Source organism: Dryas octopetala, chromosome 1, assembly GCF_963921425.1.
Source record: "Dryas octopetala chromosome 1, drDryOcto1.1, whole genome shotgun sequence".
Taxonomy (NCBI): Eukaryota; Viridiplantae; Streptophyta; class Magnoliopsida; order Rosales; family Rosaceae; genus Dryas; species Dryas octopetala.
In genome coordinates, this window is record NC_141366.1 from 5,572,724 (window position 1) to 5,628,640 (window position 55,917).

Genomic DNA, 55,917 nt, shown 5'->3' on the forward strand with positions numbered 1-55,917 from the left:
TCTCATGGCTTTGACTGGAATGGTACGGTTGGAAGCGAAAGTTGTGGGCTTAGTGCGTACAGTTGCAAAGGAGGGAATTGTAGAGAGGCAGAGCATGTTCCTTATTGGTGACTGCTGTGACATTTTAGGTGATAGAATTTATAACTTTGGTCCCTATAATTTGACTATTTTTTACTTTCTGGTGTTCATAGTTTCAATCTTTAGGATTAAGCTCTTATCCTTAGTTTTTTATTTTATTTTATCCAACTCTTATGGTTAGTTAATGTTTAACAATTAATGACCAATTTAAACTGATCAGTTCGTTTCAGCTCACAAATCTATACTCGTCTCTAGTATAGAAAAACAACCTATTTGTACGTCATATATGTCCATATTATTATTTTCCAAAACTGATATTGTCATAAAAATTACAAAAATTGTCTGAAAATTATTCTCTTTCATTGTTTATACTCTCCCGGCCAAAATAAAAATTGCTTAAACTCTTCAAACATGCACAAAAGCCTTATATGCAAAAAATCTCAAACACCAAAAAGAATCCAAACGAAAGAAAATCAAGAGCAGGAAAATTGTCTAAACTAAGTCGCTAACCCATAAGGAGTTTTTTTTTTTTTTTCCAAAAAAAGCACCATCACATATGCATACTACATTCCTTCCTTTTCTCACCATGTCTTCTTCCCCTCTTCACACCTATTGAGCCCATTTTCTCCATGGCCGCCGCAAAAGCTTGAAAGAACTTTCCCTTATCTTTTGCCATAGCCTGCACAATGGGCTTGGTTCTTGGGTCCAAAGACAAAGCTTGGTCTGAAGCAAGCAATCCCAGTTTACCTTCCAAATTCCCATAATAGGCATGGTCAAACACAAACGGGGTAGTGACATCAAAGGGTGCAACAATGTCAGCATTTCCACCATGATGTGGGCATGACATTCTTAGGGCCCTCAGGAGTCTCGGGTCGATAACTGGGTCGGGTTGCTTCGAGCCCTGGTAGTCATAGAGCCTGCTTACAAAGTGCTGGCAATGGGCAAACCCGAATGTGTGTGCACCGGAAAGAACAACAAGGTCTTCAAGTGTTAGCCCTTTTGAACTGAAGAGTCTGAGTAGCTGATCCACTGTGAAATTTGCTTGGGGAATATTGGAGGCCACTCTTGAGGCCATTGATATTTTTCCATCCCACCTGCCCTTTTGAACTTGATAGTAAGGACCCCCTGCCTGCCCCCATTGAAATTTGGAATTGCAAAAAACATGTCAATTTGGATCGGTTCAAACTAAGGGGTATATGCAGCTAATTAGTTCACATGCAGCTATGCTAGTGTACATATAATGCAATATGCTTAGCAATATTGGCTAGGACTCCCTTTTAATTAACATAGTCAATTGTCATAGTTAACTATGACAAATTATTTTGTCTTTTTGGTGAGAGACAAACTAATTTGTTTTTTTTTTTGGCCAGCAGAGAGAGACAAACTAATTTGTTGAAGACCCCAGAACCCAACAAATTAATTTGGCTAAGAGCTTAAGACTCCCCCTATTATTTTGTCTCTTTTTGGGTGCCTGAATATACATTATATACCCAAACGCAAGATTTCACATGCCTCTACGAGAGTTGGTAACAACCAGAGGTCCAGATGAGAATAGCAACAAATTGGAGGACTAGAAATTAAAGGGTAAAAGGCATAGGGCCAGGCACTCAATTACCAAATGGACATTATCTCTGGCTGCAATTGCAAGTATGTCTGCACAAGACACAACACCAGGACACTTGCTCTCCACCAAAGCCTTGGCTTTCCTCACGCTTACAAAACCTTCCTCTCTCAGGTCCTTGTTATCAGGTGCATCTTTCTCTGCCAACATTTTGCTTCCCTGCTTTGACGCTATGATTATCGATGCATCACAGCCCTTCAACATTGATCAACCCATATATGCAATTAAAAGCAAAATCATAAAAAAAAAAAAAAAATGAAAGAGGAACAAAAATGAGAACATGCATTAGATAAATTAAAATGTACATGCATGCAGAGAAAGCCAATGTGCATTGTTGTGTGGAGTTGTGATTACTTCTACAAAGCAGTCATGGAAGAAGAGGCGAATGGTTGCTGGCGCAGAAACAGGCGCTTCTTTGAACTGTTGGGATGTGATAGACCCAATGAGTTGTTCAAGTTGAGGACAAGATTTGGCATAGTAATCAACTGAGAGTTGGCGGTGGGGGCGAGTGACATTTCTGGTGTTTTTGGCTGAACAAATTGCAGTACTACTGTACAGGATAAGCAACAGGAAAATGGACAAACAAGTCAAACTAAACGAAGAAGAAGAAGAAGAGGAGGAGGTGAGGACAGGCATGGTTTGGATTGTGGTACAGTTTAGGACAAAGAATGCAATAGTGGGTCAGCAGAATATATATTAAACTGAAGACTGGGTGTGGAATCAAGTTTGTTGGGGACAAATTGCATGCCTTGTTGAAAAAATAAAGAGAATCAGGACCCGTGAAGCCCAGTGAAGTGGAAACACATGAAGGTCTAATTTATAAAGGCCAAAAGGAAAGCAGTCTCAGTCAGTCCCTTTGAGGCTTTCAAAGTATGGAATTTACACAAGTGGATCCCCCACATCACATAGCTAGCTTAGTAGAATATATAGTTTGATTTGATGGTAGAGTACTAGAGTGGCTATTATGTATAGGTCCAGATGCTTAATAATAATATAGAATCATTCACGGGTATATATATGTGATCCTCAATCATTCTTGATTGAGCACCAGATTAGCCAATTATTGTCTAACCACCTTTTTTTTCTTAGATATAGACCTTATATAACTTAATCAGTCTGAAATAGCTGGCCAGCTTCTAATGGTATTGAAATTTGGAAATTTATAAACAGATTAGGGGCAAATTAACAAGCAGTGCCATTGAACACTTACTACAAGCTCAGTGATTCAGAGGTTGAGCAGCTGATGTTGGGTACTTGGGTAGAGGGTCCCCAACCCACTGACCACCCAAACCTGATGAATTCTTTATTGTAGAGCATGTGCAATGGGGGACCATATACCATATCATGAATTCCCTTCTACACATATATTGCTTTTAAAGCTATTTGGTCAGACCCATTTGTTTTCATATTCTTTCTTATGAAGAACAGCTTATTCACTTGCCCATTTAGGCCAGTCTTAATAAATGCAAGCTTTTTGTTGTGACTTGTGAGTACAGTAAAAGCTGTGGACCATCTTTATGGACCTGAAAAAGAGAAGGGAAAGCAGCCAAAGGCTAAAAGGTAAAATTGAAGTGGGAGCCCAGCGGATTAATGATGGTTAATTGGTGATACTGATACCACGAGAAAAAGAAAATAGAAGAAGAAAAAGACTCATGGTCATCACTGATCATAATTCTCCAGATAGAGTAAAGGGACAAATTTGGTGAACCCATCTTGCCCAATTGAGATACCGTTACATCAAGTGCATTATTGTAGTTTATTTTGTCAATTTGGCACCAGCCCACAACCTAATGCTTAATGCTTATTATGCTTTGCATTACTTCATTCACTAAACCCTCTCCTTGTTTTTGCTTTTCAGCTTTTGAAACCTGCAGGCTTTGAGGTCAAACTCAAACATACAAGCATGGTGTTGTGGGCTTGTGGCCAGTGGCTGGCTGAGGCTCAGAGTCCGAGTTGCCCACCGAGTACCAACTTATTTATTATGCTAAACAGGATTAAAACTAATGAAGTTTGTGTACTTATGGAACAAGACAATGGCAACTTACTTACAGCAGCTTTTTCCCTGACATTTTTCTCTTTTCTATGTACTCTTACCACTTCAGGGGAAATGTTATCCTCATTAATTTTAGAACAATACTTCCCTAAGTTCTGGCAATCCTCTCTCACGAGAGCATGTCATTTTTTGTATTTTCGTTGTAAATAAATAAAAAATTAATTCCTAATTAAATGAAAAAACAAAAAAGAACATACATCTATGAGAGGGGGTTGGAAGAGCTCCTCCAATTTGATTGAGGAAAACATCCTTCTTTGTGTTAATTTTAACCATTAACAAGAATTTTTTATTTTTATTTTTAAATTGTTAGAAAAAAGGTATTTAAAAAAATAATAATATGCAGTATAACAATTGTTAACCATGTCATCTTACAACTGCTTAAGGTGCGTATAGGCATATAGCTCTAGGCCATGAACTGGAGCAGAGCAACATGTAACAAATGGGCAATTCTAAAAGAACCCCATAGTCTACTTTCTAAACCCCACATTAAACTTTTGAATTAATTAGAAATAAGTCCGGTATACATGACTTTGAACAAAATTTAAGGGTTTTTCACTTTCAATTTAAACTCATTTTGATTAATGTCATGTTGAATTACTTACTTTCTATAGATTTTTGAATTAATTAGAAATAAGTCCAAAAGGTTTACATGACTTTGAACAAAATTTAAGGGTTTTTCACTTTCAATTTAAACCCATTTTGATTGATGTCACGTTGAATTACTTTCTTTTTATAGATTTTGACGAGTCACCCTATTACTCAACAACCTTATATTGCCCTTATGTTTTCAAATAGTAACTTTTAATATTAAATTAATGAATAACATATTTTAAGTAATTGTTAATTAACAATTATGATTATGACAATTAAATTTTTTTCATTTCAAGTTGTAATTTTGAATTTTGAATGTTCTTACATATATGCATCTATGTGTTTGTATATTTTTATTAGAACTTATGATAACAAGGTAAATAAAATTCTCATCCTTCTTCTTTAATCGTTTTCTTATTCTTTCTTCTTGTTTCATCTTCCATCTTCTTATTTTATTTTATTTTTTTGTCCTAATTTAGAGGTATAATTTTCTTCTTTTTTACGTCCCCTTCTTGTTCTTACCTTTTTTAATTTTAACATGAGCAAAATGTATCTTCTTATTATTTCATCTTTTTCTTTACTTGAGCCAAATGTATCTTCTTCTTATTTATTTGACCTGATGTAAAAGTTTCTTATTCTTCTATCCTCTTTTACCTGAGTTAGAAGTGATGATAATTTGTACTTTTGAGTTTATATACCTTTTTTGGGTGGAGATACATTTGGTTTATACACCTCATAAGGAGGTTGATTTTTTAGTGGAGTTGAGTATAGAGTTTAGATGACTATTTGGAGTGTGTTAGATGATGTTCTTTAGATACTTAATGAAATGTTATGATTTTTTTGTCGATTTGTATACCTTATGAGGAAGTTGAGAAAGAACAATAATGGTTTAAGGTTGGAGATTGGGTGAGTTTGTATATGGGGATGTTAGACAAGTAAAGGCTTTGTTACCTATAGATTAGGTAATGAAATTAATATAATTATGCTTGTTTTATGGTCTATTGTTGCATTGCACAACTATGTAAAAAGATTGTGATTATACAGTAGTGCTAGATATACCACATTTTTATACTATAATTTCATACCACCTTATGTGGCAACTTACATGGCATTCATACATTGGATACTAAAAAATAAAAAGAAAAACCCAAAAATAAAAAGAAAAACTCTGTCCAATAAAGTAATGACACGTGAGATGGTATAAGAATGTGGTATAAGAAATGTGGTAAGTATAGCATTATTCGTGATTATATAACTTAGAAACATGGTACGACTATGTAAATGCTTGTTTTTTAATATTTTTATTTACTATCAAAATTAAAAGTAATAAATGTCTAAATTTATAGATTCTTAATTGATTTCCATTATTTACCCACATCGAAAACCAAAAGCTCTTGGGTTAAATCTAATAGTCATTATACTATTTGAGCTTAAATCTAAAAATCTCTAAAAGTTTTTCCACAACCTTTCTAATTTGCCCCAAGTCCCAACTTAGATTAAAAAACAAAAAAAGAATAAAAAATCAAAAGAAGGGAAAAAAAAAACCCAGCAGCCACCCCCACCAGAACCCGAACCCGAACGGCCGAACCCCTGCACTGCCGCTTCTGAGGGCAAAATTGGAATATTCAGTAAAAATTTGTTGTGGGGATTAGAAAGCAAAACTATGGGGAATTACCCTCGTGGGCATACTTGGGCTTATACTCCCTAACTTGTCGGCCCATCAACTGCCACTCCTGAAACATGTAAATCCTTTGCATCTCTTTCAGACTCTTGGGCCCAAATCTCTATTACCCACTTCCAAATGCCCTTCACGGCTTCGCTCTCTGCATTCCTCGATCCGCCGGTGTCTGATTACATTCCTGAACGTTCTCAGTTGCTAGCTTACCAGCAGTGACTCACAATCCCCGATTAGCACCTCACTTCAAACACCTTCAAAATTTTCCAAAATGCGAAGAGTCTCAAGGATCGTAACCTTATCAGCTTCAAACCTCACCACCCATGCTTCATCTACTCGTGCTGTACACAAACACTCCTTCACTACTTTGACCGTGCAACAAAATCATCGCAACCCACAACAGGAATCGTTTCCGGGTTGTTTTCTGAAATGGGGTTCGCTTGGTTTCTTCAGGACTTCAAGTTTTGCTACTGGGTTCACGCCCTTGAAGCCTAAGCCGTTGGAGTCCATTATTGATGTTGAGAGGGTTAAGGATCGATCACCCGAGGACATAGCTTCAGCTTGGGACGATGTAAGCCTCAGTTCTTTACTTCTCCATGCCTCTAAGTGAACATTTTACTGTGAAAGTTTATTCTATTTGTGATATTTTGAAATGGGTTTTGGTAGATTGATTCGTTTTTCTTTTGGTTAATTAGATTGTTGCAGAAGCTTGTTTCATTTGCTACATTGGTTGAAGTGGTAAAAAAGATTGATTATAAAAGCTGCTCAATACTTGTCACTGTAAGGTCTAGTTTTGTTATAGCTTTAAGTTTCACTCTTTCAAAGTTTTCAAGTTCACACTATGTGCCAGTTGAGCCACTGCTGTTTCTTATATCTAGCCTGTCCCTTAATATGAATAAGAAAATCATTATATGAAATGAATATGTATCTGAAAATGGAAGCTTACCTTAGTGAGGAGCAAATAAATATTCTTGATGCTTCCTTCCTATGACCATTTATGTGTCATGTCTGAGCTGTTTGCTGCTTGAGGCCACATGTTAAAGTCTCTTTCTACCCCAATTTTCATTATATCTTCAAGAACTAAATTTACTGTTACCAGGTTGAGAAATTAAGATCATTTTCCTATGTGTAAGTTATGAACCATTTTAACTCCGGCAGCCAAAGATTGAAATGTGTTTTGCGGAGCAAGCCAATCTATCTGAAAAGCAGATTGAATAACTGAATAAGTACCATGTGAAGAAATTCTTTAGTGAACAAATTCTTTCCCACTACCTGTCTCTTGTATGATCCCCGTGAATATCTGAAGCCATTTTGCATGTAGGTTTAGGAAAGTTGTTGCTTATCATACAATCAGCGTGTTACTCATTGATTCAACTAACATTGTTTGACCTGGCATATTATTTTCTATTGTTATTTACTTTTGGGAGGGGTTGTGTTATATCAGTATCACTTGGGAAGAGGTCATATTGGTGTATCCATGCAAGCAAAACTATATCACCTGTTGGAGCACAGAGCAACAGATTGGTAATCCATTTATGTGATGCTTGTCCTCCTTGTTTTTCTTCTTTCCTCTTTTTGTTGGTTTAATTTGTCTATCCTGGCAGCCGGTATTTTGTCATTCCTTTGTGGAAAGGAGGTGGTTATACCACAATGTTTGCTCAAGGTTTGGTCTCTATTTATTGGCTTTTATCTTTTATAACTGTGCACAGTACATGATAGAGAAGTTGATTGTTTGCTAAGCAAATTTTCCCATGTTCTTCTAAATTAATATTGTGTGGGAAACTATCTATACAAGTGCATACATCAAGATAATTGATTACGCACAATCGGAGTCACCTATGCTTCAGGTACTATTAAGATCTATTTTAGTCCTGGAGAGTGGAGAGTGTGCTCTCGAGTCTGGTCCTAGGTGATTTATAGGATTAGGTTGCGCCTCTTCTAACAGCTATGGCTTTTGGGAGGATTGGTTGTGCCTGTCCTACATCAGTTGGTATCAGAGCAGGAGGTCTTGTGTTCGAGTCCCCTTGGGTGCGCCCTGAAGAGGGGGATTTTCCCTGAGAGTGGGAGAATGATGCGGAAGCATTGCTCGGGCCTGAGGGTGGGCCTCTATGGTTCCAGGTCCCGTGGAGACCTGGGCCAGTCCGTAAGGGCGGAAGCCCAAACGGGTAGTCCTGGAGAGTGCGCTCTCGAGTCTGGTCTTGGGTGATTTATAGGATTAGGTTGCACCTCTTCTAACAGCTATGGCTTTTGGAAGGTTTGGTTGCGCCTGTCCTACATCAATATACTACCCTTTCTAGTGATAACTTTAATACATCTTAGTTTGCTACTGAACTGTGGAAATGCTCGTGTCAAAGCCATAATGCACAGTAGCACAATTATGGGACCCCTAATGGGAGGCAGCCAATACCTAAACTTGCTTGTGTTGTGTCTTTAATATGTCAGAGTTATATATTCTGTTATTTGATGTTATCAAGGAGCTAAGTAAGCCTCGCAGATGGAACCTCCCAGGATGGGGGCATTTTGCAATGCCTTCGTTTGCAAAAAAATAGTGAATTTTCTTTTCAGTTTAAATTTATTGAAGGTTGTACCATATAAATAAAACAGGATTCATAAGAGTGTAAAACTAAAGAGTCAGAAAAAACGTTTTTGTTTATTAAGAATTAAACAATTGGATTATGACTTATTGTTTCTTAATTAATGGAATTTTTCATTCAAAACCTTCTTGCAGTACAGATGCCACACATGCTTTTCACTGGCCTTGAAGATTACAAGGCAAGGGGAACTCAAGCTGCTCCCTACTTCACTGTAACTTATTATAATGAATTTGCACAAAGCAAGGACATGGTGCTCATCCGAGGCGATGTCGTACTCCCCAGCAAGCTCAGTGACTCAGAGGCAAAATGGCTTCTGGAGACCACCCAATCCTTTTATTTGAATGATATGAGATATAAGTTGGTTGAACTGTTCAACAAGCAAACACATGATTTTGAGTTCAAGGATGTCTTGCAAGCATTGGAAATGCCGAATTTGTGATTTCTCCCAGCAGAAAGGAATTTTGGCTTAATAGCATGGACAGAAGCCTTGTCAATAAAGGAGAGTTAACTTTGTTAAATTAGCAAGGGGGCGTTATACTTGTGAGAGTTTCATCCTACCTCATGTTAAATGTATTCAAAAAATTAGACAGAAACAGGGAGGGATACACTTCCCATACGGGACTAGCATATTTCATAGAGTTGTGCCCTGAAGATTCTGTTTTTTCTTTTTTCATGTGGGTTAATTATTTGCAGTTATAAAGAGTGAGCTTGAGATGTTAATGAGAATCATAATGTTATATCTTCAGTCTTTTGTGTAAAATGTTTCTCTGCAAGTTGGAGGGAAAATTCCGCATCTCAATGTCCTAATCCTCCCTCCTCAGCTCTTCTCATGTTTGTCCAACATTAATATAAAATCTTCAAGTAAAATGTTAGTGGTCTTATTCCTCGAGAAGAAGAAATAAATAGCTGATAAGTAGTGCTTGGACTATTGAGCCTTGGCATTCAAAATAAGGTGCACATTGAGCATATTAGAGGCTATTTCTCACTTTTGAGCTTATTTGGTGAAATTTTATACATTAAACCATTGAATGTGACATGGGATTTTCTTTTTGTTTTCTTAAAGACCTATAAATTCACAAATAAAAAAAAAACCCTATAAATTCACTTAAAATTATATAATGTACGATTTTTTTTATTTTGAGGAGAAGAATTAAATTTGAGTGTAGCGGGGCAAATTCTATAATTCTTCTAACTAGACTACCTCCGACAACTATTAGACTCGTATAATGTACGATTACATGCTAATGAGTCTTTTTTTTTTTTTTCTTTTTTTTTGAATTTGTAGCATATGATTTATTTGTGAATTGTGAAATATCATCGTTACTAGATCACGAGGTCCTTTTTTTTTTTTTTTTGAGAAGAGATCACGAGGTCCTTCAGGCCTTAAAACAAAAAAAGATCATGAGGCCCAATACAAGTTGAAAATCCACCAGAGACGGCGTCGTTTGGCTTTTGAAGAAGATAGAGAGTAAAAGGCATAGACTCCTAGAGAAGCTCCCTCTTTTTCCTTGCCTATCAAACCCTCTCTCGGCAACTTCTCCTTCTTCTAATTCTTCTCCTTCTTCAGTTTCTATCTCTCTCACTCACTCTCACTCCCAAAAGCCAGTAAGTAAATAGAACCTGTACGGCCCCGAAAGCCCTTTTCAATTCCAAAATAATACTATGAAATATTCTCTAATACCTTTGTATTATAATAATTCAATTTTTTGTTCCAAATTTCGCTCAGCTTCGGAGCCAGAAGTGCCCAATGACAGACCCCTCCGACGAGGCCAAGTACATCGAGAAGCTCTACGAGTTCGGCGAGCGACTCAATGAGTCCAAGGACAAGTCCCAGGTCAACCCATTTCTCATCTTTCCATGTTCGTTTTTCTCGTAATTTTTATCCTAGGGTTTTGGATTCTAATTTTTTTGGGATTTTTCTTTGTATTTTAGAATATGAAGGACTACCAGGGGATTATCGATGCGGCCAAGACGAGCATCAAGGCCAAGCAGTTGGCTGCGCAGCTTATTCCTAGGTTCTTCAAGTTCTTCCCTGACCTTTCGGGGCCTGCCATGGATACTCACTTTGATTTGATTGAAGAAGAAGAGCTCGGGGTCAGTCAATATTTGCACTCACACATAAATACATGTATTTATTGCATTGCATAATATCACTGCTATATTTGGTAACTGGAAACTTGTGGTATTTTTTAAGGAATTCTTGTTATTATTGTGTTGATAATTTCCTATAACACATGATTGTGTCGTTAAATTAGTTCATTGTGCGATAGTTGAAGCTTACTTTTGGTCATTAATGTAATGTGCAGGTTCGAGTGCAAGCCATCCGGGGGCTTCCTCTTTTCTGCAAGGACACACCTGAGCATATTGTGAAGATTGTAGATATTCTTGTGCAAATCCTTGCAGCTGGTATACTATTATTATTATTATTATTATTTTTTTGGGGTTGTGATTTTGAGAGTATATTGATTGTGTTATATGCATCTGATGTTGGGCTCTGTTGATTATGTTTAGAGGAATTTGTGGAGCGTGATGCTGTGCATAAAGCACTTATGGCCCTTTTGAGGCAGGATGTGAAAGGTAAATTTGTGTTGTCTCCAAATTAACTGAAAGGGTATGGTTAAATATTATGTTATGGAAGAATTTGGGTATAAGCTATGTATCTTCAGATTTAAGACAAAATTTATATCCATAAGTAAATATGTATATCTACAAACATATACACATAATATGTACATAGTTTATAATCATAATGAAATTAATAAAAGCACATGATGATGTTGTGGAGGATATACAAGCATCATTTGTCTTATTCAAGAGCATCCTATAAGAATTCTGTTGCCAGAATTGTTTTAAGAAAAATGATGAATATCATTTTTGTTGTGAGAACTTAAAGAGCTTATTTCAAGCTGGTAGCCTAATTTGCATTCTGGATCATTCTTTCCTAAGCTGAAGATGTTGCCTGCAATAGGCTTATCTTTTACTATCAGTTTGTTTACAAGCTGGCTAAGTAGGCATGGTTATCCTGTCCAACTAACACAAGTGAGATTGAACTTTTACACTAAACTTGAAGAAGGGTCATTTATATTGTGTTCATTTCTAACGTGAGTTTGACTGGGAAGATTAGAAGTGTTTATTTTATTCATTGTGTCTTACTTTATATTAGAGTTTATTTTATTTTAAGGACATTTTAGTATAAAGAATGAGACATTTTAATGCTTCCCAATGGATGCTGGTATAAATTAATCCATTCTTCTAGCCTCCATATTATCCCCTGATACATCTTGAATCTATGAAACATCTATCTCTTTCATAATAAACCCAGTTGTCTTGTATGTGCAGCTTCTTTGACATCCTTATTCAAGAACATTGGGAGTGTTGATGAACCAAGCACAGATGAATTCATTCGTGAGAAGGTTTTAAGCTTTATTAGAGACAAGGTGAGAAGGGAACTTTGTGTAATTTTCAATATGGTTGTTTAACATGAATCTCTTTATGATAACTGGAGGTTAAATGATCACAATTGTAGGTATTTCCTATCAAAGCTGAACTTTTGAAGCCTCAGGAGGAAATGGAAAGGCATATTACTGACTTGATAAAAAAGGTATGCTTTTAGAATCATGATGTTTCATTTATTTTTATGTGCATTTTAGAGGTTTGGAACCTGCTTAAGTACCTCTAAAAGTCTAGAAATTGCCTAGACTTTTGTGAGTGTGGCATCCTGTCAATCTTTTGTATTGCTTTGCCAACTCTATTTATTCAACTGATACAAGGTCCTCTTCCCCTACTCTTGTTTCCTTTAGCCCAACAAAAATCATGTGTATTTAAAGCTATGATCTCTTCAATTTTATTTTTCTATTCTGTTGTAAGGTTGTAAGATGTATTACTAACATAATTGAGTTCAACTGCAGAGTTTGGAAGATGTAACTGGGGCAGAATTTAGGATGTTTATGGACTTCTTAAAAAGTTTGAGCATATTTGGGGAGAGAGCTCCTCCAGAACGCATGAAAGAACTTATTGGAATTATTGAAGGACAAGCTGATTTAGATGCCCAATTCAATGTAAGTGCTTGTTCTACTGTGTTGATTTAATGATAAATTGTAGCTTCTGAGCAAGTCTACTATGCAAAATATACTGGCAGTGGGTAATGCAGAGCAGTGGAACTAATGCTTTGTAATGTTACTACTTAAATGGATGAGTTAATACCATAAGATGTTTGCATTTATTTATCTTTCCTAAGTGTAATGCATTGATGCGTGCCTACTTATTTATATCTTAGGCCCAAGATCTCAATCAAACCTGTAACTTGGTTTTTCCCCTCAGGTTTTAATGGGGCATAGTATAGTAGATCTTTTGTTCAAATACTTTTTAGGAAGTTTCAGACTTGGAGCTTCCTTATGAGAAAGATCCCCCTATCAAACCATTAAAATGGGTGGTTTTGGTGATGGGGAACAGTGGAAGTCTGAGAGGTTTAGTTTTTCAAGATATGCATTGTGTTCATGGAAAGCTTGAGATGCATCTTTATCAGGACAGTATCAGGAAGTATAACAATAAGTATGTGTGTAGGGCTGAAAGTTTGATTTAGCACATTATTTCAAGTTATAATGAATACTGCATTGTCTTGTCATTTCTTATAGTGCAAAGTTTGTAGGGCTGAAAGTTTGTTTGTACTTTATTAGGCCAGAAGAAAACAAAAGTGGGGCTGATGAAAATGATAGTCCATATCTTAGAACAATATAATGCTTTAATCATTATGGTGCTTTGTACAACTTTACAATGAAATGGTTGAATGCAGGTTTCAGATGCAGATCATATTGACAGGTTGATATCTTGCCTGTTCATGGCTCTTCCATTTGTTGTGGTATGGCCTCTGGTACATAGATTTTTCCTTATGTTTTTGTTTATTCCTTTTTGCAACTGTGTTTATTCATATTTCTTATACAGAGGGGTGCGTCAAGCAGCAAATTCCTCAACTATCTGAACAAGCACATCCTTCCTGTTTCAGATAAGGTAACATCTATACTTCCGAAGTCCTGGTATAATGTTCTAGTTTGTATGTTGAGTTTGTCATTAGTTTGAAAGTTTTTGAGTCAGTAAGGTTTAACTTTTTGTTTATTTATATGTGAAATGTATATAATTTAAATTTGGGATAATAGCATTATTTTTACCTTATTGATTCATATGTGAAATGTGCTATTAAATGTGGAATGATAACACACTTTTGCTATTGATTATGTTCCTCTATCAACTAGGTATAAGATTAACAGCTTGTATTACTTGCTTTAGAAAAAAGAAATGGGGAAGAGCTGGCATTGGTCACGTAATTTTGTTTTTCATCTTTTATTTTTTCTAGAATCAAATACTTAATTAATTAAAGGGTTCTTGAATCAATTAGTTGATGCCTTTAGTTTCCATTTTAAGCTAGATTTTTTTTTCAGGTTTCAAGCATCTTCTTACTCTTTTTATGCTCTTAGTTATGAGGACTCTTAGAAATGGAAACTAGATTCAGAAATGAAAACAAGGCATCAACTATAGGAATAGGGAAATAATATGGGGAATATGATACTTGCAAGCATTTTAATGATAAAAAATGATATACCATTCATAAAATATTTGACAATATCTCTCCTCTAATGACGCTTCGTCTTTATGGTGTTTTGTTCTAATGCCAAACCTTGTTTAAGATGTTTATTCAAACAATGTTTCTCTCTGCCAGCTTCCTGTGGAACGAAGGGTAGATTTGCTTAAAGCCCTTGCAGAAATTTCTCCTTACACGACACCACAAGATTCGCGTCAGATTCTTCCTTCTGTTGTTCAGCTGTTAAAGGTACCATTTTTTTATTTAAATGGTAATGTTGTCAATCCATATATTCAGAATGATTAGATGGACTATGTATGTGAATATCCAACCTTTGGAATTGCCCTCCACGATTAGAATCAATGTTTTCAAAGGCGAAGGCATAGTGCGAGGTGTCGCCTCAGTTGCACCTTTAAAAGCACTTATTAGAATTGATATGTTTGAATTCAGTCTTAAACAATAGCAGGCTTTTTTTTCCTTCCTCTTCAAGGCTGCATAAAATAACAATTTTCTGAGAGATATTTTATTGTCTTTTATCGTATCTTGTCTGAAAATAATTTTCATCTTTTTTTCCAGAAGCACATGCCTCGGAGAAAGACTGGAGAAGAGTTTAACTTCACTTATGTGGAATGCTTGTTGTACACATTTCACCATCTTTCTTACAAGGTTTTTGGTTTCCAATCTACATCCTTTTTCAATTATCTGTGAATCAATATCGCGTTGTACTTACTTGATTGCTATGTTATATAGGTTCCAAATGCTACAAACAGTCTATGTGGTTACAAGATAGTGACTGGGCAACCATCAGATAGGCTTGGGGAGGACTTTTCAGAGCAGTATAAGGAATTTACTGAGAGGTTTTTTTTTCCCTGAGTTTATATTAACCCATTTGTATGTCAATTTGCATTCAATATACTGGGGCAATACCTCAGGTGGTGAATGGGTGGGTTAGATTGTTGTCAAGTTCTAGTTTCAAGCCTTGCCAACTGTCTTTTTGTATTGCATTCAATTAAAAGGCCCACCTCTAATCCACACAATAGGAGAGCTTTTAGCATGCTATCATTACTTATGATGAGAGTAGTAGGCCCCAATTAATGAGAAGTCTATGATCAAAAGTTGGATACTTTGCAAGTGATTAATATCTGAGCAATGATTGCTGTGAAAGAAGAGTACCAAGTGGCCCAGTTGTCATACGATTGAATTTAGTGGAAGGTCCAGTAGATAGTTTATAGTACTAGCAGTGATGCATTCCTATGTCACTGAAATTGTAATGGTTGATTGCACAGGTTGAGTTATGTTGAGGAGTTAACTAGGGCCACTATGAAGAAATTAACCCAGGGAATGGCTGAAAAGAACAAAGCGATGGCAGCTGCAAAATCTGATGAAGCAAAGGATAGCATTGTGAGTTAATTCTACTGAGATTTCAGTCTCTTGTGGACCTCTTTCTGATAGTAATTATCTTAAAACAATAATTTTATGATGTGTAGAAAACTGAAAAGCAGAATACTACAACTGGGTTGCGAACCTGCAACAACATATTGGCAATGACGAAGGTGAAGGGAATTTTAAGTGTTTGACAATTCTGAACAAGGTCATGTATATATGAAATTTCAAACTGATCTTTAAATGTTTTGAAACAGACATTGCATTCAAAAACACCTTCATTTATTGGAGACAAGAGCATAAACTTATCTTGGAAAGAAGCAACAAAACCTGCTGTGTCCTCTAACACACCTGCCACAGGGTAAGAGAAATCCTCTTGATCGTTTCCTTTTATTTTTTATATTAGTACTTTCATTAGTTTCAAAAATAGCTCTTGATTTCTGTTTTACTGAAGTTTCGCTTCATTAATTTAAGAGAGGTTAGGATAATATATCTTTTCCAAATTGCTTCTGCTAAGCTTACAGTAGGGGGTGCTTATCAAGGTCCAAAAAATTGAAATTTTTTCGATTTTCTTTGCTTGGAGAAGAAAAAATCACTGCCCATTTTTCCATGTGTTATCAAAATACCTAAATCATATCAACGCATTATGCACCTAAGTTTTTCATTTTGTCAAATTCTTTCAGTCAAATAATGGATAAATTGATTATATAAGCAGCTCTTGGAGTTTCATTTAAAACTTGTTTCTCTCATGATATTTGTTGTTTTCTTGAATTTTTTTTAATAATATCAATATTTTGTCAATATTTTCACATTTTCTGATCATCAGTATTAACACCTTAGTGTTCACCCACATGAGGTGCACTTTAAGTCTTGAAGGGAAGTTATAATATGCATGTGCGAGCAAGATTTTCAATCCTAATGAAATTGTGCCTATGTGAAAAGGAGACATTCTAATTTTGTTCAAACCTTTTGTTGCAGAGGAAAACGGCCTGCTAATGCTGCCAATGGATCTGGCAATATGGCTTCAAAGAAGGGCCGCGGAGCTGGCGGTGTACAAAATCAGCTTGTTAATAGAGCATTTGAAGGTTTATCTCAAGGTGGAAGAGGTGGGTCAAGGAGCAGAGGCAGGGGGTGGGGTGGACGTGGAAGGGGAAGGGGTTACAGATAGCCTTTGTATGTGATGACGCAGTGAGAAAATTTCGGAAATCAGGATTGTGAGATATGCACGACAGGAAATACCGTATGAGTACTTGATGTATTGAATTCTTCTGTTAGGAACAGGTTTTGTTTCATTGAGGAAGCTGATTAGTCTCTAGATTCTTTGTGGATTAACACTACTTATTGTTTTCCTCTGGAGCTTTGTCCAAAGAAGAATGGTTCGGAATCATTGGGGCTCTCAGTTGTCAATCCATATCAGAAAAAATGCAGCAGCCCAGGACTATTTTAGGAATCCGTTCATGCGTTAGTGCATGCCTGTTGTGTGTGTATTCCAGTGAAGATTGCTTCCAGAGGAGTAGTTTTATAACTCTGATAATCAGTGTACGACTTTGTTATTATGGTTTAATGTGAGACCGCATGCACATCTATAAGAGACTGATAAATAATGTTGTTCTCTCTTTTGTTTTTCATGAATGACCTCGTATATTCTGCTCTGACATTTGTAATCTTTTCACACAGAAAATAACTTACCTATCCCGTGTTAGGGGATAGGTGGTATCACGAGAGAGAGAGAGAGAGAGAGAGAGAGAGAGAGAGAGAGAGAGAGAGAGAGAGAGAGAGAGAGAGAGAGAGAGAGAGATCATTCATACATTGTTAACATTTAGGACTTCATGTAAGAGACTAGTAAAAGCCAAATGTGGGTCCTGCTTTGATCTTTCTTTCATTTCAAGTTTCAAGTTTCAAGTTTCCTTGGCCAACCAAAAAAAAAGGTTTAAAGTTTCAACCCTCAATCCCTAATGTTAAGGAACTGGGAAAGGACCCGTTATATGCTACTTGGCGGGTTTTTGGGGAGCATTTGGTGGCCCCATTTTTGCTTTCCAAAGCATCTCCGAATTTCACAGTACTCTACGTCTCTACCTTCCCACCCTTTTCATTATTGTATTAAATTTTCATTTAAATTTGTACGTATTGATATTTTGTACTTTTGGTTCTTCAATATTTTTGTCAACATCAATATTGAAACATAATGTTCATTTAACCTTATTGAGCGTTGACTCAACATGACATGGATCATGGAGAGACATTTTCAAAGATTTATTTTTTTACTATTAAAGTATAAATCTTTTTATCATTAAATTTATTTGAACTTGTTATACAATATTCTTATCATTAGATTTATTTGAATGTTGCAAGGCATTTGCATCATACTCACGTCACCTCCTAATTATCAAAGAGTACTTAAGGTTCGTTTGACGCTATTTTTTAGAAACATTTTTATTTAGTAGTGTTTTTACCGGAAACGCTTCTGTTAAGAAGTATATACAAATGTTTATAAAAATTTTAAGTTATTCATGCAAAAGTATTTGAAAAGTGCTTATTGAGTAAGCACCTGAGAAAGTTTTTCTGGGTTATAAAATCTCTTAAAAGTGCTTTTATAATCTAAAAGCATTTTTATTTATTTCTATCAAATGTTGAGTACTTTTGACAATTTTAAAAGCAGAGCCGAATGAGTGCTTATTAAATACATTTTTTACACATAACAAATTTCACGAGAATTTTAGTTAATTTTCTTGAATTTTGATAAATTTTATGAATTTTAAAATTTAAGTTGAAGATACCCTTAAGATTCAAAAATATTATTAACTGAAAAAATAATTTCAAGATAAAAAAAAAAACTGAAAAACAATTTCATTGTTTTCCTTGTTTAAAAAAACAACTGGCTTCGCTAAACCCGCGTGCATGTCAACTCCTTCTTGTAACAGTAAGTGTGCCAAAAACCACATTTGAGGTCTCAAGAGTCAAGAGTCAAGTTTTTCTTCTTTGACACGATCGAAACTGAAAGCACACCAAATTTTCTCGCCCGCACCCAATTCTCCAAAACCCTAAATAATTCGCTTCTCTAAGTTTCAGACCCAAATTGACAGATTTCTAGACTTCCGGATCAAATGAACAGACCCCAAAAACAGTCAGCTTTGAAATAATAATCCCAAAAAATACACAAAAAAAAAAAAATGTTTAGCTCACACCAACCCTCATCTCCATCCGACGCCACATCACCACTTCTAAGCCACTCGATCGCCGACAATCTCCTCCGGAGCCGCCGCTTCATCCGACGGCCTCCGCGGCCTCTCCGCGGAGCGGCTCGCTTCCTCCGGCGTGCCAGCGGCCGCCGGATGATGCTCCGCGAGCCGTCCGTCCGCGTCCGCGAGGCCGCGGCTGAGCAGCTGGAGGAGCGCCAGAGCGACTGGGCCTACTCTCGGCCCGTTGTCGTATTAGACCTCTTGTGGAACGCTGGGCTCCTCGGAATTGGCCTCGCGGTGCTCTCGCTGAGCTTTGAAGAATCCCCTTCGGTCCCTTTGAGGGTTTGGATTGGTGGGTACGCGTTGCAGTGCGTGGTCCATGTGGTGTGCGTGGCCGTCGAGTGCACGCGGAGGAGGCGCGTGGGTCATGTGGCTGCGGAGGAGGAAGCGAGCTCTCGGTGGGAAAATTCTTCTGGGTCCGGGAGTGATGATGGTGAAGGTTATGGAATAGAGCAGAGCGCGGACTATACTGGCACCAGGTTTTTCTTTGTTTTTTTTATAAATAATTTAAAGCTTTTATTTTTGGTTTTTTTTTAGGCGCTTAGGCCTTCCACTATGGTTTTTCATTTTTGTCCGGTTATTGAAAATTTGAACTGGGTCTTATCTGTTTTTGGGAGAAAGATGGTTCCTGAGAATAATTTTGGGATTTTGTGTTTGGTTTGAACTTTACGAAAGAACCGATATATATATATATATATGGGTTTGTATTGGAGAATATTCTGATTGTTTGACGTGGCAGTGTGGCAAAGCATTTGGAGTCTGCAAATACTGGGTTTTCGTTTGTCTGGTGGATCCTTGGGTTCTACTGGGTGACTGCTGGCGGTGAAAGTTTGACACGTGATTCCCCTCAGTTATACTGGTTTGTTTGAGCTAACTTTCCTTTTGATATCTGTTTTCTTTCAAATTCAAACCATTTGTGTGCGAGTTGTCTTCTTCTTTTTCTTATAAAGAGGCCGGTTATGTTATTTTGCAGGATTTGTATCACTTTTCTTGCTTTGGATGTGGTTTTTGTTGTACTCTGCGTCGCCGTTGCATCCCTCATTGGCATTGCCGTTTGCTTCTGTCTCCCGTGCATCATTGCCATCTTATATGTTGTAACAGATCAGGTAGGTACACAGAAAATGTTGTTTATTCTACGTACTGTCTTATGGTCCGAAGCTGTAGTTGGTTGGTCAACATGATTACATGCCTATATTCTGCAGTATAAACAAATATTAAATTGAGATGTTTCTGCTGTCTGGTGCAAACCAATGCAGTAAATTTTTTTATGTTGAATTGCTAGTAGGATTCCGTGGAAAGACATCATGTTGGAATGCAAATGGGGATACTGTTGTCTAGCAGTGATTTTTACCTTTGAGATTGATTGTGACTGTGTTCTTCTTTGTCAAACTTTGGCTATAATTTGTTGTATATTTTCAGTCATGACTTGTTTGTTTCACTAGTTCACCGTTACGATCCTTAGTGAAGTTCGTCAACAAACCTGTGTGAGTTCTACCTTCCACTTTTATGCTGTTACATATGGTTTGTACCTAATTCCTGGTCATGCTTTATTTCTGAACAGGAAGGAGCAACAAAGGAAGAGATTGATCATTTGCCGAAGTACAAGTTCCGCAAGATATCTGATTTTGAGAAAGTTAATGGTGAGATCCAAGAATCTTTTGGAGGAATAATGACCGAATGTGACGCTAATACACCCACCGAACATGTTCTCTCCCAAGAAGATGCTGTAAGTTCCATGATACATTCTTTTTACTTGAATGACTCATTCAAGTGACATGGTGAAATCAGTTTTTGTATTATCACCCGGAACTCATACCATGTACATGTTCAATAATCATTCCCATCTATTTCCCGGGTTTGGCATTCGATTGGCAAGAGACATGTGTATGAAGTTGTCGTGGTGCTAGACTGTGGTTTTGATAGGAGAATTCTTTAACTTAAAGTGCTTATGATGTGAGTCCTCCTTGTAAATCTTAGGAATGCTGCATCTGCCTTTGTGCCTATGATGATGGAACTGAACTGCGTGAACTTCCTTGCCATCACCATTTTCACTGCACCTGCATAGACAAATGGTTACAGATCAATGCCACCTGCCCACTCTGCAAGTTCAACATTTTGAAGTCTGGTAGCCAAAGTGGGAGTGAAGAGGTATAAATACCCAGTTCTGTAGAACAGTTGTGACCAGAGTATATGTCCTGCTCGTATGTGTATATATATAACACTTAAACAGCACCTAGGATTCCTCATGCAGCTTCAGGGTAGGCTTTTCCCCTAGAATTTTAGCATGTTATTTTTTTTCTTTTTATTAAAGTCATTTATGTAATACATAATAAGAAAAACGTTCATTATGTAATAGTCCCCCGTTTCAAAAGAAAGTTACAAAAATAGCTGTGATTCCTCATGTTTGATTCAGGGAGCTAGCTCATTGTGCTTGTAATTTGTGAAGGATTGAAATGATGCATATGGCCACCAGTCACCACACATGTAGATTGCATATGGATATGTTTGCAGCGTATACCAAGTTTGTTAGACCATCTCACAACTATGCCTTTCCAAGTGATACGACACCGTTGAACTTCGCAATATGGACTTATGATATATGGGTGCAGGGAGTATTTAAAAAAAAAAAAAAAAAAAAACAGAGGTTGTAATAACGTCATAACAAGAAAGAGAAACAGAGGGCAAGGGCAACAACGTAATTTACCTGGAAAAAAAGGGTAGCAGCTCCAAAGACCCAACTAACTTTCCAGGAAATGCACCAAAAATAAAATGCACCAGCCGGGAATCGAACCCGGGTCTGTACCGTGGCAGGGTACTATTCTACCACTAGACCACTGGTGCTTGTTGTTATCTTTCTTTATTTGAAATTGAAATATGTCTCCTTTTGGTCCACTGGGCCTAATAATGGCCTATGAGCTGACGCTGTCATAACGATGCAATTTCTTTTCTGGGTCTGTAATAGGCTGTCTAAGATTTGTCTGGCCTACATTAGTCACAGACATTCTTGTTTGTTGATGGCCAGTCACAGACATTGAAGTTTGTCTTTACGTTTTGAATAAAGCAAGACCAAAAGAGTTAATACTGATTAAAATTCGTGACTAGCAGCAAGTGCTTCATCAATACAGATTACAGAATTTTGACAATGATAAGGAAGTGTTTGTGGGAAAACCCACATCGACCCGAACAGCCAATCACAGCTCGACACGTGGCTGGTCAAATATCCACCTCGGAGTTGATTCTCAGTGGTCAAACTTTGACTTCCACGTCATCACTGATCAGCACTTCCTCTACCAGCTCAGACCGGATCTCCACACCGCCCCTCCTTGTTCGGTCCGAGCCGAACCGATGATCTTCCTTGGGATCGAGTGTCCATCTTCCCACGATCATCCCGGCTCGGCTCGGCTCGGCACACGAGATGGCTTCCTTCCGAGTTCTGGCGTCGACCAGTTAGGGCTCGGAAAGACTCCAATCTATGGACCGGCTCGGCTTGGAGTCCCATGCCCGATCCGACCACATATGGACTTCGTGTCTTCGCATGGGAACATGTGTTCGTATCGGCTCGGCTCGGCTCTCCGCCGCCATTCCCAGGAAGATCACGCTGGGACGAACCGCCACACTTAAATGCACCTGACACATTCTTCTGACAGATAGAATATCAGGCCTGCATTCATGAATGTTGGAGCAGTCTACCTGAACCTTCCAACCTTGCATTTAATGGAGCATTCAATGCAGCATTGAATGCTGAGGAAGCAAGCAGCTGAGCATGCAACTAGGTCTGACCAGGTGCGTGGGTCTTTGGCAACCATTCATTCACATGCAGGTATCTTACTCATTAAGGTTTCCTTTGCTTATATATACCAAGTCATATGCACAAAATGAGGGATCTAGCAATCTACAAACATACACGCAAAACACTTGTATTCCTTTCTAAAAAAAAAGGCCTACCCAACTTGCTGAGAATAACCCAGAACATTTGCCTTGTTCTTCCCATTCTCCCAAGTTCTTCCTTTGTTCTTCCTCATCCACCATCAAACACCACCACTGATTTCATCATCGGAGTGTGTTTGGCTGGTACCACACCGGTCCATCTCCTTTGATCTTGTTTTTGTCTACAGGAAGATCTCAATCAGCATCCACTTCATCATCCAGCAAAGCACCTGATCAGCCAGGTCAACTTATCTAAGTTGTTGTATCTACCTTACGAGAATTTGCATCAACAGATTGGCGCCGTCTGTGGGAAGCTGACTTCAGCCGTTGTGTTCATCACCGCAAGCGCTAAGCTCTTCCTCCACGCAAGTCATCATGACTACCATATTTCGGGACACCAGTTCTTCTTCAGGAGCGTCTCAGAATGATGAACAACATCAGCCTGAGACACCTGAGAAAACGAGGGGAGCACAACTCCCCAGGACACCAAAGTCCAAAGGTTCCTCCAAAATCCGAGCCGCTCACAAACTCCTTAAGGAGAGTCAGCGACACCTGGCCGCTGAGAATGCACTCCTGAAGCAGAATAACGAGCTGCTCGCAAAACAAGCCGAGCTGGCGGAGGAACTTGCACGCCATCGTGCTCAGCTCGAGAACAGTGGGGGATCGGGTTTCCGATCGCGCCGGACCCGAACCGAGCAGGAGGTCCTTTCACCGTCTCCTTCTCAGCAGAGCATTCCTGCCGAGCCGAACGACCAGACCGATCGGCAGGATTCTGATTACGTCTTCCCGGGCTTCGAAGATATGCCCCCGGCCGAACAGGCCGAATGCCTGAACGCCCACCGTCTTCTTCAGCAAAAACAGGCGGCTTTCGGGAAGCATGCCCCCAGGAATTCGGGCGGAAACCGTGCCGACCCGAATACAAACCGACGACCCCCGGCCCAATCAAGATTGGGGGCCAACAGTCCGGCCGGTTCAACTGAAACCAGGGGCCCGATTCGGAATAGACTCGGCCCTATCGCCAGCCAGGATCCTTCCCCATCAGGAGCTCACTCGGGGAGGCGATCAGTGAGCGACCGACTGGGATCTACCATGATCATGTCGGATCGACAACCGGCGAGCGAGAGGCTCACTCGTCAGCCGGTGAGCGAGAGACTCGGCAACCAGGCCGAGTGCTCAGGGGAGAATGTGGCCGAGCCGACCCCGCCCAATGTGGAAAATCTTGTTCGGACTTTGGTCCAGGACCAAATCCGAAGCGTCCACGACCGGCTCGGCCATGTCGAAATCTCCAGGGGATACACTGGTAGGGCCGACCACGGAGAGGAACTCCCCCTCCCGTACACCAGCAGAATCATGGATGCTGAGGTCTCCCGCGACACCAAGCCCCCCAAGATGGATCAGTATGACGGGACCAAGGACCCCTACGACCATCTCGACAGCTTCAGATACGCCATGGAGGCCCGCCAGGCATCTGAAGCCACGAAGTGCAGAATCTTCCCTTCGACCTTGAAGGGCTCGGCTCGGGGTTGGTTCCGAACCCTCCAACCGAACTCCATCGACTCTTTCCCCGACCTCCGGAGGGCCTTCCTGGCGAGATATCGGGTTGTATCCGAACGACTCTACAACTTGAACGATATGTCGCTCATCAAACAGCAGGAAGGGGAGAGCCTCAAGGCCTATCTAATCCGCTTCAACATCGAATATACGAAGTGCGACGATTGCGACGATAGGTCAGCTAAGAATGCCCTCATGCAGGGTCTGCACGCCGGGGGACTCCGCTCCCACCTAATGAGGAATCCTCCCTCCACTTACGATGAGCTTTCTGCCGAAGCCACTAAGTGGGCACGGGCTGAGGAGTGGGACGCTCAGGTGGAGGCCCTGAATCCCAGGCCGACCTCGACCAAAAGGAAGGAGGGAGAGGTCGCAAGTCCCAAACCCCAGGTCCAACCCAAGAAGACCAGGACCGAGGAGCCACGCCAACTTCTGGGCAAGGGACCCAAGTTTGTCCAGTACACGGAGTACACTCCCCTCAACGCCGGTCTGGAGACAATCTACTCCAAGGTCAAGGACCAACTCCCAGTCGCAAGGGAGATCAAGGGACCACCCCCAGACAAAATCAAGGAGGGCGTCTTCTGTAAATACCATTCCAATCACGGCCACGTCACGGGTGATTGCTACGCCCTCCGCGACGGGATTGAGACTCTTGCCCGAGCGGGTAAGATCAATCAATTCCTGGCCGGTGGGCCTAGGGTGCCCAAGGCCGCGCCGAAGAAGCCCACCAACACCATCGAGGTCCAGGATGCTGCCATCGGATCAATCGGCGGGGGACCGACCTTCGTGGGAAGCTCTAACCGATCCCAGAAGGAGTATGTCAGGCAGGCGGCTCAAGCTCACGAGTCCCTGTCGATCCAGGCAGGTCAGCCCAGCACTTCAAAAAGACAGCGGAAGGACTGGGCGCCGGTCACCTTTGAGCCGAACGAGGCAAACGAGATCATCTTCCCCCACTATGATCCGGTCGTCATAGTGGCTGAGGTGGCCGGAACAACCATCGCGCGTTCCTTCGTCGATGGAGGGAGCTCAGTCAACATCCTCTACCACTCTGCGTTCGCGCAGATGGGCATCGGCGAGGATAAGCTGGAGACCGATACACCTGCCTTGGTCGGGTTCGGGGGAGAAGTGGTTCAACCCCTCGGACACATCTACCTTCCCCTTTCGCTCGGGAAGGGGCCGATCAAGAAGACCTGCATGACGTACTTCATTGTCGTCAAGCGGCCGTCAGCCTACAACATCATTCTGGGCAGACCGGCTCTGGTCGACCTTGACTGCATCGTCCATTACGCCAACCTCCTCATCAAATGTCCGGTGGGCGACGACTGCATTGTCATCCAGGGAGACCAGTGCTCGGCTCGGTCATGCTACGCCGCTTCGATCAAGCAGAAGGGTCAGCTGCCGAACTCGCAGGAGCTTGACTCCATCGCCGATTCGGGCAGGTGGCCGAGGGCGGAGACATTCGACTTCACTCCCGAGCCGAGCTCAGATTCTCGGCCCCTCCCCGCCGAGGCTTGGGAGGAAGTGCCAATCTCGGCCGAGACACCGGATCGGCTCGTCCGAGTGGGGACTCAGGTCAGCCCCGAGCAGCGCTCCGCCATAATTGACTTCCTCCGTGCCAACGCGGAAGTGTTCGCCTGGTCTTACGATGACATGCCAGGCATATCGTCTGACGTGATCACCCACAGGCTGAACACTGACCCGGGATGCAAACCGGTCCGTCAGAAGAGGAGGTCATACGATCCGGTCCGATACGCCGCCATGGCTGAAGAGGTAACCAAGTTACAAAACAACGGGTTCATCCGGGAGGTCAACTACCCCGACTGGCTCGCCAACGTGGTCATGGTGAAAAAGAACAACGGGAAGTGGAGGATGTGCGTGGACTTCACCGATCTGAACAGGGCTTGTCCCAAGGATAGTTTTCCCTTGCCCAGAATAGATCAGCTCGTCGATGCAACAGCAGGACATCAGCTCCTCAGTTTCATGGACGCCTACTCTGGATACAACCAGATCCTGATGCACAAGTCCGACCAGGAAGGCACATCTTTCATAACTGATCGCGGCATGTACTGCTACAAGGTCATGCCCTTCGGCCTCAAAAACGCCGGAGCCACCTATCAAAGGCTGGTCAACCACATGTTCAGATCTTCCATCGGCAAATCCGTAGAGGTTTACGTGGATGACATGCTGGTCAAGAGCGTCAAGGCGGACGATCACGTCAAGGACCTCTCAGACATGTTCGGAGTCCTAAAAGAATACCAGATGCGGCTGAACCCAGCCAAATGTGTCTTTGGGGTTCGGTCAGGCAAGTTCCTTGGCTACCTGGTCAGCCAACGGGGAATTGAGGCCAACCCAGAGAAGATCCAGGCTTTGATCGACATGAAGTCCCCAAGGACACGCAAGGAAATCCAGAGTCTGACTGGAAGAGTTGCCGCCCTGAACCGGTTCATCTCAAAATCTACTGACCGGTGCCTCCCTTTCTTCAAAGCCTTAAGGGGAGCAGGGAAGAGCATAGAATGGACCCCCCAATGCGAGCAGGCCTTTCAAGATCTGAAAAGGCACATGGGGGAACCTCCCATCTTATCCAAACCAGAGGAAGGTGAAGAACTTTTCCTCTACCTCTCTGTCTCTGACTCGGCTCTCAGCTCGGTTCTGGTGAGAGAGGTCGGCGGTGTACAACACCCCGTCTTCTATACGAGTCGAGCCCTCGCCGATGCCGAGACCAGGTATCCAAAATTCGAGAAGATGGCTCTCGCCCTGGTTAGCTCGGCTCGGAAATTAAGGCCCTACTTCCAGGCTCATTCCATCGTTGTCTTGACGGACCAGCCGCTCAGACAAATCCTGGCAAAACCAGAGACTTCGGGTCGGCTCATCAAATGGTCAATCGAGCTCGGCGAGTTTGACATCATCTACCGTCCCAGGACGGCCACCAAAGGTCAGGCCATGTCGGACTTCATCTGTGAGTCGACCACCTCGACGGAGGATCCACCACGCACCGACGCTATGACAACAGCAGCCGATCCGAACACAATCGGCGAACGCGGCCAGGTTGATCTCCTCACCTGGACCCTCTATGTGGACGGATCTTCCAACGCCATGGGAAGCGGAGCCGGGCTTGTTCTGATCTCCCCAGAACAAGTTGTGATGGAGTATGCTCTTCGCTTCAGTTTTCAAGCATCAAACAATGAAGCAGAGTATGAGGCACTCATCGCCGGGCTCAGATTGGCAAAGGAGCTTGGCGCGACCAAACTAAACATCTTCAGCGACTCTCAGCTAATCGTCAATCAGATTCTGGGAGAGTATGAGACTCGAGAACCCAGCATGACTGCTTACCTCGAGAAGACTCGTCTGCTACTTGGGAACTTCCACGAATACAAAATATCCCAAATCCCGAGGACAGAAAACTGCAGGGCCGACGCCTTGGCACGCCTGGCTTCGGCCACAGACACCGGATCCGCCAGGCATGTTCCAGTCGAAATCCTGGACAGACCTAGCACCGCCGAAACCGAGGCCGCAATTATGCAGACCGAGGCCGAGCCGAACTGGATGACGCCGATCATCAGCTACTTGGTCTCCGGGATCCTTCCCCCGGAGAGGGATAAAGCACGTCTCATCAAAACGAGGTCGGCTCGGTTCAGCATGATCGATGGTCAGCTCTACAAGAGGAGTTTCTCCCTGCCTTACTTGCGATGTGTCACTCCCCAAGAAGGTCAGGATGTGCTGAGAGAAATCCACGAGGGGATATGCGGAAACCACTCTGGAGGAAGGGCCCTCGCCTACAAGACGATCAGACAGGGTTACTTCTGGCCAACACTGAACAAGGACGCAGATCATCTGTCTCGCACTTGTATCAAATGCCAGCAATTTGCCGCGGTTCCCCATCAACCTCCCCAGTTGCTGACCTCCATATCCAGCCCCTGGCCGTTCGCGCAGTGGGGACTCGATCTGATCGGCCCTATGCCGAAGGCAAAAGGGCAAGTCACCATGGCAGTGGTAGCAGTCGACTACTTCACCAAATGGGCCGAGGCCGAGCCCCTAGCCACAACCACAGCCGAACGGATGGAGACCTTCGTCTGGAAGAACATCATTTGCCGGTTCGGCATGCCGCACACCATCATTGCGGACAATGGCAAGCAGTTCGACTGCAAGAAATTCAGGAGTTTTTGTTCACGTCTGAACATCAACTTGCGCTTCACCACGCCTTACCATCCGCAGTCGAACGGACAGGTCGAGGCCATCAACAAGATCATCAAGAAAACCCTCAAGACTAAACTAGATAATGCTAAGGGAAATTGGCCTGAACTCCTGCCAGAAGTACTTTGGTCCTACCGAACTTCCTATCGCAACTCCACAAAGGAAACACCCTATGCATTGGCGTTCGGAACTGACGCTGTTGTCCCGGTCGAAATGGGGACTCCTTCATTCCGGACCGGCACGTACAATCCCGAGACCAATGACGCCGGACTTCGGCTCGGCCTGGACATGATCGAGGAGAGGCGAACCGACGCCAATCTCTGCCGAGCCGCCTACCAACAGAGGGTAGCCAAGTACTACAATCAAAGGGTCAGACCCAGAAGCTTCGGATTGGGCAATCTCGTCATGAAAAAGAATCCTCTTGCCATCAAGGAGAGCTCATTCGATCCGAACTGGACCGGACCATACAGAATCACGGGCATAGTCAAGCCCGGCACTTACAACCTGGCCACTCTGGCTGGTAAGCCTCTCAAGCATAGCTGGAACGCTGAACACTTGAAGACTTATTACCAGTAAAAATGTAGTTAGGATCGGGGACTGTCCGACCTAACACTCATTCCAATCAATGAAAAGATGAACACATTTCTATTCATTTTTCTTCTTATTTTTCGAAGCAAACACTGGGGACTCTACTCCTATACACTTCTAGCAAAGAGGAAAGATCTAAGTGTTTCCTTCGAAAAAATAATAAACTCATGTGTCGAGCGGGCGCGCCATTTCCGGCCCGATGCTCGGCATATTACAGACTCATCAGGTCTATAAACTCCCGTGCCGAACTAGCGCGCCATTTCCGGCCCGATGCTCGGCATATTACAGACTCATCAGGTCTATAAACTCATGTGTCGAGCGGGCGCGCCATTTCCGGCCCGATGCTCGGCATATTACAGACTCATCAGGTCTATAAACTCCCGTGCCGAACTAGCGCGCCACTTTCGGCCCAATGCTCGGCATGGTACAGACTTATCAGGTCTATAAAAATCCCTGTCTGAGCCGAAGTGACTTCCTACAGTCCTAACGTTCAACAGGATATTTCTAAAAGAAAAATATACACTCCAACCAAAACTTTCAGAGTGCATACCGAGCCGATCTGAAAGTAGGTTTGAATATTTTTCTCAAAAAACTGCATTCCTACTTATCTTGGTTATGCTTATCAAGCTGATCCGAAGACAAGTTCTAATTTATCATTACCATTCATTTTCATCGCGATCGGCATGCCAAGCCGATCTCAAAATGCCTTGGTTTTTATTATGTTTTTCACTTTTATCATTTTCTTGCCCATGTGTTATTAGTTATGTCTTTTGCTTAATTTCCGAGCTGAACTGACAACAACTTGTATCATAAAAAGAAAATACCGATAAATTAACAAACATAAAATCCAAATACATATTGTTCAAAAATCAAACCCGAGCCACACCTCGGCTCGGGGAGAAAAACAAAAACAAAATAAAGCCATCATGCAGATCGCTCGGCAGGGCCCTCCAGGATCGGCTCGATGGACTCCTCAGGCGTCTCCTCACCGAGCTGCACCACCTCAACCCCGCCGATCTGCATCTCAGCGTTGGGATCGGATTCGGGGGCCGGGGGGATCGGAGTCGGCTCGTACGCGGGCAGTGGAGGATCTTCCGGAGTTGGCTCGGCTTCGGCGGGGACTTGGCGATCGGGAGGAGGAAGCTCGTCCTGGTGACTCCCCTGGGTATCCTCCCCCTCGTCATCGGACTCGCCAAGGAATGAAACATCCCAGTCCGGCCTCTTCGACTTGATCTCATCCAGAAGCTCCTTATACCCCTCGAAGTGGGCATCGGTAAGTGCCTGAGCGCTCGGCATTTCAGCTCGACGTCGGAGCTCGGCATTTTCAAACCTCCGTTCGGCCGCCTCGACGTCTCGCTGGAGATCGCCGACATAGTGCCTCAAGTCGGCCACATTTTGCTCCGAGGACGCAAGCTCCTTGCCGAGCCGAGCGACCTCCTCCTCCTTCCTGGCCAGCCTGGACTGCAGACCCTCCGACCGTTCGCGCTCGGCATTGACCGTCCGCTCGGCCTCGGCCAAATTCTCTTTCAGCTCTACGACCCGTGCCCGAAACCTCTCCAGTTTCGCCTCGGCATCGACGGCGGCCTTAGCAGCCTCGAACTGCCTCATGGCGAGCTGCAAGAAAAACATATCTGTTACTAATCCGAACCGAGCGGATAGACAAAATCCGAAGTAAAAAAAAACTTACCATCATGGCCTGGCGGGATGTGATCAATGCCTGGTGGCTGAAGCCCGGCTCGCCATGACCGGTCCACAGCCCCTCCAGCGCCTTCGGCGTCATCACACGCTTAAAGCCTGTGACGAACGGCTCGAGGCAAGGGTCTACCTCCACCGCCTTCGGGGGCCCCGATCCGGACGCCTCGGCACCGGAACCACTGGCCCCGGCCCGAGCCCTCTTCTCCACCGGGGCCTCGGCCTGGGGAGCTTTCCTCTTCTCTGCCTGCCGAGTCGGTCTCGGCGCAGGTGATCTAGGCTGAGCTGCCGCTGGGGCAGGAGCCTGGACCGGCTCGGCAGGGGCCCGCCCCGCGGCCCTCCTCTGGACGCTCCGAGCAGCCTTCCTCCTCAGGCGAGCCTCCAGTTCGGTGGGTGCCATTCCCCTTTCTGCCCTAGGATTCCACCTGGGTACAAACCAGGAGATCCCGCTCTGTCTGATCTGGGTTTCCCCGAGCAGAAACTTGGTTGACAAGTATTCTGCTGGTGAGTCCCTGATCGCGGCGATCTGGTCCTTGAGCTCACCTCGGAGTTTATACTTGCCCCAGCTGACTGCAAAGACAAAGCCAAAAGAGTTAGAAAAAAAAAAAAAAAAATGCAATTATTACAAGACGTAAGCAAATTGTCCTCGGATCGGCCCCAAACTCCCAATGCCCACCTGGAATCCTAAAGGCTCTGGGAACCCGAGCCGAAGTCATTCTGTTCGGATCGGCGAACTCCCAATCCCCAGAGACAAAGAAATATCTTTTCTTCCATGTCTTCTGGGAAGAGGGATTCCCACCGAAGAGTGGCCCCGAGTACGCCTGAAGGTTGTAGAATCCGAGCTCGCTCTGCTTCGACCTCAGCGCGTAATTGCAAAACAGGATATCCTTGTGTGGCACACACTTGTGCACTTTGTGCCACAAGATATGCATGGACAGGATGATCCTGTATACATTCGGGTTCAGCTGGTGTGGCGCCGCGCCGATCGTCGCGAGCCAGTCTTGCAGGAAGGCGTGTAGGGGGAGCCGAACCCCATTCTCAAACATCTCCGGGTACATGGTCACCCATCCTGTCGGGGGTCGGCTCGGCTTCTCCCCCTCGGTCGGCAACCTCATCAACACGGAGTCGGGAACCGAGTACCTGTCCCTCAAGTCCCGGAGATGGTACTCGGTCATCTCATTGGGGATCTGATCGGCCTTCCACGCCAATTCCTCGTAGAAGTCCGGGTCGATCGGACTCCCCGTCACCCCCTGGGCCGAGGTCGACGCCTCATGACCCCTGTCTCTTTCATCCGAGCCTGAGGTGAGTCTGCTCGGGATGGTTGCGATCGGCTCGACGTCAAGAGGTTCTTCGTCGCCTCCTTCGGCCGCCCCTTGTTCCCGATCGGAACTCAGTATCTCGGGATTCTCTTGGTCTCCTCGGGCTCGGCGCTCACCACCTGGGTTACGATTCAATGCCGAGCCGGCCTCGTCCAACTCTTCGGACAAACCGTCCCAACTCGCCTCACCCGCAGGTGGGCTTCGGCTCGGCTCGGCCTCACCCGCAGACGGGCTTCGGCTCATCTCAGCCTCACTATCTCCTTCAAAGGCTTCTCCCGAGCCGAGCCGGCCACTCGAGTCAGTTTCAGACATCTCTAAAAACACCTTTTTCTTCTTTCTCTCTTACTTTTTGGATCGAAAGGTGCCCTTTTTCAAGAACACCAAGAACAAACCCAGAAAAAACCCGAAAAAAGGGAAAAACTCAAAAGTGGACAGAATCACTTACTGGTTTTGTCCGGCCAAATCTCTCCACCCCAAACACCCTCGGAATCACCTCGCCTATCGCCGTACCCGCTCGATGTTGGGATCGGACTACCACTCCAACGACGGTGAGAGAGAAGATTTCACGGTGAGAGAGAGAGTTTTTGCAGGAGAGAGAGTGAGCTTCAGGAAAATGAAAGGGAAGAGAGAGAAATTGCCAATTTATATCCTCATGCAGACCGATCTCAGCCCTTCATTTCTGGCGCTTCAAATGCCAGATCTTGACACCTGTCAAGCATTCAAAAATACCCATAATGAGGTGACCCTTACGTTCCCCCATGCAGAAATCAAACGTCCCTTCACCTGTCCCAGAGATTTTCTGACCAATCACAAGTCGTCATGTGCTCGGACCTTCGGGAACATGGGCTTGTAGGGTTCGGCTCGGACCAAGCGAACACGCCATCTTCGGGATTACACTTCAACTTCCAATCCACCACTGCCCGCTCGGATCGGAAGCTGGGGGACTCCTGTTTGTGGGAAAACCCACATCGACCCGAACAGCCAATCACAGCTCGACACGTGGCTGGTCAAACATCCACCTCGGAGTTGATTCTCAGTGGTCAAACTTTGACTTCCACGTCATCACTGATCAGCACTTCCTCTACCAGCTCAGACCGGATCTCCACACCGCCCCTCCTTGTTCGGTCCGAGCCGAACCGATGATCTTCCTTGGGATCGAGTGTCCATCTTCCCACGATCATCCCGGCTCGGCTCGGCTCGGCACACGAGATGGCTTCCTTCCGAGTTCTGGCGTCGACCAGTTAGGGCTCGGAAAGACTCCAATCTATGGACCGGCTCGGCTTGGAGTCCCATGCCCGATCCGACCACATATGGACTTCGTGTCTTCGCATGGGAACATGTGTTCGTATCGGCTCGGCTCGGCTCTCCGCCGCCATTCCCAGGAAGATCACGCTGGGACGAACCGCCACACTTAAATGCACCTGACACATTCTTCTGACAGATAGAATATCAGGCCTGCATTCATGAATGTTGGAGCAGTCTACCTGAACCTTCCAACCTTGCATTTAATGGAGCATTCAATGCAGCATTGAATGCTGAGGAAGCAAGCAGCTGAGCATGCAACTAGGTCTGACCAGGTGCGTGGGTCTTTGGCAACCATTCATTCACATGCAAGTATCTGACTCATTAAGGTTTCCTTTGCTTATATATACCAAGTCATATGCACAAAATGAGGGATCTAGCAATCTACAAACATACACGCAAAACACTTGTATTCCTTTCTAAAAAAAAAGGCCTACCCAACTTGCTGAGAATAACCCAGAACATTTGCCTTGTTCTTCCCATTCTCCCAAGTTCTTCCTTTGTTCTTCCTCATCCACCATCAAACACCACCACTGATTTCATCATCGGAGTGTGTTTGGCTGGTACCACACCGGTCCATCTCCTTTGATCTTGTTTTTGTCTACAGGAAGATCTCAACCAGCATCCACTTCATCATCCAGCAAAGCACCTGATCAGCCAGGTCAACTTATCTAAGTTGTTGTATCTACCTTACGAGAATTTGCATCAACAGGAAGGATTAACACTCATTGAAACGTTAAAAAATAATTTAAGACTTTAAACGGTAATAACAGCAAAACATGCAACAAAAAAGATTGTCATACAATTGAGGCGTAATCTTATTCATCTGATTTATTAAACATACAACAAAAAACATCAACTCTAGTGAGTGAGAGGGATGAGTATACTTTTTTAGGGGCAGTAGATTTCCATGTTAACTCATCTGATCATCATGTTGGTGTAAGGAAATATAATATGCTGTATATCTTATTCATCTCTCAACGAGGTAGTATATACAAATTCTTGGATTAGTTCAACTATATGAAAGAGAAAGAATAAAGACATGCCTAAACACTAGCCTATGTGCAATTAGCATACAATTAAGATATGTAAAGAATGTGCTAAAATTATGAATTTGGAGAAGCCTAAACACTAGCCTATATACTAACAGTTGCCTTTGGAATTTGGAGATGCAATAATTCCATAGGAGTCCACAAAATGAGGCAGATTGGATTGGATAGGATAGGATTGGGAGCATGCACCTCGATCTATTCCTTTGTTCTATTTATTCCTGTGGAGTGCATTCAATTTCAGCTGGGTGTAGCGAATAAAGATGCCTGGGACTGTTGGAAGTGGTGGAGTAGTCCCACCTTGGAGAACTCCATTCCTCAACATGAGCAAAAGTTGGAGCTCTCCTTGAAATGCTAAGCTCTCTAGCTTTGAAGAATCTAGCCATTCTAGCTGTCTTGGTCCAAAGACTTTCATCACTTGGACTTGCATTGCCTTGGTATGCTTCTTGGCGTTGAAACTTCATCAGCCAGATAGTAAGAGATAGTAGAAAACAAAAGCTGGAAGTAGCACCGGATATTGCATAGAGGCCTGAAAAGTTGTTGAGGCTCAAACTTTCTGTTCCATCAGAAGTTGCATTGTTTGAACACACATTGGGAGTCAACCATTTAGTTTGAAGTTTCTTCACTTCTCCATTCTCCAGTAGCTCTAGAATGGCCTTAGTGAAATCCCTGGCTATTGGAGAGCCTTTCTGGAATATCTGCATGGTGAACAGGAAAAGAATTTTATTAGTTTCCATATAAGTTGATTAGACAAATGGTATCTCCAATGCATAAAAAGAATAGCTCAAGAACAATTTAGTCACTACTCACAAAGGATAAGCCTCCAAATCTATAGGTGGGTGTGGTGACAGTATATCCCTTGCAGTGCTCGTTCATGAATACTTCTGCATATGGCAATTCAAGAAAGGCAGCAGATATATTTTTGGTTTTGAATTCCTCTGTATATTTGTACTCGCTGTCAACGTGGATGATGTTATTGTATCCAAGAACTTCCTCCAGATACTTCATGACAAATGAATCCCCGTCGCAACCAACTTTTGAGTTTGTATCGATGCCTGTTAAATTTGGTTCCAGTCGTTGGATGGTAAGCATTGAAGACAGATTAGCAGTGTAGCTTGAGGTTAGGATCAATACAACAAAGAGCCACACTACGAAAACTACTCGAGTTAAGTTGCTATAGATTTTCTCACCTGTAAGTGAAACCATAGGATTATTTTCATACTTAAGGCATATATTGATGAGCATTATAGATTATCATTGGTGTATCTCATGTCTAAAATTGGTACTTACTGTGTGCAAAGAACAAAGAGGAGAAGGTGAGCCAAGTTGCTGTGCCAATCTGATTCTTCAATGGGCCACGAAATTCTGGATTGGATGGGCGCTCCAGGAACCATACTATTAACATTGTGTAGATTAAGATGACACCAGTCACCACCCACAATTGCCATGTGAAAGGTTTCATAAACATCCATGTTAAATTCTCAGATTTTGCTGGAACTATCATTGACAAACCAGACTCCATATATGGCTGAGTGAATTCCACTTTGTCGAATCGCTCAGCTAGTACGGTTATATCACCAACCACAGCATCATATTTCTGCCATTGAAATTTAAATTGATGAACATTACAAGCATACAATCGCTACAAAAAATACAAATCCTATGCAAAAAAAGAACAAAACAAGATTCCAGAATATATGAGACAGTCATCTTTATAAATCTCTGTCACTATCTGCAAGTAGTGAAGGTGTGTAGTCTTTATGAATCTTTATCCTTAAATTCAGTATTCCTCTTCCTACTTGTGTAATAATAATTAGAATTACAGGCCTACTGTTACATAATGTGGGGACTGGGAAATTATTTCACTATTTAATCATTCAACATGCATGGAGCATAAGGACTTTGAAAAAAGACAGAGAGATAAAGTTATTACCTTGTTATATACTTGTTCAACCAGTTCATCATAGGTGCCATTAAAGTCTTCAAATTCGTATGGCAGAGAATAATTCAAAAGAAGTAGCACCTTATTGAAAATTTCAATACAGAAACCGTCATATGTCTTCACATCTGAATTATCGCTGGACACAACCTTTACAAATTTGCTGAAGGAAGTTTCACCTGGAACCCCAATTTTCATTGGCTTCTCAGCAGTAGGCATTGCCCAGCCTTTGGGGGCACGTTTTAGGTTCCCGGGCCAAATTACGTTAACAAGGCTTTCTGAGAACCCAACCTCTGGTGTCCAAAAGTCCAATTTTTTGTATGCACTCGTATTCACAATATTTATGATTTGGAATCTCTCGGAGGAGTTATAGTACAACACCTCACCTCCTTTGAAGAGCATCTCCCCACTCAAACCTGCATAATTGCTCAATATTGTATTTAACGACCCCTGAAGGCTAGTAGTAGTGATATTAGCCATTCTTTCAATGGCCTGTGTAATGATTGTAATCATATCATATGCTTGAAGAGCATAAATTCCTGGCGTGGAGTCATTGTCTTCTGAATACTTTGTTTGGAATTCCTTCTTGAAATTGGCATAAGCACTAGTATTTGTGGCATGGTAGGTCTTGATTATTCCTAGAGTGCCCTCCATAGTGGATATACCAGAGCTGTCAAGAGAGTCAAGCAAACTAGTGATACTCTCTGTGATTATCCAAGCTGAATCTGTTCCAACAAGTCCCATCTTCTTAGCCACTCTAAAAATATTTGTCACGGTAGCTAAAGATGACTGAAGAACAATAAATACCCGGCACTGGATGGTGGGAAGTTTCAACAGCTCTTCTACTTCATCCCAATTAGGATTAGACAGAGAAGAAAATCGTGGTACGACCAAACGGTGTTCAATCTTTGAACCAACATCTTGAAGAGCCTCGGATAAAAGAGCTAGCATCTCAACATCACCACCATAACCATCATCTTCGTATATTACAACAACCCTTTTCCAATAGTACTTGGAAACTATAACTGCAATGCATTTCATCTGAGCAGAAGCATTGCTTGCCATTCGTATCAAATATGGCCAACGGTGTTGCATTAATGGTGGGGTTATGGAGGGTGCTGCAAATGAAACCACTGGAACTTGAGATCGGTTACCAACATCAGCTACTACAGCTGCTTCATGCCAAGTCTCCATGCCAATTATCGCTTTTACTTTCTTTTCGTTTATCAACTCGTCAGCTGCAACAAAAATTGACACAAATAAATCCATATGTACTTATGTATATATGCTCATGCCTTTAACAGTTTAACATCATGCATCAATACATGTATTTGATTACCTGCAGAAGCGGCAAGAAAGGGGTCCCTGCCAGAGTCTCGGAAATGAAGGATTAGCTTATGAGTGTTTGAACGGCTGTTGAAGTTTTCGGCAGCAATTTCCATGGCAATTTTCTGTTGTTTCCCAATACGAGAATTAGCATTAATGATGGCGCCAACGTTGGTGACGCTGCTAATATTTTGGGCTTCGACGCCATAGGAAAGAATGAGTAGAAAGTAGATGATGATGAGCACAGGATACAAGAGCCGACTTCTTTGGATTGTATTGTTAGCGGAAGAGAAAGGAAAAGACATTGGGTTTTGATTTGGTAGCGCACTAGCACGGCAGATGCAACACAAGCTTTGCCACATAACTTGTATATATATATAATTACTGTCTTGCACATATCTAGACGGTATACGTATTTGCTACGCAAAATTTGTGAATGTGTGTTAGAAGAGAAAACGCGCTGTTTCCCGGCAAATCTGTGAGGAATATTATCGTCGACTTGGTGTGCTCTATGAATGGATTACTGATAATAGAGGCAGAAGTCAACGAGGCAAATTAATACTAATCAAAGTGATCGAAGCTCTATCAAAAGACACACACACCCACTCTCTCTCATATATCATCATCTACTTGGGGATTAAATATTTAATGTTTACTTGGGAATTAAGAGAATCGTAATTTGTAATAAGATTCAAGGTTGAAACATACAATTTTAGTGATTTAGAGACCGAATCTTGGAGTTGAAAGAGTTGTCATCCATCATCATCATCATCGGAGTTCTAAGCTACATGGCTACGTCTCTTTCCTTTACCAACCAATATATTGTCGATAATTGTCACATTGATAATACATATTAGAGGCAGAATGTCAACGAGGCAAAAATACCAAGCAAAGTGATCGACTTGTTCTCTGCTATGAACGAAAATTTTACTTGAGGATTAAGAGAAACATAATTCGTAATAATTATAAGTTTCAAGTTTGAAACTTACAACCGAATCTTGGAGTTTGAAGAGTTGTCATCCCTCCTCATCAGTTGGGAGTCACCGTCTAAGGCTCTAAAGCTCACATGGCTACGTCTCTTTTCTTCAACATACAATACTGTGGATAAATGTCACACCATACACATGGATCATATTGGCATATTGGGGTTGTCGTATAGTCATATGACTTCTCCCTCGCATCATGTATATGAGATAGTAATTCCCACATATTTGACGTGTTAGGAAAGTAATTTTTTTCTGCCTAATACATTTTCCGAAATACAAGTATACAACCTTACTTACACTTGGATGTGTACCTCTCTTATTGTCTTTTGTAGCCCCCATTATTGACCAATGACCTTTCTCTCTATTTCACTCAGCTGACTCTTAATTGTATTCTTCTCCCCCTAACCGTTAACAGCGCCCTCCTCTCAAATTTCAAGTTAATCTTTTTATTAAATAGCTTTTGAAAGGTGGAAATTGGAAAATGCTGAATTGGGAATCATTTGTAGATCTGTGTATTCCACCAAGTTGACCTTGATATTTAATATTTATTTGGGCGACTTTCTGACCCTTGTTGCCTTTGCAAGTAATTAGAATATTGTAAGTTTGTAACCATAATTTTGCTTATGGGTATGAACCCACAATTTATTCTTTAAACTGGGTCAAAGTCTCTACTTCAAACATTCGAGAGGAGAATACTTTGATTGAAGTTACAACCTCAATTGTCTGAATGGAAGAAAGATATACGATCAAAAGTTCTGAAGTTTACACGGTTTGATCAATTTGGCAATCATGTAAAAAGGAATCGTGTGGCAGAGAGACCACAAATCTTCAAAAATTAAAAAAAATTGCACCAGCCGGGAATCGAACCCGGGTCTGTACCGTGGCAGGGTACTATTCTACCACTAGACCACTGGTGCTCGTTGAGTAAAGTTGTTCGGTATTTGAAATATGTCTCCTGATGACATTTCCTCTCTCGGGTTTTAAATTTTGAACAGGCTGTTTAAGATTCCCCTGGTCTACTTAAGTCACAGAAATCTAAGTTTGTGTTTACCTCTTTTGATCAATATAGAACAATAACAATCATTACGAAGGCTTAGATGTCCAAGAAAATTGGAATTTGATTCTTTGAATGGATGAAAGCATAAACTTATAGCGAAACACAGGCAGTTGTATTTGCTATTTACAACGGAAGTGTTGGTACAAAGAAGCATTTAGAAGTTTCTGATTGCCTGGAAAATTAGGAATGTAAAAATAAAAATTCAGTATCTCCCGAAACAAGAATGGTCATACTATTGCATAACCATAAATGGCATGGAGGGTTAACTTCTAACATCAGAAGTAAACTCTTTTAGGGGCAGCAGACTTCCAAGTTAACTCATCCTACCATTCAAGTGGAGTGCATTAATGCTGAAGGCCTGAAGGACTTCCATGTTAACTCATCAATTTCTGCTGGCCTCAAGTCCTGAAGTTGCTCAGGAGTACTGTAGGAATCGGTGGTGTACTCCCACCTTTGAGAACCCCATTCCTCTACAATTGGAGCTCCCCTTGGAATTTCAAGCTCTCTAGCTTTAAAGAATCTTGCAATTCTAACTGTCTTGTTCCAAAAACTTTCGTCACTTGGACTTGCATTGCCTTCAACCAATGCTTCTTGCTGTTGAAACTTCCTCAGCCAGATGGTAAGAGATAGTATCAAGCAAAAGGTGGAAGTACCACCGGATATTAAGTAGAGGCTTGAAAATTGCTTGAGGCTCAAGCTTTCTGGTGTACCGGTAGTTTCATTCATGTTTGAACACTCTTTGGGCGACAACCAATCTTTTTTAAGTTCCTTTATATCTTTTTCCTGCAATAGCTTTAGAATGGCCCTACTGAAATCCCTGGCTATTGGAGAGCCTCTCTGGAATATCTGCATGGTACATTAATTTTGTTTTATTAGTTTCACTTATATGCTGATATGAACGATGACATCATTAATCATGTTGAAATATCTGCCCAGAGAACATTAGCCCTCCTATAAGAGAAATTTTCTCCTACTATGTTGTCAGACTGTGAATCATTGACAGTCTAGCAACATAACATGCATGTATTTCAGAAGAGAGCATTAACCTCTCCTATATATGCATAAAAAGAATATCACAAGAACAATTTATAAGTCACTACTCACAAAGCTTAAGCCTCCAAATCTATAGGTGGATTTCGTGACAGTATATCCCTTGCAATCCACCTCATTCAAGAATACTTCCGCATATGGGAGTTCAAGAAAGGCAGCAGATATCTTTTGGTTTTTGAATGCCTCCATATATTTATCGTATTCGCTTTCAACTGTTAAGATGTTTGTTGAGTTGAACCCATACACTTTCTCCAGGTAACCCCTGACAAATGTTCTATTATTGCAACCAATTGTCGAGTTGGTTCTCTTTAACGTTTCAATATCTGTTACATTTGGTACCAGTCGTTCGACGGTAAGCATTGAAGACAAACTAGCAGTGTAGCTTGAGTTTAGGATCAATACAACAAAGAGCCACACTACAAAAACTACTCGAGTCAAGTTGTTGTAGATTTTCTCTCCTGTAAGATAAAACCATGGATTTATAATTAATATGGGTCAAAATATTATTTGTCTAGAGTCAACCTAATCAATGATCCAGATTCACAGTTAGTTATTTGGTAAGAGAACATTTCCTTTAGTTTATAATATGGTTTCACAGTTAGGTCTGTATTGATGATTATCATTGATGTGATATCTATTGTCTGAAATTGGTACTTACTGTGAGCAAAGAACAAAGAGGAGAAGGTGAACCAAGTTGCTGTGCCAATCTGATCCTTCAATGGACCAACAAGTTCTGGATTTGATGGGGACTCCAGGAACCATACTATTAACGTTGTGTAGATTAAAATGGCACCAGAGACCACCCACATTTGCCATGTGAAAGGTTTCATAAACAGCCAATTTGACTCCTCATCAGATTCTGGAACTATCATTGACAAACTAGACTCCATGTATGGCTGAGTGAATTCCACTTTGTCCAATCGGTCAGCTAGCACTGTAATGTCCCCAACCGCAGCATCAAAATTCTGCCATTAATATTTTGATCAACATGACAAGCATACAATCTCTATAGAAAAACAAATCAAATGCAACAAATAGGCACGTACATTAAGAAAATAAAATAAAACAATAGAGAAGTTGTTACCTTGTTACGGACTTCTTCAACCAGTTCATCATAGGAGCCACCGAACTCCAAAAAGTCAAATGGCAGAGAATAGCTCAAAAGAGGTAGCACCATATGAAAAACTCTAATGCAGAAACCGTCAAATATCTTCTCACCTGAATTCTTGCTGTTCTCGATCGTTACAAATTTGCCGAAGGCAGCTTTATTTGGAACCCCAATTTTCATTCGCCTCTCAACTGTAGGCATTGCCCAGCCTTTGGGGGCACGTCTTGGATTCCCGGGCCAAATTACTCTACGAAGGCTTTCTGAGAACCCAAACTCTGGTGTCCAAAAGTCCAATTCTTTGTATGATCTCTTCCCATTCAAAATGTTTATGATCCGGAATCTCTTGGAGGAGTTATAGTACACCTCACCTCCTTTGAAGAGCATCGCCCCACTCAAACCTGCATAATTGCTCAATATTGTATTTAATGACACTTGAACGCTAGTAGTGCTATTAGCCATTCTTCCAATGGCCTGTGCAATGATTGTAATCATATCATATGCTTGAAGAGCATAAATTCCTGGCGTGGAGTCATCTTCTTCTGAATACTTTGTTTGGAATTCCTTCTTGAATTTGGCATAAGTACTAGTATTTGTGGCATGGTAGGTCTTGATTATTCCTAGAGTGCCTGTCATAGTGGATATGTCAGAGTTGTCAAGAGAGTCAAGCAAACTAGTGATACTCTCTGTGATTATCCAAGCCGAGTCTTTATCTACAAGTCCCATCTTCTTAGCCACTCTGAATAGGTGAGTCACAGTAGGCAAAGATGACTGAAGAACAATAAATACCCGAGAGTTTATGGTGGAAAGATTCAACTTCTCTTCAAGTTCAACCCAATTGGGATTAGACAGAGAAGGTCGTGGAAGAACCAAACGATGCTCAATCTTTGAACCAACATCATGAAGAGCCTCAGATAAAAGAGCTAGCATCCCAACATCTCCACCATAACCATCATCTTCATATAGTACAATAACCCTTTTCCAATTGTATGTGGAAACTATATTTGCAATGCATTTCATTTTAGCAGAACTATCGCTTGCCATTCGTATTAAGAATGGCCAACGGCGTTGCATTAGTGGTGGGGTTATGGTGGGTGCTGCAAATGAAATCACTGGAACTTCAGATCGGTTTCCAGCATCAGCTACCACAGCTGCTTCCTGCCACGTCTCCATGCCAATTATCGCTTTTACTTTCTTTTCCTTTATCAACTCTTTAGCTGCAACAAGAATAAAAAATCCATAAGTACTCATACAAACTATTTTACAGTTTCATGACTATGATCATCATATGTATATAATTACCTGCAGAAGCAGCAAGAAAGGGGTCTCTGCCAGAGTCTCGAAAATGAAGGATTAGTTTATGAGTCTTTGAATGAGTGTTGAAGTTTTCAGCTGCAATTTCCATAGCAGTTTTCTGTTCTTTCCCCATACGAGAATTTACATTAATTATTGCACCAACGTTGGTAACATCGTGATTATTTTCGGCTTCAACTCCATAGGAGAGAATGAGTAGCAAGTAGACGATGAACTCTGGAAACAGAAGCCAAAGTTGGACTGTATTAGCGGTGGCGAAAGGAAAAGACATTGGGTTTTGATTTTGTAGCACAGATGACAAAACCTTTACCACATATTTGTTTATATATGATTAGTGTGCTTGCAAAATCTGCGAATGTGTGTTGAGAAGACAGGCTATTGCCCGAAAATCAATGAGGAATTTGTATGATTGACTTTGTCTGCTTTGACTTTTCCGAAATGCAACACCACACTTGGATGTAGACCTCTCTTATAGTCGTGTGTTGTGTAGCCCCCATTTCTGACCATTCTCTACTCAGCCGACTTCTCCTTCTCCCCTTAACAGTTAACATCAGTACTCCTCTCAAGTTTCAAGTTACACCAGCATGAATGAGTTTCCAGATATTTGTACCTTTTTTTTTTTTACAATATTAAGGTAGAAAAGATCAACATAATTGTCATATTGCTCACAGTCACATGATTGGCATATCCACCCTATTTAGTTTTGTTGGTTCTTCACATGGTTGCATCAACCATTTCTTCTTCTTCTTCTTCTTCATAATTTCTCAGTGTCACAACTTTGGAAGAACACCCACATGGAAGAAATTCATATCCAAGCAAACAACCAAGCATATGCAATGGCTAATGGAATTAATCAACTCTGGAATTTTATTTGGGTACTTTCGTCGAACGGCTGATGGGCATACTTTCAACAACTCTCCAGTGATTAAACCAACCAAAACAAAAAAACCCAACCAAATTCACATACGGGAAAAATAAAAAAAATTCTGCAAGAACTTGACGAGCTATTGCAAACTGGAAGCTTTACATTACTGACGACAGATAGATTTGAGTTCTCAATTATTTTCATTTAACGTTTGTGAGTGAAAGCTTTAGAATAAGAAGACGTGGCTGTCCTCTCTTAGGAGAAGAAGAAATGGTTGCCGGCAATCTTTGAGGAATTAAACGACGACGTTTTAGTGTTTTTTCAACAAAACTACAAGTGGCACGCAATTATTATTAAAATTACTTTCACAAGCAAGAAAATTAAGAGATATAACTTGTCCTTTAAGTTAATCCTCAAATATATACGTCAAAATTAAGCTCTTTTTTTTTTTGGGATAAAATCAAGCAAGACAAATCATATTTTGCTTGTTGAAAAACATATGACTAATCACTTATATTTACACATAAGTACATAACAACTTGAGTTTTATTTTATCCCAATTCCCAAAGGTAACAATATACAAAAATATATCACTACACAAAAAAAAAAAAAAAATTAGAAGTACTGCTGAAGGCCTACCATGTGGCTTCACCTCTGCCTATACCATTTAAGTGGAGTGCATTATTTCAGATTCTGCGGGGCCGAACTCCTGGGGATGCTCAGGAGTACTGCTTTCGGAATTGGTGGTGTACTCCTCCAAGGAATTGGTGGTGTACTCCTCCAACCTTGGAGGACTCATATCCTCTACAACTGGAGCTCCCATTAGAATGTTAAGATCTCTGCTTTTAAGGAATCTTGCAATTCTAACTGTCTTGTTCCAAACACTTTCATCACTTGGACTTGCATTGCCTTCTTGCTGTTGAAACTTCCTCAGCCAGATAGCAAGAGATACTAGAAAGCAAATGGTGGAAGTAGCACCGGATATTACAAAGAGTCCGGAAAAATAATTGAGGCTCAAGCTTTCTGGTGTACCGGAAGTTGCATTCATGTTTGAACACTCCTTGGGCGCCAACCAAACATTTTGAAGTTTCTTCAGCTCTCCCTTCTCCAATAGCTCTAGAATGGCCCTTGTGACATCCCTGGCTATTGGAGAGCCTCTCTGGAATATCTGCATGGTAAGTGTGAAGAGAATTTCATTAGTTTCACTTAAAAGTTGATAAGAAAGATGATATCATTAATCAAGTGGCCAATATAATTATACAATATGCTAGATAATCTGACATGTTATGCTGTCGAACTGTGACTCTTGACCATTAATAATATGAACTCTTATTTTACTATATGGTATGACATTCTAACATCATCTCATGCCATATATCTGGCAAGAGAATAAAACCCTCTCCAATACATGTGTAAAAAGAATAGTACAAAAACAATTTAGTCACTACTCACAAAGCTTAAGCCTCCAAATTTATATTTGGGTATGGTGCGAGTATATTCCGTGCAGTACTCATTCACAAATACTTCTGCATATGGGAGTTCAAAAAAGGCAGCAGATATATTTTTGCTTTTGAATGCCTCCGTATAATTAGTGTATTTCCTGTCAATCGTAATGAGGTTATCAGATTTGAATCCATATACATTCTTCAGGTAATCTGTGACAATTTTCCCATTGACACCAATTCTTGAGTTGGTTTTCTTCAATATTTCAATGTCTGCTACATTTGGCTCCATTCGTTGAACAGTAAGCATTGAAGACAGACTAGCAGTGTAGCTTGAGTTTAGAATCAATACAACAAAGAGCCACACTACAAAAACTACTCGAGTCAAGTTGTTGTAGATTTTCTCTCCTGTAAGATACAACCATGGATTTATAATCAATAAGGGTCAGAATATTATTTGTAAAGAGTCAATCTAATCATTGATCCACAAATAGGTAAGAGAACGTATGGTTTCATAGTTAGGCCTGTTCTGATGAATATCATTGGTGTAATATCTAATGTAGAATTGGTACTTACTGTGAGCAAAGAACAAAGAGGAGAAGGTGAACCAAGTTGCTGTGCCAATCTGATCCTTCAATGGACCGACAAGTTCTGGATTGGATGGGCACTCAAGGAACCATACTATTAACGTTGTGTAGGTTAAGATGGCACCAGAGACCACCCACATTTGCCATGTGAAAGGTTTCATAAACAGCCATTTTGACGACTCAGATCTTTTTGGAACTATCATTGACAAACCAGACTCCATATATGGTTGAGTGAATTCCACTTTGTCCAATCGTTTTTCTAGCACCGTAATATCACTAACCACAGCATCATAAGTCTTTCGTAGATATTTTGATGAACATGGCAAGTATACAATCTCTATCAAAAACGAATCAAATGCAACAAATAGAAATGTACTTTATGAAAAAAAATAGAAAACAAATTGTTACCTTGTTATGGACCATTTCTACCAGATCATCATAGGAGCCATTGAATTCCTCAAATTTATATGGGAGATGATACCCCAAAAGAGGTAGCACCTTCCAGAAAATTTGAATGCAGAAACCGTCAAATATCTTCTCACCGGAATTGTTGTTATATCCGACTGTTACAAATTTGTCGAAGAAAGTCTTACCTCGAACCCCAATTTTCATAGGCTTCTCTGCAGTAGGCATTGCCCAGCCTTTGGGGGCACGTCTTGGATTCCCAGGCCAAATTACTCTACGAAGGCTTTCTGAGAACCCAAACTCTGGTATCCAAAAGTCCAATTCTTCGTATGAGCTCTTCCCATTCACAATGTTTATGATCTGGAATCTCTCAGGGGAGTTATAGTACAACACCTCACCTTCTTTTAAGTGCATTTTCCCACTTAAACCTATATAATTGCTCAATAATGAATTTAACAACGCCTGAAGGCTAGTAGTGTTACTAGTCATTCTTCCAATGGCCTGTGTAATGATTCTAGTGATATCGTAAGCTCGAACAGCATCAATTCCTGGCTTGAAGTTGTCTTCTTCTGGATACTTTGTTTGGAATGCCTTCTGGAAATTTGCATAAGAACTAGTATTATTGGCATAGGGTGTCTTGATTCCCAGAGTGCCTTCCATAGTGGATATATAAGAGTTGTCATGAGGGTCAAGCAAACTAGTGATACTCTCTGTGACTATCCAAGCTGAGTCACTTCCTACAAGCCCCATCTTCTTAGCCACTCTGAATAGATTAGTCACGGTAGGTAAAGATGACTGAAGAACAATAAATACCCGACACTGTATGGTGGGAAGCTTCAATAGCTCTTCTAGTTCAGCCCAATCAGGATTAGACAGAGAAGAAACTCGTGGAAGAACCAAACGGTGATCAATCTTTGAACCAACATCTTGAAGAGCCTCAGATAAAAGAGCTAGCATCCCAACATCACCGCCATAACCCTCATCTTCATATATTACCACAACCCTTTTCCAATTGTTGGCGGAAACTATATCTGCAATGCATTTCATTTGAGCAGAACCATCACTTGCCATTCGTATTAAGAATGGCCAACGGCGTTGTATTAGTGGCGGGGTTATGGCAGGTGCTGCAAATGAAACCACTGGAACTTTAGATTGGTTTCCAGCATCAGCTACTGCAGTTGCTTCATGCCACGTCTCCATGCCAATAATCACTTTTACTTTTTTTTCCTCTATCAACTCTTTAGCTGCAAAAAAGAATAAAACTCCATAAGTACTCATACATGATACAACTACAGGGTCATGCGTCATGACTATGACCATCATGTATTTACTTACCAGCAGAAGCAGCAAGAAGGGGGTCTCTGCCAGAGTCTTGAAAATGAATGATTAACTTATGAGTCTTTGAATGGTTGTTGAAGTTTTCAGCTGCAATTTCCATGGCAATTTTCTGTTCTTTCCCAATACGAGAATTAACATTAATGACTGCACCAATATTGGTAACGCTGTGATTATTTTCAGCTTCAACTCCATAGGAGAGAATGGGTAGCGAGTAAATGATGAGCACAGGAAACAAGAGCCAAAGTTGTACTGAATTAGCGGTGGTTAAAGTAAAAGACATCGGGCTTTGGTCTTTTTAGCACAGATAACAGAACCTGTGTTAGCAAACTCTGTGAATGTGTGCTAGAGAAAACAAACTATTTCCAGAAAACCAATGAGAATTTGTATCCTTGACTTTGTCTGGCATGAAAGAAAATTACTTATATGGAAGCAGAGGCCATTTAGGCAAAACCAATTGGTAGACCAAATGGTTTGTGACTTGTTCTTCTATGAAAGAAAATTCTATCAAAGTGACTTGTTCTTGTCTACAATCTCCCAGAGTTGGAAGAGACTGCGGAATTTCCGATCTCTCTCCATCAGCTGGAGTCAACTGTGAACCGTCTCCGGCTCTAATGACTAAACCACATGATGTAGTCTTGTGTTCTGTAGCCTCCATCACTGACCGTTATTTCACTCAGCTGACTCTTAATTGTATTCTCCTCCCCTTAACAGTTGACGTCAGGCAGGAGCTCTAAGTGCGCAATTAATCAATCTGTATATTCTCTCGTTGACTCTGAGTTTCAAATTATATATCTGTCTCATAAAGCTAATACTAACAATATTAGAAACTAACTCTAACCGTATTAATTAATTCTGTTCAGCAGTAGCTGATGTATGCTGGAGAGTGACAGTATCTGTGGAAATTCCACAGTAGACTTATTTGTGGATTTACTTTAATTTTCTACACACTCCTCTCAAATTCCAAGTTCAACCCTTAGTGGGAAATGCTAAAAACAAATGGTTGCATCAACCGACAACCATTCCTTCTTCTTCTTCATAATTTCTCAGCGTCACAACTTTGGAAGAAAACCCACATGGAAGAAATCCATATCCAAACAAATAACCAATCGTATGCAATGGCTAATAGAAGTAATCAACTCTGGAAGTTTGTTTGGGTACTTTCGTCGAATGGCTAATGGGCATACTTAGAGTTTTCACATAAAAGATTTAGAGAGTCACTTTGGAGAAAATTTCGCTGTTTTGAGTTTTCAATTATTTTCTTTTGTTGGCTCACTATGAAGAAAACTCTAGGAGAAAGAAGACGTGGTTGTGGCATTTCCAGGAATTAAACGCGGTTGAAGTGTCATTCAACAAAGCTTATGGGCATGCCACGCCCACACAATAGTTTCTCCAGACTGAAATTGATTTCCCATTTAATATTTAAAATTTTATATGCACTACTTTTATACAGGCAGTCAGGCAAGGGAAGACTGACGCTAATCCGTGAATAAAAATGCATGTAAAATTAAAATGTCATTTCATATAAATCACATGTGGATGACCGACATATAAATGCGATAATGTCTTTAGAGAAATATACAAAATTTAATTTCTTGTTTTTTTTTTTTGGCCAAGAAAATTTAATTTCTTGTTTGACTATGAAAACTTGGATGTTATTGGTCCACAGCCTTGGGTTGACAAATTCTATCACTTTCATGGTCCCGCAGGACCCCACACACCCAAATGCCGATATTTTCACTAATGTTAGCCAACCGTTCGGCCAATTGTGTAGGGAGTTTTATCAAAAGGAGTCGGTATCAATGTGGTATGGTTCCGAGGGCAAATTTGCTCACCACCTAATTAAGGTGGTGGTAGCTATCTGTCCTACTACTTAACTATAGTTAAAATTTTATATTTAAATCACTTATCAAAGTTTTAATTAATTTTTTAATTAAAAGCACATTAATCCATACAAGTTTCAGAAGATGTTTCACCTTCCTTCTCCCACCTCTTCCCAGTCTCCACCCGGTCCCCTCCTACACTGACCGGATTTTTCACCGGCGGCAACCTATCAAAACACATGCAGCCATAAAACAACATGAATGGGTATATTGCTGAACCTTTGATTACTCGCCGATTCCAAAGAGAAAGAACAATTTCAGAAATCCATCCATACATCCAAAGAGAGAACAATTTTATGCATATGGTCCGATTTGGGTATTTAAATTCCAAAGAACAGTTCACGTGTTGTTAGAATGAAGATGGTCCAATTTGGGTGCTTTACCCTCCAAACCAGCAAACCTCAATTACATAAACCAAACCCAATGACCCGTCAAGCCCAGACCCTTGTTTGTTGTTTAGCAGCACACTGAATGAAAAAAAAAAAAAAAAACACGATGTGGAGTCGCTGGACTCTTTCCAACTCTAACATGGATAGAGCTCACAAAACCATAGTTTTCTCTGACCCAATAAAGAAAGACTCATCCCCTTTTATCCTCTCTTTCCATTAGTGGTTTAAGGTTGCCTGTGATTTTCTTCTTGGCTGCTGCCGGTGAGAAATCCGGCCAGTGGAGAAGGCCAGGGAGTACGTGGGGACTGTGGAAGAGGTGGGAGAAGGAAGGTGAAAGTTCTTCTGAAACTTGTATATATGGGTTAATGTGCTTTTAAAGTTTTAATTAAAACTTTGATAAATGATTCAAATATAAAAATTTAACTATAGTTAAGTAGTAGGACAGATGGCTTGCTTAGAAGGAGGTGGTGAGCAAATTTGCTCTCGCATTTTCCCTTATTTACATACTAATTGATGACTGGTTCCTTACTTAGCCAGAGTGAAATTAACTACATTTCCTTGTGTGTTGAAATCTCTCTCTCTCTCTCTCTCTCACACACACACACACACACACACACACATTTATTACTGACTATATATGTTCATTGCAAAATGTACACTAACTACAGAAGTTGCCTTCCTGTCATCTTCATCAGTAAATTTAGATTGATACACTACATTTTCTCCACCTGGTGCATTCATTTTTTATGTACAAGAGTTGCAAACCATGTGGCCTTTATGTAGAGAAGTTCTATTTAAACATGTGGAATATTGCCTATTTCGAGTTCTGCTGGCATGGAGGCCTGAAGATGCTGATCAGGAGTGGTGGAAGTGGTCATGCGCTGCCACCTTGAAGAACTCCATTCCTCTACATCAGCAAAAGTTGGAGCACTGCTTGGAATATTAAGCTCTCTACTGTAAAAGAATCTTGCTATTCTAATCATCTTGTTCCAAAGTCTTTCATCACTTGGACTTGCATTTCCTAAGTATGCTTCTTGGTTTTGTTGCAACTTCTTCAGCCAGATAGTAAGAGATAGTAGAAGACAAATGGTGGAAGTGGCACCAGATATCACATAGAGGCCCGAGAAATTCTTGAGGCTCAAGCTTTCTGGTTCACCGGAAGTTGCATTGCTTGAACACTCGGTCTTGGGAGTCAACCAAGTATTTTCAAGTGACTTCAGTTCTCCATCCTCCAACAGCTCTAGAATAGCCTTGGTGAAATCCCTGGCGATTGGAGAGCCTTTCTGAAATATCTGCACGGTGAATGCGAATAGAATTTTATATATTGTTGAGTAGAAAGATGAAGATTGAGTCATATAAAAAGAACAGCACAAGAGTGACAATTTAGTGAATACTCACAAAGCCTAGCCCTCCAAATCTATAGATGGGTGTGGTGGCAGTATATCCCTTGCAGTACTCGTTGATGAATACTTTTGCGTACGGGAGTTCAAGAAAGGCAGCAGAAATATTTTTGCTTTTGAATTCTCCTGTATAGTTGTACTCGTTGCCTACTGTGACGATGTTGTCCAACTTGAATCCAAGAACATCCTGCAGGTAGTTCATGACAAATGAATCCCCATCGCAACCAATTTTTGAGTTGGTTCTGATTAACATTTCAATGTCTGTTTCATTTGGTTGCAATCGTTTGATGGTAAGCATTGAAGACAAATTAGCAGTGTAGCTTGAGGTTAGGACCAATACAACAAAGAGCCACGTACACTACAACAACTACTCTAGTTAAGTTGCCATAGATTTTCTCTCCTGTAAGAAGAAAACATAGGTCAGATAATTTGTCAAGAAATTTTGGACTGACCATTTTCATGCTTAGGCTTGTACTGAGCATTAAAGATTATCATTGGTTATCTAATGTCTGAAATTGGTACTTACTTTGAGAAAAGAAGAGAGAGGAGAAGGTGAACCAAGTTGCTGTGCCAATCTGATTCTTCCATGGGCCACGAAATTCTGGATTGGATGAGCGCTCCAGGAACCATACTATTAACATCGTGTAGATTAAGATGGCACCAGTCACCACCCACATTTGCCATGTGAGAGGTTTCATGAACATCCATGCTAACTCCTCAGATTTTACTGGAACTATCATTGACAAACCGGATTCAAGATATGGCTGAGTGAATTCCACTTTGTCCAATCGCTCAGCTAGTACCGTCATATCACCAACTACAGCATCATAAGTCTTCGGTTGATATTTTGATGAACATGACAAGCATACAATTTCTATCATTAACGAATCAGATGCAACACAAGAATAAAACAAGATTCCAAAATATAAATAGACATGAAGTTGTTACCTTGTTATGGACTAGTTCTACCAGATCATCATAGGTGCCATTAACGGCCTCAAATTTATATGGCGCCAGAGAATAATTCAAACGACGTAGAACCTTATAAAAAACTTGAATGCAGAAACCATCATATGTCTTTTCATCTGAATTCTCCCTGGACTCAACCTTTACAAATTTGCTGAAGGAAGTTCTACCCGGAACCCCAATTTTCATTCGCTTCGCATCAGTAGGCATTGCCCAGCCTTTGGGGGCACTTGCTAGGTTCCCGGGCCAAATTACTCCACCAACATCACCACTTCTGTTTTTGCCTGTTTTGATGACATGGCTTTTTGAGAACCCAACCTCTGGTATCCAAAAGTCCAATTCTTTGTATCTCTTCCCATCTACAATATTTATGATCCTGAGTATTGGAGAGCACAATACCTTACCTCCTTTGCAGCCCCCTTTCCCACTTAAACCGATATAATTTCTCAGTACTGCATTTAACGACACCTGAAGACTAGTAGTACTGTTATAAGTCATTCTTCTTATGGCCTGTGTAGTGATTCTAATACCATCGTATGCTCGAAGAGCATAAATTCCTGGCTTGGAGTTATCTTCTTCTGGATACCTTGTTTGAAATACCTTCTGGAAATTGACATAAGCACTAGTATTTTTGGCATAGTAGGTCTTGATTCCCAGAGTGCCTTTCATATTGGATATATCAGAGTTGTCCAGAGAGTCCAGCATACTAGTAATACTCTCTGTGACTATCCAAGCTGAGTCTCTTTCAACAAGTCCCATCTGCTTAGCCACCTTGAAAAGCTGAGTCACAGTAGGTAAAGATGACTGCAGAACAATAAATACCCGAGATTGTATGGTGGGAAGCTGCAATAGCTCTTCTAGTTCAACCCAGTTGGGATTAGACAGAGAAGAAACTGGTGTAAGAACCAAACGATGCTCAATCTTTGACCCAACAGCTTGAAGAGCCTCAGTTAAAAGAGCTAGCATCCCAACATCACCACCAAAGCCATCATCCTCATATATTACAACAACCCTTTTCCAATTGTATGCAGAAATTATATCTGCAATGCATTTCATTTGAGCAGAAGCATTGCTTGCCATTCGTATCAAAAACGGCCAACGCAGTTGCATTCGTGGTGGGGTTATGGCTGGTGCTGCAAATGAAATCACTGGAACTTGAGCTCGGTTTCCCACATCAGCTACTAGAGATGCTTCTTGCCAAGTCTCCATGCCAATTAGCACTTCTACTCTCTTGTTCTTTATCAACTCTTCAGCTGCAAGAAAAATTAAATAAACTCCGTAAGTACTTATAGTCTTATACATACAAACTATTAGATGGTGATGACTATTATTACCATGTTTTCAATTACCAGCAGAAGCAGCAAGCAGGGGGTCTCTGCCAGAGTCTCGAAAATGAAGGATTAGCTTATGAGTCTTTGAACGGTTGTTGAAGGTTTCAGCTGCAATTTCCATGGCAGTTTTCTGTTCTTTCCCGATACGAGAATTGACATTAATGATTGCTCCAACGTTGGTGGTGTTGTTATTTTCAGCTTCAACTTCATAAGAGAGAATGATTAGCAAGTAGTAGATGATGAGCACAGGAAACATGAGCCCAAGTCTTTGGAATGTATTAGCAGTAGTGATCAAAGGAAAAGACATTTGGGTTATGATCGATTTTGTAGCACATGTGAAAGTACCTTTACTACATAACATATATACATACACTATATATATATATATATATATATGATTAGTGTGTTATATTAACCATACCGTATATGCTACGCCAAAATTTGTGCCAATTTGTGATTTGTGTTAGAGAGAAGGCGCTATTGCTAGGAAACTTCATCAGTGTGACATTTGTATCCTTGACTTTGTTGTTACTTGAGGATTAAGAGAAACAAAGTCGTAAGTTTCTTGCATTTTGAAACTTACAAATGGAGTGATTTTGCCTCTCTCCATCAGTTGGAGGCAAGGCTCTAATAATGCCAATATTAATTGTGGTAGGAGTCTTTTTCTGCCTCATAAATTTTGCGAATGCAACCTGTACAAACGATCTGATGTGGATTTTGGACCTCTCTTTGTTGTGTTCTGTAGCCCCCAGTACTGACCCTTCTCTCTTTTGTTCTTCTGCTAGTGTAACATAGCAGTTGAAGTTGAAGTTACAAGGTCAATTGTAATGGATGAATGAAAGATACGTCAAAGTAACACATAATCTGCTCTGCAAGTAACTAATGCTTATGAGTTATGTGTCTGACCAGAGTTCAGTTGTTTGATCAATCAATACTCGTAGGTAGACCGTAGACATTATCCCACAAATCATGCAAAGATTACCACCTATTTGAAACAAGGCTTTTTTACCCAAATAGCACCTGAACTATAGGGGGTGTGTTCAAATACCACCCAAACTTTTTTTATTGCCAATTTACCACCTGAAATTATTAATATGTGCTAATTTGCCACCTAACATCCATTTTTCTGTTAAATCATCAAAAAATTTCCCAAACTTCCCATTTTGCCCTTGAATACAATAAAAAAATATTATTATTTTAAAAACTTTTTTTAAAATATAATTAGAAAAAAAATTAAAAACTAAAAAAATAGAAAATGGAAATACCCTTTTTTTTAGGGGGTTTAATTAGATTTTTTTTTTTATATTTAAAATGCTTTTTTTATATAAATGACGAAAATACCCTTGAAATAAACAGAAAATTTAACTAAAATGACGGTAGGTGCTAAATTGGCCAATATGTGAAAGTTTGGGTGGTAAATTGGCAAGAAAAAAAGTTTGGGTGGTATTTGAGCACACCCTTTATAGTTCAGGTGGTATTTGAGTAAAAAAGCCTTGAAACAATGACGTTTTAAGGTTTAGAGATTAAATATTTTCGATTGAGGGTTTAGATATAAACAAAATTGTAAACCCAAAATATATAAATAATGGATCTTAAGTTGGGTCATTAGTTTTCGTATACCATATTTTGGTGTCATTTTGTATATAATTTCTCTCATAAATGTGACACTACTTGTATTGCTAGATCTCGTAGCATTTACTTATTAGATTTTGTTGTTTTGGGCTTTTATCGCAAATTTTCTCAACCCACTGGCCATTTCTCTGTCTACCCCCATACGGTGCCCATTTTATACCCTAATTGATTGTTTGTACTAAAAGTAGAAGTGTACAATAGGCTAGATCGGCTCGGATCCGGCACGAACACGATCTGTTTAAAGTTGGTCTGGCTCGGCTCTTTATTAAGTGGGTCAGGCCAGGTCAAGATTTTCTATCCCGTTGGGCCAGTCCGGCACGAGCTCATCATAGGCTGGGTTGGTCCAAACCCGTGTCGGCCTTGGGCCGGCCCATTTATATTAATTTTTCTCAATTCTTTTTCAAATTGTTAAAATAAATAAATTGTCTCCATAAATAAAAATATTTATTTAAATTCAAAAATTTTCCGAAAATTAAATAC

At 41.1% G+C, this 55,917-nt stretch overlaps 8 protein-coding genes, 2 non-coding genes and 1 pseudogene across 12 annotated transcripts in view; 3 read left to right on the forward strand and 8 right to left on the reverse strand.

Annotated features, from left to right (window-relative positions):
• Positions 1 to 95, reverse strand: part of LOC147296896 (D-Tyr-tRNA(Tyr) deacylase family protein) — a 1,618-nt gene extending 1,523 nt beyond the window's left edge. Inside the window, exon 1 of the mRNA XM_086246682.1 lies at positions 1 to 95. This exon is cut by the window's left edge and continues 36 nt beyond it. Coding sequence (XP_086102808.1) covers positions 1 to 6 — 6 coding nt within the window. The 5' untranslated portion in view covers positions 7 to 95.
• Positions 96 to 628: 533 nt separating this feature from the next.
• On the reverse strand, positions 629 to 2,350 carry LOC147296897 (Peroxidase superfamily protein). Its single transcript, XM_086229685.1, has 3 exons — positions 2,054 to 2,350; positions 1,694 to 1,894; positions 629 to 1,207 (listed from the first exon to the last, which is right to left on the reverse strand). The coding sequence occupies exons 1-3, from the start codon at positions 2,333 to 2,335 to the stop codon at positions 629 to 631; spliced, it is 1,062 nt and encodes a 353-aa protein (XP_086085811.1). The 5' UTR covers positions 2,336 to 2,350.
• A 3,774-nt stretch (positions 2,351 to 6,124) lies between these two features.
• Positions 6,125 to 9,357, forward strand: LOC147296898 (ATP synthase F1 complex assembly factor). Its single transcript, XM_086228722.1, has 4 exons — positions 6,125 to 6,589; positions 7,463 to 7,542; positions 7,623 to 7,681; positions 8,747 to 9,357. The coding sequence occupies exons 1-4, from the start codon at positions 6,290 to 6,292 to the stop codon at positions 9,049 to 9,051; spliced, it is 744 nt and encodes a 247-aa protein (XP_086084848.1). The 5' UTR covers positions 6,125 to 6,289; the 3' UTR covers positions 9,052 to 9,357.
• Positions 9,358 to 10,067: 710 nt separating this feature from the next.
• On the forward strand, positions 10,068 to 17,184 carry LOC147296899 (Apoptosis inhibitory protein 5 (API5)). 2 transcript variants are annotated; one of them, XM_086238154.1, is made up of 17 exons: positions 10,068 to 10,217; positions 10,339 to 10,446; positions 10,545 to 10,706; positions 10,919 to 11,018; positions 11,124 to 11,189; positions 11,952 to 12,049; positions 12,139 to 12,213; positions 12,521 to 12,670; positions 13,405 to 13,470; positions 13,554 to 13,619; positions 14,326 to 14,436; positions 14,764 to 14,853; positions 14,938 to 15,044; positions 15,474 to 15,588; positions 15,675 to 15,740; positions 15,828 to 15,931; positions 16,549 to 17,184. In XM_086238154.1, exons 2-17 carry the CDS (start codon positions 10,360 to 10,362, stop codon positions 16,736 to 16,738), a joined length of 1,653 nt encoding a protein of 550 aa, XP_086094280.1. In that variant the 5' UTR covers positions 10,068 to 10,217; positions 10,339 to 10,359; the 3' UTR covers positions 16,739 to 17,184. The 2 variants fall into 2 exon arrangements, with proteins under 2 accessions (XP_086094280.1, XP_086094289.1); XM_086238163.1 differs by having other exon boundaries at positions 10,096 to 10,234.
• Positions 17,185 to 18,498: 1,314 nt separating this feature from the next.
• On the forward strand, positions 18,499 to 21,307 carry LOC147296900 (E3 ubiquitin-protein ligase At1g63170-like). Its single transcript, XM_086238173.1, has 5 exons — positions 18,499 to 19,288; positions 19,549 to 19,668; positions 19,783 to 19,915; positions 20,371 to 20,535; positions 20,787 to 21,307. Exons 1-5 carry the CDS (start codon positions 18,741 to 18,743, stop codon positions 20,961 to 20,963), a joined length of 1,143 nt encoding a protein of 380 aa, XP_086094299.1. The 5' UTR covers positions 18,499 to 18,740; the 3' UTR covers positions 20,964 to 21,307.
• Positions 21,308 to 21,579: 272 nt separating this feature from the next.
• Positions 21,580 to 21,650, reverse strand: TRNAG-GCC (transfer RNA glycine (anticodon GCC)). The gene has a single exon. It is a non-coding gene; the product is annotated as a tRNA-Gly (tRNA).
• Positions 21,651 to 34,316: 12,666 nt separating this feature from the next.
• Positions 34,317 to 38,204, reverse strand: LOC147296902 (glutamate receptor 2.7-like). The gene is made up of 5 exons (XM_086229689.1): positions 37,704 to 38,204; positions 36,359 to 37,602; positions 35,716 to 36,022; positions 35,236 to 35,615; positions 34,317 to 35,123 (listed from the first exon to the last, which is right to left on the reverse strand). The coding sequence occupies exons 1-5, from the start codon at positions 38,050 to 38,052 to the stop codon at positions 34,641 to 34,643; spliced, it is 2,763 nt and encodes a 920-aa protein (XP_086085815.1). The 5' UTR covers positions 38,053 to 38,204; the 3' UTR covers positions 34,317 to 34,640.
• Positions 38,205 to 39,522: 1,318 nt separating this feature from the next.
• On the reverse strand, positions 39,523 to 39,593 carry TRNAG-GCC (transfer RNA glycine (anticodon GCC)). Its single transcript has one exon. It is a non-coding gene; the product is annotated as a tRNA-Gly (tRNA).
• Positions 39,594 to 39,776: 183 nt separating this feature from the next.
• Positions 39,777 to 44,262, reverse strand: LOC147296904 (glutamate receptor 2.7-like). Its single transcript, XM_086229974.1, has 5 exons — positions 43,191 to 44,262; positions 41,868 to 43,105; positions 41,442 to 41,748; positions 40,838 to 41,241; positions 39,777 to 40,579 (listed from the first exon to the last, which is right to left on the reverse strand). The coding sequence occupies exons 1-5, from the start codon at positions 43,471 to 43,473 to the stop codon at positions 40,064 to 40,066; spliced, it is 2,748 nt and encodes a 915-aa protein (XP_086086100.1). The 5' UTR covers positions 43,474 to 44,262; the 3' UTR covers positions 39,777 to 40,063.
• A 337-nt stretch (positions 44,263 to 44,599) lies between these two features.
• LOC147296905 (glutamate receptor 2.7-like) lies at positions 44,600 to 48,477 on the reverse strand. The gene is made up of 5 exons (XM_086244764.1): positions 47,837 to 48,477; positions 46,505 to 47,745; positions 46,086 to 46,392; positions 45,520 to 45,917; positions 44,600 to 45,235 (listed from the first exon to the last, which is right to left on the reverse strand). Exons 1-5 carry the CDS (start codon positions 48,117 to 48,119, stop codon positions 44,735 to 44,737), a joined length of 2,730 nt encoding a protein of 909 aa, XP_086100890.1. The 5' UTR covers positions 48,120 to 48,477; the 3' UTR covers positions 44,600 to 44,734.
• Positions 48,478 to 50,610: 2,133 nt separating this feature from the next.
• LOC147296906 (glutamate receptor 2.7-like) lies at positions 50,611 to 54,359 on the reverse strand (annotated as a pseudogene). The gene is made up of 6 exons (XR_015123770.1): positions 54,227 to 54,359; positions 53,824 to 54,009; positions 52,457 to 53,727; positions 52,035 to 52,341; positions 51,507 to 51,908; positions 50,611 to 51,400 (listed from the first exon to the last, which is right to left on the reverse strand). The product of XR_015123770.1 is annotated as a glutamate receptor 2.7-like (transcript).
• Positions 54,360 to 55,917: the final 1,558 nt, after the last annotated feature.

Excerpts from the sequence above, each read along its gene's own strand:
- LOC147296897 (XM_086229685.1), bottom strand. The coding sequence starts at position 2,335 with ATGCCTGTCCTCACCTCCTCCTCTTCTTCTTCTTCTTCGTTTAGTTTG. Across the intron at positions 1,895-2,053 it reads TCCATGACTGCTTTGTAGAA|GGCTGTGATGCATCGATAAT; the intron begins GTAATCACAACT and ends TCAATGTTGAAG. Across the intron at positions 1,208-1,693 it reads CCAGAGATAATGTCCATTTG|GCAGGGGGTCCTTACTATCA; the intron begins GTAATTGAGTGC and ends CAATGGGGGCAG.
- LOC147296898 (XM_086228722.1), top strand. The coding sequence starts at position 6,290 with ATGCGAAGAGTCTCAAGGATCGTAACCTTATCAGCTTCAAACCTCACC. Across the intron at positions 6,590-7,462 it reads TAGCTTCAGCTTGGGACGAT|TATCACTTGGGAAGAGGTCA; the intron begins GTAAGCCTCAGT and ends GTGTTATATCAG. Across the intron at positions 7,543-7,622 it reads GAGCACAGAGCAACAGATTG|CCGGTATTTTGTCATTCCTT; the intron begins GTAATCCATTTA and ends CTATCCTGGCAG.
- LOC147296899 (XM_086238154.1), top strand. The coding sequence starts at position 10,360 with ATGACAGACCCCTCCGACGAGGCCAAGTACATCGAGAAGCTCTACGAG. Across the intron at positions 12,050-12,138 it reads TAAGCTTTATTAGAGACAAG|GTATTTCCTATCAAAGCTGA; the intron begins GTGAGAAGGGAA and ends TCACAATTGTAG. Across the intron at positions 14,854-14,937 it reads TTCACCATCTTTCTTACAAG|GTTCCAAATGCTACAAACAG; the intron begins GTTTTTGGTTTC and ends TATGTTATATAG.
- LOC147296900 (XM_086238173.1), top strand. The coding sequence starts at position 18,741 with ATGTTTAGCTCACACCAACCCTCATCTCCATCCGACGCCACATCACCA. Across the intron at positions 19,289-19,548 it reads GCGGACTATACTGGCACCAG|TGTGGCAAAGCATTTGGAGT; the intron begins GTTTTTCTTTGT and ends TTGACGTGGCAG. Across the intron at positions 19,916-20,370 it reads TATATGTTGTAACAGATCAG|GAAGGAGCAACAAAGGAAGA; the intron begins GTAGGTACACAG and ends ATTTCTGAACAG.
- LOC147296902 (XM_086229689.1), bottom strand. The coding sequence starts at position 38,052 with ATGTGGCAAAGCTTGTGTTGCATCTGCCGTGCTAGTGCGCTACCAAAT. Across the intron at positions 36,023-36,358 it reads TTGAACAAGTATATAACAAG|AAATATGATGCTGTGGTTGG; the intron begins GTAATAACTTTA and ends TTTCAATGGCAG. Across the intron at positions 35,616-35,715 it reads CTCTTTGTTCTTTGCACACA|GTGAGAAAATCTATAGCAAC; the intron begins GTAAGTACCAAT and ends TTTCACTTACAG.
- LOC147296904 (XM_086229974.1), bottom strand. The coding sequence starts at position 43,473 with ATGTCTTTTCCTTTCGCCACCGCTAATACAGTCCAACTTTGGCTTCTG. Across the intron at positions 41,242-41,441 it reads CTCTTTGTTCTTTGCTCACA|GAGAGAAAATCTACAACAAC; the intron begins GTAAGTACCAAT and ends TTTATCTTACAG. Across the intron at positions 40,580-40,837 it reads GATTTGGAGGCTTAAGCTTT|ATATTCCAGAGAGGCTCTCC; the intron begins GTGAGTAGTGAC and ends TGTACCATGCAG.
- LOC147296905 (XM_086244764.1), bottom strand. The coding sequence starts at position 48,119 with ATGTCTTTTACTTTAACCACCGCTAATTCAGTACAACTTTGGCTCTTG. Across the intron at positions 45,918-46,085 it reads CTCTTTGTTCTTTGCTCACA|GAGAGAAAATCTACAACAAC; the intron begins GTAAGTACCAAT and ends TGTATCTTACAG. Across the intron at positions 45,236-45,519 it reads AATTTGGAGGCTTAAGCTTT|ATATTCCAGAGAGGCTCTCC; the intron begins GTGAGTAGTGAC and ends CTTACCATGCAG.